This window comes from Brachyhypopomus gauderio, unplaced genomic scaffold (genome assembly GCF_052324685.1).
Source record: "Brachyhypopomus gauderio isolate BG-103 unplaced genomic scaffold, BGAUD_0.2 sc63, whole genome shotgun sequence".
Classification (NCBI taxonomy): domain Eukaryota; kingdom Metazoa; phylum Chordata; class Actinopteri; order Gymnotiformes; family Hypopomidae; genus Brachyhypopomus; species Brachyhypopomus gauderio.
This window is the reverse complement of record NW_027506884.1, coordinates 2063567-2133093: the sequence shown is the minus strand read 5'-3', so window position 1 is coordinate 2133093 and position 69527 is coordinate 2063567. Positions and strand designations below refer to the sequence as shown.

General features: G+C 42.0%; 8 protein-coding genes and 1 long non-coding RNA gene across 10 annotated transcripts in view; 5 read left to right on the top strand and 4 right to left on the bottom strand.

Annotated features, from left to right (window-relative positions):
• The window catches only part of LOC143489605 (uncharacterized), a 16214-nt gene extending 8141 nt beyond the window's left edge, over positions 1-8073 (top strand). The window contains exons 8-16 of the mRNA XM_076988744.1: positions 314-388; positions 489-653; positions 3653-3771; positions 3869-3934; positions 4022-4123; positions 4771-4942; positions 5034-5145; positions 5962-6081; positions 7053-8073. Of these exons, the coding sequence (XP_076844859.1) occupies positions 314-388; positions 489-653; positions 3653-3771; positions 3869-3934; positions 4022-4123; positions 4771-4942; positions 5034-5145; positions 5962-6081; positions 7053-7216 (1095 nt within the window). The 3' untranslated portion in view covers positions 7217-8073. The remainder of the gene's footprint in view (positions 1-313; positions 389-488; positions 654-3652; positions 3772-3868; positions 3935-4021; positions 4124-4770; positions 4943-5033; positions 5146-5961; positions 6082-7052) is intronic.
• Positions 8074-13112: 5039 nt separating this feature from the next.
• ubald2 (UBA-like domain containing 2) lies at positions 13113-23254 on the bottom strand. The gene is made up of 3 exons (XM_076988668.1): positions 23010-23254; positions 18084-18140; positions 13113-13483 (listed from the first exon to the last, which is right to left on the bottom strand). Exons 1-3 carry the CDS (start codon positions 23127-23129, stop codon positions 13136-13138), a joined length of 525 nt encoding a protein of 174 aa, XP_076844783.1. The 5' UTR covers positions 23130-23254; the 3' UTR covers positions 13113-13135.
• A 2663-nt stretch (positions 23255-25917) lies between these two features.
• Positions 25918-31095, top strand: foxj1a (forkhead box J1a). Of its 2 annotated transcripts, none has more exons than XM_076988742.1 (3): positions 25918-26147; positions 26991-27609; positions 28560-31095. In XM_076988742.1, the coding sequence occupies exons 2-3, from the start codon at positions 27031-27033 to the stop codon at positions 29403-29405; spliced, it is 1425 nt and encodes a 474-aa protein (XP_076844857.1). In that variant the 5' UTR covers positions 25918-26147; positions 26991-27030; the 3' UTR covers positions 29406-31095. The 2 variants fall into 2 exon arrangements, with proteins under 2 accessions (XP_076844857.1, XP_076844858.1); XM_076988743.1 differs by lacking the exon at positions 25918-26147 and adding an exon at positions 26471-26698.
• Positions 31096-38607: 7512 nt separating this feature from the next.
• On the top strand, positions 38608-43476 carry tsen54 (TSEN54 tRNA splicing endonuclease subunit). Its single transcript, XM_076988620.1, has 11 exons — positions 38608-38735; positions 39252-39410; positions 39883-39946; positions 40140-40223; positions 40354-40452; positions 40832-40884; positions 41041-41136; positions 41509-42128; positions 42459-42519; positions 42675-42788; positions 43022-43476. The coding sequence occupies exons 1-11, from the start codon at positions 38677-38679 to the stop codon at positions 43167-43169; spliced, it is 1557 nt and encodes a 518-aa protein (XP_076844735.1). The 5' UTR covers positions 38608-38676; the 3' UTR covers positions 43170-43476.
• Positions 43477-43629: 153 nt separating this feature from the next.
• LOC143489525 (5-hydroxytryptamine receptor 3A-like) lies at positions 43630-47830 on the top strand. Its single transcript, XM_076988622.1, has 8 exons — positions 43630-44208; positions 44451-44495; positions 44602-44711; positions 45436-45605; positions 46208-46368; positions 46458-46668; positions 46848-46985; positions 47204-47830. The coding sequence occupies exons 1-8, from the start codon at positions 44125-44127 to the stop codon at positions 47464-47466; spliced, it is 1182 nt and encodes a 393-aa protein (XP_076844737.1). The 5' UTR covers positions 43630-44124; the 3' UTR covers positions 47467-47830.
• A 9-nt stretch (positions 47831-47839) lies between these two features.
• On the bottom strand, positions 47840-51489 carry LOC143489526 (pyrroline-5-carboxylate reductase 1, mitochondrial-like). Its single transcript, XM_076988623.1, has 8 exons — positions 51370-51489; positions 51013-51088; positions 50840-50910; positions 50570-50749; positions 50125-50346; positions 49802-49894; positions 49545-49708; positions 47840-49215 (listed from the first exon to the last, which is right to left on the bottom strand). The coding sequence occupies exons 2-8, from the start codon at positions 51077-51079 to the stop codon at positions 49035-49037; spliced, it is 978 nt and encodes a 325-aa protein (XP_076844738.1). The 5' UTR covers positions 51080-51088; positions 51370-51489; the 3' UTR covers positions 47840-49034.
• LOC143489528 (uncharacterized) lies at positions 51454-63330 on the top strand. The gene is made up of 3 exons (XR_013124702.1): positions 51454-51688; positions 60627-60778; positions 61912-63330. It is a non-coding gene; the product is annotated as an uncharacterized LOC143489528 (long non-coding RNA).
• myadml2 (myeloid associated differentiation marker like 2) lies at positions 52842-54900 on the bottom strand. The gene has a single exon (XM_076988624.1). The coding sequence runs from the start codon at positions 54012-54014 to the stop codon at positions 53103-53105; it is 912 nt and encodes a 303-aa protein (XP_076844739.1). The 5' UTR covers positions 54015-54900; the 3' UTR covers positions 52842-53102.
• Positions 55685-64964, bottom strand: notum1a (notum, palmitoleoyl-protein carboxylesterase a). The gene is made up of 11 exons (XM_076988621.1): positions 64335-64964; positions 61866-61918; positions 61634-61729; positions 61360-61420; positions 61182-61240; positions 60884-60986; positions 60599-60790; positions 58912-59009; positions 58623-58770; positions 58490-58537; positions 55685-58371 (listed from the first exon to the last, which is right to left on the bottom strand). Exons 1-11 carry the CDS (start codon positions 64685-64687, stop codon positions 58065-58067), a joined length of 1518 nt encoding a protein of 505 aa, XP_076844736.1. The 5' UTR covers positions 64688-64964; the 3' UTR covers positions 55685-58064.
• Positions 64965-69527: the final 4563 nt, after the last annotated feature.

Here is a 69527-nt window from a genome sequence, read left to right as displayed (position 1 = left end):
TCAGTGGAGCTGTGTTAGGGGCTGGGTCAGTGAAGCTGTGTTAGGGGCTGTGTTAGAGGAGCTGTGTTAGGGGCTGGGTCAGTGGCAAACACATATCAGGGATTGCAGTGAGACACAAGTGTATTAGTAAATCAGAAGAAAGCCTTCCTCAAGAAAGTGAATTAGGGTTGTCTTGATTAGATATACAGTATATAGTAATATAGACTGGAGACTGGAGATTTCAAAAATGTTCAGTGCAAGACCAAAATTGAAGAGGCACTTCAGTTGGACATAATTTAGACAAACATGTCTTATTTTTCTCCTTATTTCTCAGCACCTGTACCAGATTATGGAGGAGATGGAGGAGAAGAAGGCAGACAGGGAGGTGGTGCAGATGGAGATCGGCATTGTAAGGGTCCTAAAATCTCACATAGAGCCAAAGCCAAGCTATCTAAGCCCATGAGCTTTTGTGTGAGTGGTGAACCTCCCCTTTCTCCTTTCTCCATCAGAAAGCAGACAAACAGGCCCTAGAGACCAAGGTGAGCCGCATGCAGTTCGACGCCATGACAGACCAACTGAACGGGATGTTTCAGGAGCTTCTCAGCAAGGTCACGGGACACGAGCAGGACTGGCACAAGGTCATCGAGAAGATCTCCAAAGAGATGGAGTCCAAGGTGAACACAATAACATATGCAAAACAAGCGGCGATTGGCGGGTTCACACACAAATAGGCATATTTTGGCCTCAATAGGCAAAAGGAAGCCCAAAAGGTCCTTTAGACCTAAAAGTGAAAAGAAGCTGTTTGGGTTTGGCCAGTGTGTGCTCTACAGATAGTGTGTGATGACATCTGCGTGTGTCAGAAAGGGAGACACAGAAATAGCACATCTGGCTAGGGCTGCATCTATGTGAACAATATAGGAAGGCCTGCATGTGTCTATACATGATTGGGCCTGTATATTACAGACAGAGAGAGATTGAGGGTGCCAGAGACTATGCTTTGTTAATTCACTCCTTGCACACCTTGCACGCCTAACATGACTGCCCGTGTATTCAAAGTATGAATGTAGTCTGCAAAGCCTGGCATTACATGACTGACATGACTGGCATGACTGACATAACTGATATGACTGGCATGACTGAAAAGACATCACTGGCATGATGAACAAAAGTAATATGACTGATATGACTGACATAACTGGAATGAGTGACATGACTGGCATGACTGTAATGACATGACTGATATGACTGACATGACTTATGTCTGACATGACTGGACTGACATGACTGATATGACTGGACTGAAATGACTGACATGACTGGACTGACATGACTGTTATGACTGGACAGATATGCATACAAACTATACATACATTTAGGTAGAAGTGTGTGTGTGTGTGTGTGTGTGTGTGTGTGTGGTAGTGTATGTACTCAAACTATGACAACATATACTAATACATACATACATAAGTATACATAGAAACTATACATACATATAGGTATAAAGGTGTGTGTGTCTGTGTGTTTGTGTGAGAGAGAGAGAGACAAAAAAGAAGCCAAATATCAGTTTGTATGAGCATGTGTTAGTCACTGAGATATGGGTGGGTATGGCTAGGGAAGTGTCATTGTGAATGCTATAGGAAGGCCTGCTTGCGCCTGTATGTGTGTGTGCCTGGTTAATAGACACAGAGATCTAGGTAGCCAGAGCAATGTTTACTTAGGGCACAGAGATGGGAGGGGGAATGTGGGTGAGAGTGTGAGTTTCAGCTTGCGTGCGTGTGAGAAGGAGAAGGTGACAGAGGGACTTTACATGCATTCTTATGCATTGTATATAATACTGCACTGTAGAGCCATACGATAACCGATTTAGATTAAACTTGACAAATTTGTTCAGGATGGGATTCTGAATGGGCTTGTGCATTTTGGTCAGAATTGGGTAAAATATGAAAGAGCTTTAAGAATATGAATATTATATGTATCGATGCTGTCCATTAAAAAAATATTTAGCAGGTATAAGTGTCCTCAAATCCAAAATCTTTGGATTGTTTTTTGATTTCACACTCTGTAGAGTATTATAAGACTTTGCTTGACATGATAGTATGAAAATCCTAGGAGGAGTATGAAAAGTGAGGATTTCAAACTATTATTAACTGTAAATAAATTGTGCATTTTTTAATAGGACATGTAATGGGAAAGTTGTTCGCACTACTGCAAGGAATCAAAAGAGTCCAATTGCATGTTCCCAAGTGGAATTATGTAGGGGATACACTTGCTTTTTTTGCAATAGCGCCCCCCAGTGGCCAATCGACACCCGGCTGGATTATGTCATAGGGGGCGTGCACTTGTCCACACCCAAGAGGTTTCGTGCAGATCGACCAATGGTAAGCCTGTCAAACGCATGCCGATCACGGATTGGCCGATTACGTCAGCCATTTTGGAAGTATGGCATGTCTGCTTTGGGACCTGGTTCCCAGAGGCCCATAGATGATGTCTGTCAAGTTTCATGTGGATCGGCCAATCTGAGTGCATGGGGCAAATTTTTGCATGTTATAGCGCCCCCTAGCAGGTGAGGTATGGCAACCTCTGCGAGCTGCCCCAGACCCTCACAGGGAAGCTGTTTGTGAAGTGCCATCTCATTACATGCAAGTTTTCTTAAGTTAGAGCTCCATATGCGCAAAATTTACTATTGAATTTACGCCCCCTCATTTGATTGGCTTATACTGACTAGGTAGTGAAGAAATTAGCATTTTTGTTGGATACGTTTTAAAGTTCAGACTCTTCTGAACGTTTTGATACCACATATGTGCATGTATGTGAAAAATCCAGGGACTAGTTCGCGCTCAAAAATGTGTGTGATTTTGCACATTATGCAAATTAACTCGAAATCTAAGTGGGCGGAGCTTAATGGTTGTATATTAATTGTCCTATTGAATTTAGTCAAGGAATGTATAGGAACTGGAATTTTGGTTCTAGGACCTACGGTGTAGGAGATATGGACAAAAAGTCAATATGGTCTGCTATAGCGCCACCATCAGGCCAATTTGGGTCCCTGTATGGGAATCTGGTCCTTGGGGGTAACTGAACCTTTTTGCCAAGTTTGGGGTTTCTAGGCATTACGGTCTAGGCTGCACAATACGTTTTAGGTCAAAAAATGGGACAAAGAATAAGAAAGAAAAAATCCTAACAATTACAATAGGGTTCCCACACTATGTGTGTGTGAACCCTAACAAGTGATTGTGTGAAGCAAGGCAGTTCTGAATTCAGAAGTGTGATTTAAGTGTTGCCCACATAGACTGCAAAGTAGCAAGATCTAGCATAAAGATTAATATTGTAAGTGCATTATACAGTGGTTCTCCTATGGTTGGTGTTAAACTATAGCCAAGAATATCCACAATGGTTCGGACACGTTTTCTTGGTTTTGTATTGACACAGAGCTGCCATGCTTACAGTTTTCCACCTTCTAATACACTGGGTATGATTGACCAGGACTTAGACAAGATGAATCGAGGCAGGAAGAGCATTAAACTCCACATTACTGTAGTATTACTGGACTGGGGGTGAAGAATATCCTCGTAGCCTCTGCAGGCTGAGGATGTGGGCTTTGTTGTTGATGATGTGGAGATGGCCAGCTGATCTCCTACATCACGCTCTCTCATGTCCTGCTTCTGTGGATCAGCTGAACCGCATGGAGCTGGACCCTCTAAAGAAGCAGCTGGAGGATCGCTGGAAGAGCATCCACAGGCAGCTCCAGGCCCAGCCGGCCCCCGAACACCACGACGCCGCTGGCTTCAGGAAGTGAGACGTCCCCACAATGTCCAGACGCATAAAGGAAAACCTTATAGCTCGATAGTGTTATGCTTATATTTAGACCTCCACCCTTATTCTCTCACAGGCAACTTGTGGCGAGGTTCCACTGCATCTCCTGCGATAGGCCTGTCGATATGTTGACTCCTGGACCGTGCGTCTGCCTTTTTCCGTTTTTATCTTTTGGTTTTTTTTTTTTGCATGTATTGCACGAGCTCAAGGACAGTGTGTGTTATTTCAGGCACTTGGTAACAGTGCCCTCAGCACCTGGACTTCCCTCTCACAAGACAAACAGGCCATACACAGTCTATGAGCTGGAGCAAGTGCGTCAGAACACCAGGAGGTAAAGAGCGACAAGAAACACGTTTCTCCTGTAGGGGGCAGCAAATACCCAGATCACATAAACATCTTTCCTGTACTTGATGCACTGTTGACTTCTGAAGGAACTGTTTTTATGTTTTTATGATGTCACACTGTTTTTAGCCATAAGTGTATCGAATGAGGGCAGGATAAACATAAACAGCATATTGGGTACTGTACGTGGTGCTTTTGCAGTAGCGCCAATTGTAATTATGCTAACAACACCTTAAATCAGTAGTCAGTCGGCTCAAATAATCTCCTGACAAAATAAGTTATAATTTAAAAACAATAAAGGTTGGTTGATTTTAGATCCATTAAAGGTCCCAGGTCAGTTTGTTAAATCAAGCCTGGGGGGGTTCAGTGCCTTTAACTTTTGTCTACGTTTGATTTCTAATCATATACTTTGATGAGAAGCGGCAGACATGTAAGTATTAATGTTTCGTTTGAAAATGTATTAAAATGACTTGACATGAAAATGGAAACTAGAGAGAAGTTCCACCAAGGACAGTTTCCTGAACATGGAGCACTAGTTTGAGCCTAAACTGCATTAACAATTGTTAATCACCATTAGAAATGATTTTTTTTAATCTAGATTGATGCTTAATCTTAATATCGATTCACTGCATTCAGTGAGCGGATCCCGGAGATGGCTGACTATGGCTACCTGGCCCTCACACGCAATTGTGGAGGCAACCACACCCTCACATTTGCCAACCGACGCTACAGCCGCCTACAACACATCAGTCATCTCATCCAGACTGAGGAAAGCCAGGCCGTGTCTAGTTTGGGCCTGCAGGTTCAGGTCAGGCGCAAACTAGAATTCTGTTCACCCTGAATCATGAATTCAGCCTAGTAGTGACTAATGTCAGGCTGTTCTTGTCCTCTCTATGAAGCCAGAGGAGGTGGACATCCTCGGTCTGGACGGACACATCTATAAGGGCCGTCTGAACAGCAGGGCTGTGAAGACCATGGAGTCTAGACTGCCAACCATCTCACCCAAAGAAGGCAAGGCCACCTTATCACTCTCCAAACACCTCGCAACCTCCACATAACCAATAAATAGTCCTGACAGAAAGTCTACCAGCAGCAGACAGAAGTTATTGTATTAACCCCGGGAAAAGACGCTCTCTAGAGCTGTAACATGACTGGCATGAAGTAGGCAAAGATCAGAGCAGATGATCGGGGTGGTGGAATGACATGGTGGAATGTTAGGACTGTTGTGAGCTGCAGCTGCCGTTGGCTCAGAGGGGCTCGGCCCAGTTTGCTAATATGGGGGTCTGGTGGTGGGTCTTTCCCACATGCTCCTCATATGGTTCTTACACAACATCTGAAGATGGTGGTGCCAGCATCATTCCTTGGATTTAGTGCACTTTCTATGGGCAGACAGGACTGGACATTTGTTTGTTCAGTGTATGAATGCAGTCCATTCTGTAGGCTGTAGTTTTTGAGGTGAGAAGATGAAGTAAAATAATCTTTTGACAGCGGGTTAATGCTTTATGTCAAAAAAGAACCGAATATTTCAGTGTTTTCTAAGTGCAGTGACCAATCTGGGAAAACAGACCTTGAAAAATGTGTTGCTGGTGTTCCTAGCCTTCATTTGCTTATTCGCCAGTGCCACTGCAGTCAAAGTAAAGTGCATCCGACAATAAGCCCAGGCGCATGTGCGGCCTCACGGCTGGTTAGTGAACTTTGGCAGTGTCAGTCGGTTTGTGTTGCGCAATCAAGAGGCAATTTATGGGGTCTTGAATTCTTGTATCTAGGGTCAAATCCGTGGATTTCTGCCCCTGCCTGACATTCACTGCTGTTGTTGTGGTGTCACAGCAGGCAGCTACAGGAGCAAAGACAGGGCAGGCCGCTGCCAGCCACAGAGAGGCCCCAGTGCGGAAGCCCCAGCCGGCCGTGGGTCTCCTCACAGTGCCAAGACACACTGCAGTCGCTCGGGTGGGTCCCAGACACCTTGATGGTGTAGGTCAGTTAGTAGTAATGCTGGAGGACATTATTTATTTTGGTGGTATGTTTTTCAAATGTTTTAGGGTAAGATGCCAGTAGATAACCATGTGTGGTGCAGACAAAGATGTAGATGGCACACTGCTAAGACTTGCTAAATGCTGAAAGGATCCGGGGTGAGTTTCCCGAAACGTTCTTAGCGCTAAGTACTTCTTAACCTCATACGTTTCATACGAGGTTACGAAGTACTTAGCGCTACGAACGTTTCGGGAAACCCACCCCCGGACTATGAATTTAATAAATTGATCCTGAATCCTGATCCTGAATCAGTGTTTAAAAGAGTGTTTCTCTACAAAATTGCAATAGCAAAAGTGTATATAATAAAGAAACATTAATGCAATACTTACTGGTGCTCACTAATTTTAGTCAATATTAGTAATATTTTGGACAAGGTGTTGTATTAAGGCTATAACATTTTTGTCAGTGTTTATGTTGAAGTTGAGAGCACAGCCTCTGCTCTGGTGAGAAGATCCACCTCTTGAAGGTCACTGCATGATGTCACTGATCTGTAGTTCATGCATTTTAATGAGTGATTAGATCAGACCAAGGTTAAACAAAGATGAATAAAATGAACCTGCAATAAGTCATCAAAATTTAGACTGGATGTCAGTACGTCTTTAGGCTTATACATATAACTAATAGGTTAACTCCACTGTGCATATAGTCACACAATACTTACAAAGTTGCACTCTGCAATTTCCCCCTGGGATCGATAAAGAATCTCTGATTCTGATGATACTGATTCTACTGCTGCCTCATTGTTGCCTGTATGTTTACTGTTTACTGTTTGAAAATGGCTGCGAGTACCATGAAACAGTGAATGAACATGTTCATCCAGTTGTGATTGTCACTCAAGCACAACTAGCCTCTCTCCCAACCTTTACCCTTTGACCCCCCTCCCCCAGCCTCAAGCAGCTTTGTGAAACAGCGGTCCATGTCCTCCATGAGCTGTGTGTCCCAGGCTGGGGCAGCCCCGTCCCCCACCGATCCCGACACTGAGCCTCTGCATGGCCATGAGCTCCGCAGAGACTTCAGCCAATCACAGGACAGACCAGGAACATCACTGTAGACCTGCTGTAATCCTATTTGAATACATGTGTACCTTATTTTGAAATTGTTTTCAGCAAAAACAATATCTGGCTCCAATGTGTTAAAGAGACATGTATAACACTACAACTCTATTACTCAGAAAAAAGTCACATTGGTCAGTAAATTGTATAAATTGTTGTATATTATTGGTGTTGTCCGTAGTACACTCTCAGCAGCTCATAAATGTCAGCACATTTACTGAGGCTGTCAGGTTTCCTGAGGACCAGTTTCTGGCTTATCCATGCCTGATTTTAAAACGTGTCTTATTTATCACAAAGGCTGTGAACACAGTACGGCTGTTGGTGAAACAAATTGGCCATTCATGCTCATCAAATGTGTTTTCTAAGCATACACCCTGCATGCCTTGACAATAAATATCCCAACTTATTTATTTGAATTTCACAATGGCTGACTGACATTCATGGTGTCTTTAAACAAAAGTTCATTTTGGCATGGTCTGCTAGTCAATATTTGACAACTTTTTTGACATGCTTCTAATCTGACATTGCTCAGATTTCCTTATTTAGAAATACATTTAATTTATTTGATCAAATTCACTAGACATTAAAAAACAGACATGACATAATCACTTAAAAATACACTAAGCAGCCAAGTACTGTTATAACTTATATACGAATGCATGGCAAACTAAAATACTGAGAGACAGGCCATGTTTTTCAAAGTTACATTTTGTACATTTTTGAAAAAAAGAGCTGCATATAACCACATAATTTTTTATGCTTGAAGTTTACTATCACGGTTGCTCTGTTCTTAATGAGATAGACTCTTTATCAGCTGTGGCCTAGACTGCATTGCTGTTTTTGGGTTGCAATAAAATGATTTCATTTAAAGAAATGTAAACAGTTCTTTCATTTACAGTTTAATCAAACATATTTTAGAGGGTACTGTTTCTATTCCTACCAGTTTTATAGGGTATATTTTCAAACTATAGATTTTACAGTAGCATTTCAATCCTAATGGCTTTAGAAGTTACACCTGAAGTAACCCTAGACTGGCCTAATCAGACATGGAACATATACACTGTTCTACACTGCTTAGTCCCAGAGTGAACCCACAAATTCCATTACTGGTTCTGATCACTCTGACATATGGTGCAATTTAAACAGTAGCACCGGCATCACTGGTGATTTACTCACGTCACTCAATTATGTGAAATGGGGTTACCATGATAAACAAGAATGTGGAGCGATCACTGAACTGTGAAGGTGTGTGGTGTGACGAAGAGAGACTGACTGTACACACAGTTATGAGATATGACAGGCTGTGGCAGGATGTTAATGGTTTAAATATCCTGTGAAGGACGCGATGTTCTGTGGAAGGCGCCTGGCCACGGGGGAGGGGCTGTGTATTGTTGGTGTTGGTAAAAGTCCCTGACACAGCACGCCATGTACTAGTGTTACAATTCACATCTTCTGCACCGTGCAATAGGAGTCTTAACGAATTCCTATTATTGCCATTTAGCTCTAAAACAATAGTGCTGAGGTATTCCATTGTGTATTGAATTTTAGCACAGACCATGTTTTGTAGTATTATTATTTATTGGGGGGGGGGGGGCTATACTGTGGCAGCATTTATTTAAATCCCTTATGTTCTCAGGTTACAAAGGTATACACACACACCCACCTTCACAGTTTACTGATCGGTCCACATTCTTCTTATCATAGTAACACCCAGTGTTGTATAAAGTATTAGAGACCCATACTTGAGTAAAAGTACAAGTACTCTATCAAAAAATTTACTTGAGTAGAAGTTGAAGTGTTCTTTAAAAACTTTACTTAAGTAGAAGTACAGAAGTAATCAGCATTTTTTGTACTTAAGTATTGCAAGTAGTTTAGTCTAAAATTTATTACTCAAGTACTGAAAGTAAAAAGTACAAGTATTGTGTTTTGATTTAATTAAATAAAGCCATCAAAGTTTGATTATCAATTGTTTTTATATATGTCTTACAAATCAAAGATGTCAAAGACCACAAACACTGAATGTTCTGTATGTACAAACAAGTAGCAACTTAAAAAACTGGGCTTAACACTTCGTACACAAAAAACAGATAACCTGTGTCCCACTACGTCGTAGGTTTGACACAGAAGTACAAGTTCGACTTAAGTTAGCTGAGAAAATGAGTTGTATTTTGGACGTAAAACCCGTTCTTCGGATACTGAGGATGAGCCTACTGCCCTGCGTTTACCCCCAATAAATGCCCTTACCCTATAAAAACACTATAAAAATGGGCACATGATTAGTCAGCATGAAAAAGAGACATGGCTTGCTGTTGCTAAAAACACAACATCGCCGACTGCCAGCTAACGTTAAGTGAATACTGCAGCACGTCATGAACATAATTGGGTTAGTTAGCGAAGATATATTCTGTGCATTATATTTATATTTTAAATATATTTTTTATATTTATATATTTACGTCATGAACATAATTGGGTTAGTTAGCGAAGATATATTCTGTGCATTATATTTATATTAAACATTTTTTTTTATATTTATATATCACTTACATTGATGTGTTTCTTCAAGTTCAAAGGTGAATTTTTGAAGGCCAATATTTCACCCTCTTTAGGGAGGCAGAGATAGCACTTCATCCTAATTTACTTTCACTCCAGCAAATGCAAACACTGTGTCTAGGTAGGGCCAGGGTGGTCTCCTTCCTCACCGCCACCGCCATGATCACTCGATGTTGAAGGTGTGGAAGGTGCCAATATATGTACATTAAAATGCCAACAAGCTTATTATGCAGCACTTATGCTGCTCTTCTGCTGTTACCAAACACGGTACCATCTCTTTTAATTAGATAAGAAGCAAATTATTTGGAATAATTTCGAGTATATGTGTATTTGTATAAATATGTAAATTAAGCTGAAGGTGCTAGAAAATATTGAAAATTGACCTTCAAAGTGCCCGCACAAAAATCGAGAGGTGCACGACCTCGCGACTCGACCGCGCGCGTGGATTCATTTATCTGGATCTTCATCTTTAATCTGGTTTCACAGCAACATTGTCTTCCTCACCAACCTCAACATCTAGGAATATTTTAAAATATATATTCTTCATTCGCCCACGCGATATAAATACTAATTATATACATAGACTTGCAAATACAAGCAGGAAGCAGAGAGAGCTGCAGACTCATCACAACTGAGGTCACTCTCTCAGAGCACAAAACAAGCCACACTTTAATTGTTCAATCATTTATTTGACCTTGATAAAAACCACAATAACCTCAGAAACGGTTGCAGATCATACCATGTTTGTCAGACTATATAAATACAAAATACAAGAGAAAAAAAACAAAACAATTGAAGTGCAGGGGTGAAAACTGAGTACAAAGGAAGGTTGTGCCTTAACTGAGCTCTTAGCCTCTAACCCTAACTGAGCTCTTAGCCTCCATTTGATAAAATGTGGCCCGCCATTCACCTCTCAATGACTTGTTTTGTATGCAGGGATGTCTGTTCATTAGCCTGTCTGCAGTTTTATATAAAAACACTAGCCAAGTTTCTGTTAAGGCTTAAGACTGAGGAGTTCTTAGATCAGTGATAAGGGGTTGCTAACCTCAGTAAGACACCCCCCCTCCCAATTTATAAAAAAGTCAAATGGTTCAATATTTTCCATATGAAGCACCTCAAAGATGAGTTTCATATTGTACATGACCAGGACGTAGCCTCCTGGATCTGCTGACAAAATAAATTACCACCACACCTTTACACACACAGCCTGCCGGAATGCAACAGGGCAAAAAGTGACACTAGTCTCTTCTAAAAAGGCAGTGGAGTCACAGCACCAGACGTTGAGGGCAGGATGTTTGCGTGGCCTGCTGGTGAGCCTGGCTAGAGGTCTGTCCACGCTGCTCCACTGTCTGGGTGTACCGCCGGCATACTTCTGAGCCACTGAACCTCCCAGCAGGAAATGACCTCAGCAGCACTTCAGATGGCCCGACCTCTCACTCTCCGCTTCATCCAGGCAGTCCACAGAACACAGCTAGCTTCACTGGGCCCTACAGAACACAGCCAGCTTCACTGGGCCCCACAGAACACAGCCAGCTTCACTGGGCCCTAGGGACCGCTGGAAAACCACTGGAACTGTGGTGAGAGACCAGGGCTTCAATTAGTGAGGGGGGATCCATATTTAAAATGAAAATAGAGGCCGATGGTAGGCTAGAGCACGTTTTAAACCTAAATTTTAAGTATTAAAACATGGGTTGTAAAGAACTGATGGCCAAATAATTGCTTTGAGAGGTCTCGAGATTATTTCTAACCAGTATCCCTGGTAAATACAACTTTAGTTTGCACTTAATAGTTGTCAATAGTTATATGCATACAGAGATGCCTGAAGCAATTAGAAATCAACAAGACAAAAACAAAAACTAACAAAACAAAAAACCACAATACAAAAACAAAGGTGGGTCTGTCAGAAGCCAAACTGGCTCAAAGGAAATGACTTCACAGAAACTGCTAACAATTCTAGTAATGACAGAGAGCCAATCAACATTATGCAAATCATGCTCAGTAGAACCCAATTTCACTTACCATTACTTACATTAGCATATTCGTGTAAAGTATTCCCTTAGGACATTGCATACACACAGTAGTTTCTTTTAAGAGGTGCTAGCATGACTACCATCCCTCCAACTCTTGATTTTAACCCCAACCCCTCCTTGCGAAATCCCTGGTGAGTAGTAGACGTGGGGAGGGGTGGTCAGGGCCCACGGAGCAGAGGTAGTGTAGTCCAGTATGCTCTGCTGGTTGTGTGGTTTATGAGAGAAAAGAGGCAGACGTGGAGCTCACAAGCTACTTTACAACCATGTCATTTTATGAAGCACAACCTAGAGAATGGTATGGATAGTTCACTGTAAACAGAACCCCCATTTTTCATGTTTGGAGAAGAAAAAACAAACAAACAAAGAAAACCCACCCCCGCGCGCACACACACACACACACTGCAGTTTTATGACATTACCAGGTATCATTATTTTTGAGGGAAAAAAGGTATCAGCACAGGGGATATATCACTATCCAAGTGTTGATTTTGCATTCAAATCCCATTCCAACATTCGAGAACAATCATATGAACCCTGAGACACCAGGACTCTGATGCCCAATAACAGTCCACCGTTTTTTTTTCCAAAATTATTGCAGATTGTATAAAACACTCACTTATTCACTTACTAACCCAGACTTTCCATCCTTGCTTTGACTGAACATTCAACTGGTAAGCTTTGCTTTATTGACAAAGGAAAAACAATGTAGTCCTTATTTCCACCAGAACTGGTATTGTATATTTGCTCACAGCCTTGTTGAACAGGAGCCGAGTCATATCTGGATCACTCGTGAATGTTTGCCAGCTGTTTCAACGCGAGTGCTTTGCTGACAGTGCAGTGCTACAGAGGAGAAGAAAGACAGCAGCCCCAAACACATCCTACCTTTCCTCCTCTCTTCAGATGGCTCCGTGGCATGAAATAACAAAGAACTGCATTTGCCAGGTTCGTTTGCTGCTGTGGCATGGCCCAACCCCTCTTTTACCCTTCCTTGATTTATTTTATAGTGGTTCTTCCTAGGCTTTGACAGTTATTACATCAACGATTAAGAAGTTGAAGAAAAACAACTGTAGATTTTTGATAGAAGTTTGTTCATCTGTTGATTTTTGGGGGGGGGGGGGGGGGGGGGGGGGGGTGGGGGAGGGGCAGGACTTTGTCAGCCTCCCCATGGCCATTCACAGCCTTTTGATATCCTCATTAAATATATCCATTTATGTGTCTCAATTCAACTCTTCTTAAATCTGCCCCATTCCAAAATTCTTCTACTCCCTCCCCTTTCCCCACCCCAGCCATTTACCCCCCCCCCCCCCCCCCCCCCCCCCAATCCTGGTTAAGAGTCTCATCTCTGACCATGAAGGGCTGAAATGACTGGTGTCTGCTGAGCTCCAGCGGGCTGAGAGACGGGTGGCCACGTGGGTGCCTGGTGCAGGTGGTGGTGGTGATGGTGGTGGTGGTGGTGGAGGTGTGCGTGGTGGCCCGTGGGTGAGGACGGGGGCAGCCAGGCGGGCTGGTGGCTGGGAGGCGACGAGGCCCAGAAGGAGGCGAAGGTGGAGGCAGGTGGAGGTGAGCAGGCCACGGGGGCCTGGGCAGGAACGCCTCCGCACTCTGACGCACGCAGCTTGGAGAACATGGTGATGGCGTCGGGGAAGTTCGGTGGCGTGGCTGGCGTGTTGCGTGGAGTGCACATCTTAAAAACAAACAAAAAAACCCCACAAACATGATGAGTCAAAAACAAACGCAGCTGCAGACTTGTGTGTTGTGATTTGGTGCAGTAGGCCAACGCAGACGTCTCACAGAGGGCTCGACACTTGGGCAGTCATGGCCTGGTGGTAGGGAACTGGTCTTGTGACCAGACCTGACCTGAGGCCATGACTGAGGTGCCCTTGAGCAAGGCACCTAACCCCAACTGCTCCCCGGGCACCGGACTCAAGACTGCACACAGGACATGAACACATATGGCTTTGTGAAGACTTTCACCCCCCATATTTAAATTCAATAGCTCGTTTTCTCTGCCTTCAGCCTGAGGTCAAGATGTATGCAATCAGCATCATGCACTCATGACTATTATGACTATTAGTCTCAGGCTGCGTGAAAAGTCGAGGTTTGTTAGCTTGTAAATCCAGACTCATTGTAACTGGACACAGTTGTGCTAATGAAGAAGGTGGTGCAACTCATCAATAGTCATATCAGGAATCATGCACACACACACACACACACACACACACACACACACACACACACACACACTCACACTCACACTCACACTCACACTCACACACACGCACACACGCACACACACACACATGTAAACACACGTGCCCCCCCCCCCCACACACACACACACACACACACACACATGTAAACACACGTGCCCCCCCCCCCCCCCCCCCCCCACACACACACACACACACACACACACACACCATAAACGGAGAGAACATTCTGCCAGCAGAGTGGAAGGAGTGCTTTATTTAGCACAGTCATGACTACTGACATTAGTTTGCCAACATCACTGCATGTTCACGTCGGGTGTAACTGGTGCAGGCTTTCGCAGGTCAAGTGTGCAGGATTTTGAGTGTGAACACTGCAATTGCATTTGGGTGCCGACCAAAACAACCAGGACCGTTTGCCAGAGGTGGTTTCAGGCAACCTCCAAGCGTACCTCAGCACAGTTTGATTTCAGTGACAACCTGATTTGACCAAATGTGCTGCACTGTGGGTTAAACATGGGAACTGTTTGCAGGGACAGCACTGGAGTGTTGAACATCTCACTGCTGTCTGTCCCAGTGAGCTACAAACAACACAATCATTACTTTAACTACAGTTTCTACAAGTGGGATCTCGGTGGGATTTCTTTGGTAAAAGCAAGCTGAAACAGACATCTTAGAATTGGTGAAAAACACATTTCAATTTCATAAAAATTATTCTTGGTTTATTACACAATATATATTTCTAAGCCACCAGAATATGTAGCAGAATCAGCTTGTGGGCTGAAAGCATGTAGATTAAATACATCCAAGACGTTTGGTTAATAACAAGAGCAAATTATCTATGAGAAATGTGCAGTTTCTTTTGACTGTTATTTAAAATTAAAAGAGGTGACATTGATGTTGCTACAAACTGGTTAAAGTAGCTTTTGCCATGTAGTCTAGTGTAGCCTGAGCAATTCCTCCGAATGGCAGCATTAGCAGTTTGTAGTCTAGACTAACTACATTTATAAATGTTGTGACCAACAATGTGAAGAAAAACAGACCAAATCCTAAAACCAAGCAAAACACAGATGTTTTGAAATAGGCTTTTCTCTAGCAGGACTCCAGTGTAATGGTATCCTTTGACTCTAGCCTAATATACTAGCGGAAGGATCTATAAACAAAACTGACACACAAAAAGTGACACACCCTCTTCCAAAAAAGGTTTGTTTACATTTTGCATTTCTGACCAATGAGTGAAATGGTACATTTAACAATGGTACCATTTAACTTGTACCATTTAACTTGTACCATTTCACTTGTACCATTTCACTTGTACCTCTGCATCTTTTTCCCCCCTGGTACAATAAAGTTGGTGCTATCTAAAACCAAATCAAACTAAAATATTAATTAAATTCTTATTTGGTGTAAGCAAACAAACTAATAGGTGAAAAGGGCCCTGATAGAAACAAACACAAAAAGATTACTAGTAATAAACAGTTGTATCCCTGGTTCCTCCATTTCAGATTGTTATTTAGGACATGGGCATTGCTGCGTGGTGTGAGCCCCCCCCCCCCCCCCCCAAGCTGAAATTAAACCACCGCCACCGATTTATGGTAATTTCTTCCTGCTGTTATTGTTTCTGTTAGCTGCCAACAGCAATGTTAACACTGCAGTCCTAACTGAAGCCGGTAGTGTGAGAACAATAAGCAGATTATATAACACACACAGATTCTGCTAAGACATTATGGGATGGACATATCTCAGAAAGAACAACTCCTGTGTTACATCACTGTGGGACAACCATGTCCTCTACTCAGGGCCAGAACTACATCAGAACATCACATGAAACCAAAATGTCCACCAATTACCTGGCTCCTTCTTTTGGCATAGCCAGAACGTTGCAAACATACAAACTAAATCACTTTTTTCCTTTACAATTGCCTCTCATAACCAGTTTTACTACTAATCTTAATAGTGGCACATGATGGCTATTTACTCTCCATGGTTCAATAACCACTATATGCAAAAAAAAACCTCAGTAGCAAGATATAAATCAGATGAATTACCTTGGGCACAGGATATTTTGGACTGAATAAGAGATTTTACATCTCATCCTGTGATTAATTACAATTACTTCACTGAACGAATAATGCTAGTCTTGGTTACTAGGTAACACTGCTAATTATCTGTTAAAACTAACGTAAGAAAGAAAAAACATTTATTTCTGACTTCAAAATGTCAAAGTGTATGGTGGTGGTGGTGGGGGGGGCGACTAGCCGTTGGGCAGGCCAGCCTCCTCCCAGTGTGTGAGAGTTAGAATCAGGCAGGCGAGGTGAAGGTGTGGAAATCTACTGGCTTGTCTGGCACAGGGTGGAGTGTTTTCGTTTGGAGCTGCCATCCCTGGGCCAGCCATAACAGCGCGTGCCTAACCCAGCGTAAACATGACCCCCCTGACAGGCTCTCGGAGGGCTCTTCTAAGAGCGAGGGCTCTCTCGGCGGCCCCGGCCCAGCCTCGGGAGGGCGCGGTGGGGACAATAACAGCCCCTGTGCTGGCTGACGAGCGGAGGGTTGGGGGAGGGCCAGAGGGGAGGAGAGAGCGCTACTGCGCAGATTAGCATGTTTTTTTTTTTTTTAAAGGGATACGGGCCCAGACATGTGACTCAAGAGCCCAGTGGCCCAACGGCAGACTGCTCAAATTACACACACACACACACACACACACACACACACACACACACACACACACACACACACACACACACACACACACACACACACACACACACACACAGTGCCATCTACACCATTCACAAGAGTACGTCCACGTTCTCCGACGTATGAAAGAATCACTGGGTCTACATTAAAATGTCAAACTGAAACTGATCAAGTGATCATTTCCCGGAAATTCATTATGCAGTACAAGACGATGTCTGGGTGATTTTAACTTCACTGCTTCACAGCCTAACAAAAGAACTTGGACCCTAAATGTACAAAAGGCTGTGCAGACTCTGGGTGCCACGTTTATAGATCATGGGTCTTTTGTGTTCTGTGAGTGTGGTTTTTAAGGCACTAAACCGTTTTGTTAATGCATGACTCATGCAAGCCAGACTCATCTCAGCCTCAGAGTCAAAGGGGGTATTTTGTAGAAGGCGGAGCCTACTTCTAGCCAACAGTCATCTCCCACACAGAGCACAAGCTAAAGCGTACCAAACCTTGGATGGTGCTGCTGCCTGCTTACCTCTCTGAAAACTCTAAACCATCACATCCTTTCTCTCCACCCCACCGCCTCCAGTTGCATGATGCAATGGTTGTTCTCAAAATATAAACAAACACCGCCCCTGACCAAAATGCACCCACATGCAGCAGACACTTCCTGCTGCTGCCTGGTTCAAACACAGTCCTCCCAACAGGGGGGGGGGAGGGGGGGTGGAGAGAAAACAAAAACAAACGCTCATGTGTAGGCACACAGATGTGTACGTGAGAGAGAGAGAGAGAGAGCACAAGGCAGAGTGAACGTATCTACTGAACGTGCTATCTGAAAGTAAGGAATCTGGTTTCATGTACATGTACAACAGTCACAGAGAGGCAAGTCCACAGAGAAAAGCTTTTAAGACAAGCTTACGCAAGTCTCAATGAGGAAAAGAGGATTTACACAAGAGGGGTGAAAAAACCCCAGAGCAGCATACGTCATTAAGCCACACACATTTACTACCACTACAATTAGCTCTCTGGGGTCATAGACACATTTGCTGATCAACCTGCAAGCAGCAATAGTGAAAAGTGCCCACAGTAGAGAGCAGGGAATATGGGTAGAGAGAGGGCTTTGTTCACGCCAGTTCTGTTCCACACCGATTCACAGCATCGACTGTGACGAGACGTGCGAACTACGTCGAGCACACCAGAGAAAATGTGAGCTGCACACACTGAACATGATACTGGTTGAAGTTTCTGCAAGAATCCCCCAATGGTCTTCCTTCCTCCACAGCTGCCTACAGTTATCAATTATTCCTCTAATGACAATGACAGGATGTTGTACTCAGGGTTGTTTTAAGCACATCCCCCCACCCCCTCACACACAGTTGTAAATGTACATACCATCTGGTGGTGGTGACTGGGGATGTTAGCCTCCTGGAAAAAGGAGCTTAGAGCGGTCTGTGGAAGAAGAGGGACAGAAAGAGAAATGGTGAGGAGACAGGAGGTTGTGCGTACAACAAGAAAAGGAAAGATCACAAACTCGTCAGCAAAAAAGAGCAGTGTGCATTCTGCCCCCCCTCCCTGTGTCTGATCTGTGGGTCAGTCAGGAATCTGATCACATGGTGCTGGGGTTAAAACTGTCACACAGCACCCTGCAGTATAAGATCAATCAGGCCGAAGGCCCACAGTTATTCTACACCAATCGGAGTACGTAAACATTTTGGCATAAAGACACATTACACATTTATAGCATAGTATGTAGTACACACATTACTGAAACATTACACATTTATAGGATAGTATGTAGTACACACATTACTGATAATGTCAAACAGAAGAGGAAATGTTTGTCTTGAAAAAATGGTTCAAGACAAATAAATAACCTTTAGCCTAGACCAAACTCCATGAAGAATACACCAGTATTAAAATACTATACAAAGGCCGGGTAAGCAAGCTGTTCTTTGATTTTGGGGAACCCATGAACTCAATGGATGACGACTGGTCTGTAGCTAGCTGCAGATACACACGCATTACTGGCCTTTCTGCACCACCCAACAAGTGAATGTGTGCCTTTCCCTTTCTGTGTAGAAACCTCTGTCCCTGCCAGCACTTCTCCCAGCGTATGGTCTCCGCCCCCGAGTTGGTCCCCTCCCCCCAACTGCACCCCCCCCCCCCCTCGTTGTTTGACAACAGCAGTGACTAGCGCAGGAATGTCTGCTGTTTGACGTGACACACATATCAACATGAAAGTGCAGAGTTGCTATTGTCTGCAGCGCTAAAAGGCCCACAGAGCTTCTTTGTCATCAAATCTTATTCCTCCACCACCCCGCCCCCCCCCCCCCCCCCCCTTCCCTGAAGTCAGTTGTGTGTATGTGAATTGTTCTCATTTAAGTCCTGGTCTACAGATCCTTTCCTAACACCGTATGCGCACGCAAACAAGGGGTTATGGGTCACAGCTGCATCTGAAGATCACCCAAAGGCACACAGGACTACTGATGTCAACCAAAGAGAAATGACAGATATTAAAGTAAAATTACTGAAAGTAGAGATAAAGAAAGATGTGGAAGAACAAAAACAACCACCACAACCACGACCACGATACAACACAACACAACACAACACAACCACGATACAACAGAGTCACAACACAACACAACACAACACAACCACGATACAACAGAGTCACAACACAACACAACACAACCACGACCATGATACAACAGAGTCACAACACAACACAACACAACACAACCACGACCACGATACAACAGAGTCACAACACAACACAACACAACACAACCACGACCACGATACAACAGAGTCACAACACAACACAACACAACACAACACAACCACGACCACGATACAACAGAGTCACAACACAACACAACACAACCACAACCACGACCACGATACAACACAACACAACACAACCACGATACAACAGAGTCACAACACAACACAACACAACCACGACCATGATACAACAGAGTCACAACACAACACAGCACAACCACGACCACGATACAACAGAGTCACAACACAACACAACACAACACAACACAACCACGACCACGATACAACAGAGTCACAACACAACACAACACAACACAACACAACCACGACCACGATACAACAGAGTCACAACACAACACAACACAACACAACCACGATACAACAGAGTCACAACACAACACAACACAACACAACCACAACCACGATACAACACAACACAACACAACACAACCACGATACAACAGAGTCACAACACAACACAACACAACCACGACACAACAGAGTCACAACACAACACAACACAACACAACCACGACCACGATACAACAGAGTCACAACACAACACAACACAACACAACCACGACCACGATACAACAGAGTCACAACACAACACAACACAACCACGACCACGATACAACAGAGTCACAACACAACACAACACAACACAACCACAACACAACCACAACCACGACCACGACCACGATACAACAGAGTCACAACGGAAACACTACTGAAGAAGTGACCCGTCATTTATACCAGCAGATATTTCATCAAGAAAATCTTGCCCAGTGTCAACAGGGCCCATACGTATGCACTACATTCCCAGTGGGAAAAACTAAGTATGCAACATGTATAGGAATCTTTGGCTTGCGGTGCTGTTGCCAACACCCCCCACCCCCCCCCACCCCCCTGCCATATTTACAAAGAATCTCAGGGTCCTGTTTTTCGAGCAGCTTTGACCTTTTGCCACACACCTAAAAGGATTTGTAAAATAATGTAGGAAGATGTATCCTCGACCCTAGTTAATGACTTTGTAACAAACTAGTTCAGAGACTTGGTGTAACTGATGCAAACAAGTAACTAGTATTTTAATAGATTTCAGTTTATTTTTAGAACAAAGTAAATTCTGCCAGTGATATAACCGTAACCATTCTGGATATTGCTGAAATATTTTACGGTAGAAAGTACATCCTTTAAAAAATAAAGCCCTTTATTTTTTGCAAACATGGATCAAGAGAAACTATTGGTAGAAAGTGTACAGTGTTAAGATTGTACCCATCCTAATTACTAAATTACAAGGTCAGTTTTCCAGATTGTCAAGGTGATGTTATTATATAAGAATTCACTGTTAAAGTCCTTAAAGAGAAAGACAGCCAAGGAGACATCACACAGCTTAGAGATTATGTTTTGTCTCCAAAACGGTCCAAGTATTTCACTTCCTGACAAACAGCTAGATCTTGAACATTGACACCAGGGATGCTCAACTTCCAAACTGATAAACTAAGAATATCTTTAAAAGGTTGGAGAAGTTTTATAATTCAAAGCTAAGCATTTTTCATGGACCTATATATTCAAAACGAGTCGTTCTTAATAGTTGACTTGAATCTCCAAGTATAAAACAAAAACGTTTCTAGCATGAAAATGCACCTTTCTACTATGCTTGGAGATTACAAACTAATTTGGACATAACACAAACACTGATGCCCCTGGGTCAAGTCATATATTAATTGTTGAAACTTAACAAAAGAAAGAAGTACAGAAAGAGAGAGACTGAAAAGAGAGAACACAACAGTCTTTACCCTAATAAACCACCTGGTCAAGTGACAGTTCCCACAACAGACCGGTCATTAGAAGGTGTGTTGGAGGAACCATCCAGAGACTACGTTCTGGTACAAGCAATGATCCAGCAGTAACCCCTGTTAGAGCTGCTACAAATTTGATCCAATGGCCTAGACTTCAAAATAGGATTAGTCATAAACCGATGGATCCAAGAAATGTAAGCAACAATGAAGCAACCATGTCCTCATAGTGTACCGGCAATAAGGTGTGGCCAATTTCCTTTACACAGAGATACACTTTCACAATTTCCAAGTAACCTTGGTGAACTCTTACAGGCTTGACAGACTGAGAAATGTAGAAATACACTGAATGAATATGAAATATTAAGTCCAGTTAAGACGAAGGCAGACGTAGGGCAGAAGCTCTATGCATCTATTCATTTTGTTAGAAATGTTTCATTTCGCTTAGATCTAAATATAACACCTGACACTTTAGTCTATAAAAAGACATATGAACCAAGACACCATATCCCTCTCTGCCTGATCTCTGCGAACAAGGTGCAAAGCACAAGGACTGCATCAAGCAATGTAATCATGAAAAACGATTTTATCCATCCAGACATATTCACGCGATTCTTACGACTCAGCAGACATCGTATTAGAGATAATTTTTAAGAGAAAATACATTTTAATAACCCTTCTCGGGTAATGCGGCAGAGCTCCTGGGCTCCACTATCACTATCGTCTTGTATATGCGACTGTACCCGACTGCACATACCCGTCTAACAGGCAAAACAAAGCTGGTGTGTGTTCGTGTCTGACTACTACACAGTTGTAACCAACTCGCAATACATTTGAAGCTTTGTACACACACGGTACAGTGACTGTAGTAGTAACCAGACCCTGAAGCGGAAAAGGTTTGAAAGCAAGTTTGACTCGCTTTATCTGACTGATCTGAACAGGGAAATGTAAACACAAAACGGTCCACTGTGTTGCAACACATCCGAAATAGAGAAACAGGTCAACCTTCCTGGAAAGAAACAGAATACTTTGAGTAAAAATAAATACATAAAAGGCTCGATCTTATACATCTGAAATATTTAAACCCCCATAATATAATATAATTACTGATTTTGTGGGTTTTAGGTTGGCTCGTATCGCACGCCAGCTGCTGACTAACCACCAGTTCAGGACGCATCGTGGTTGTTCATTAACAGCAGCTGAAACTATCGCATAAAACCCAGTTAGGACGGACATGAAGACACAATCACACGGATGGACCCGAACTGCAGGACCCGGTGGCCAGACCCATGGTCCTCTAATCTGGGGCACTCGAGCCGAACAGACGCGCCTGACCACGGCTTCCGGATACGATTGAAACGTGGTTCATTTTAAAACAACGAATTACGCGTGTGAAACAACGACTAGTCTGGCTGTATGGGGCGAGAAACACGGTGTATTTAATATAAACGGGTATGAGAACACACGGTGTATTTAATATAAACGGGTATGAGAACACACGGTGTATTTAATATAAACGGGTATGAGAACACACAGTGCATTTAATATAAACGGGTATGAGAACACACGGTGTATTTAATTTAAACGGGTATGAGAACACACGGTGTATTTAATATAAACGGGTATAATGAGAGAACACGGTGTATTTAATATAAACGGGTAAAATGAGAGAACACGGTGTATTTAATATAAACGGGTATAATGAGAGAACAGGCGGCCGCGGCTCCGCTACCTCGAACTGCCAGTGCGCCGCCTGAAGGAGCTGCTTGGCTTGGTCAGCGGCGCAGCCCGCAGTCAAAACAAACTGGTTAATCATCACTTGGTGCCGGAGTTCGTCCATATTCACCGACATGGCCGTTTCAACACCTCCAGGACTCGCGTGTATTAAACCCGCTGGATTACGGACGGTAAATAAATGATAAATGTTCGGGGTGAATCCTTTCCTGGTGCCTCGCTTCCACTTCTCGGCCGCTCGCCTTCACTAACAACAAATATTTTATGTCATCACTAACAACAAGACAAACTCGGCGTCTGATTGGTCGCCAGTGCAGGGCAGACGCTACATGCCGAGCGCCCATTGGTTACTCGGCAAATTGTCAATCGGTTTAAGTGACGTAAGTTTAAACCACACATTTTCAGCGATTGGATACTGGAAGATCGTAACAAAAGCGCTTATTGGTCAGTATTAACGAAACGTATTTTGGTATGGTATGGCTATTGGATACTACTGCATGCGGAAATCAGAGCGTTAGGAGAATTATAATGGCATGGTCCAAAAGACCTTTACTTGCTGAATAAGTTACCGATTTGCGTTCATGTTTACAATTTGTTTCTTGAATCAAGAGGTTCAGGTATTATGAGTGAAGGCGAGAGATTTGACTTCAGTTGACTCATTTTCTCTGTCTGCAGAAGTACATTTTTATGTGTTAATCCTGAAAGAATTTGGGGTCCTTATATATAAAAATGTGTCGCAACTCCTATGGATTTAACTACATTTAATTGATTCTAAGCATTCTGTTTTTGTAAAACTTTAGTCAAAAACATGGACAAAACATCATTGTAATACACATATGAAAGTTTCATTTCTGCCTCTTACACAATAGACTTTGTAGTTCCCTCTATCTCAGATAGTCATAAAAGTGGGCCTCACACTGGAATTCGCTGTTTTCTTCATTCTGACTGTACAGGAACAGTGAATTATTGATAATGGACTTTGGGCTAGATTCAGAGATGATGATGTCATGTCTGCATGCTTTGATAACACACTCACAATTAAGATGACACGCATGATAGCTCTCTGGCTCAGGACTTGTTAAAAAGTAACCTTGTTTTTCCAATGCTGTCCTCATACGCTGAGATTGATCGTTAACAGAGAAAATTGTGAACTGAATAAGCTGTGTATTTGTAAACTGATGGCAACCTACTGGGAAGAGAAGCAAGCCCAGTTTAATGACTGAGCTGCAAACCAGTGAGCTGCTAGCACGCCATTTTGCCCCTGGGTAGAATGTCGGCTCTCCTGCCCCAGATGATGCTCCTCTGTGCGTGGATGCTGTGCTGTTTGAGCACTTTAAACAGCCAATCTCTTTTGAATATAAAATGTATGAACAAAGTGTAACATATATATAAACTATATACCCTACAACTAAATAAAGACTATGAATAATTTTAACCCTTAAATGGATAAGCAAAGTTTAAAATGAGAAGCTTGACAAATTATCTTAAGCTATCCACTTCTGCCATCTACTGTTGACTCTTATTAAATATTTCTATCTATCTATCTATCTATCTATCTATCTATCTATCTATCTATCTATCTATCTATCTATCTATCTATCTATCTATCTTTTTATCTATAATCATAAAAACTATAATAATTCTTTTTAAGTCAGAAACATAAAATCCATATGATTATATATATATAGATATATATATAGATTATATATATATATATATATATATATATATATATATATATATATATATATATATATATATATATATATATATATACATAGACATTCCCTATAAAGCTGAATACATGGGGTCACTGGGCTAATTTCAGTAGGTTCCAAGGAGAGAATTAAAATGTTCAGCTGATAAAAGTGACTCCGGCTTCAACTCCATCATTTAAATTAAAATGATACCCCATGACAAAACCAAGCCTGACAAGGTGTGACAAATGGGAAGGTTTTGATGGTATTTTATGGGTGAGAAGGTGAGAAGTGAAAGCACTTTAGGTACTACTGTTTTTTTAAACCTTATCTCCCCTGGGCACTGCAGCAGTACAAACCTGTTTATTTGAGAGTTTCAGTCATAGCTGCAGATGGCATTCAGTTGAAATTGAAAATGTTTATATATGCCTAAAAATAAACAATAAAAAAAAGTCTAAAGTAATAGTGGTCTGTCTAACATTATGAGCACATGCCAGACTCGTGAGTAGGGTGTTTGTGAAGATGTGTACATGTCAGTTTGACAGAAGGACTAAAAGGTGGAGAGAAAAACAGAAAAATGGTTTGGCCTGTTGAACTCTCCATTAGTGTGGCTGAGTGGCTTCCTGAAGCACTTTGCAAAAAGCAAGTGTAAAGCAATAAAAAAGACAAGACTTTGTTTTCTGTTTTCTATAGGTCTGAGAAAAAGAACTCTGAATCTCATCACTGTCAACAGTTGCTCTGAAGTTCATGCTTTTTTAAAACAATTGTTTATCATTTGTACCTCTCTGAAAAAAACGACTATTTATCTCTGCTTATTATACTGCGACCACTGGAAGTTATGCCAAGTTATTCCACTGAATTTTTCCATTTTCACAGTGTTCATATACAATATTGTGTTTTTTTTGTATCAACGCGTCTTATAGCTCACTATAGTCTACTAACTTAGGATATTGGTATCATTAATTAAGTCAATTTCACCTGTCTGGGAAGCTGAATAGAATCTTCTGGGGCTGTCAAACAATTTTAAAAGGAAGAATTTTCATCCTTTTTAAGCTTTCTTTTCTTTTTGCGAGCTGACTTTACTTGCGTGACGAGCAAACCTGTGTGGAGTGATTAAAAATGAAGCTCTATAGCAACCCCCAGACCAATAGAAGAACGGGAAGCTGTTTACAAGGGGGTGTACCGTTTCTATGGTTGCGGGACAAACCTCCTGCACCAGGTATTAAACTGCACCCCCGAGAGTGCGCCAGCAGCCACCGTTATAAGAAACCACCCTGGAGACCCTGAATTGAGAAGCGCGCATTAGAGCGCCAACCACGTAATCTTACGGAATTTCTTCCTTGAATTAAATAGTTGCTTTCTGCACATTCAGATAAGGATAAAAAAGATCCATCACCTTGTTGAATGTTTTTCTTAATTATTTCAAGTAAATAAAACAGGTGAGTTGCATTTAACTGTTTTTAATTAGTCTAAAATATGGCCGATATTTCTTTGTTACCATCAATTATAATATTGTGCTTTTAATTATAAAAGCGCTCTTGGATTATTTATGCGCTGCCGATTTTATCATTGGGTCACTTCAAATAAACTAGCTTAACATTAATCTTGACTATTTGCTGTTAACATGATAATATTATGAGTTTGAGATCATAGAAATCTGAATTTAAGTTATTAAAAAAAGATTCAGTGTAACTAGTTTTTATATTCTCCCGTTTTATAAATTTTGTAGAGAAGGTCATTGTTGCATCACAATAGTTCAGTGTGAGCTGACGCTGAAATACATCAAACCATCAAACCGTTCAGTTCCTCATAATTGTCTTAAAAAAGTTAACCCAATTGTTATTGTGCTATATAGTCAACGTTAACATACCCGCAGTTTGTTATTATTCCGGAAGGTTAGATATTATAACGCAGCGACGTGCTAGTCTACACAAGGACCCGAGACTTGTTCAGGAAAATTCTGTGACCTCCAGTCAGCTGTGGAATTCGGGTAGAGCTTATCGGCCGCGACTTTCACGATCACAATCAACGCCATCTAATCGTTCTTCAGCCTTATAAAAATCAACATATTACTTTAATTGCTTTAATTGTTTCATTTTTGTTTATTACTTACTTATTCATTATATATATATATATATATATATATATATATATATATATATATATATATATATATATATATATATATATATATATAGTTTATTCTTGCATTGACATCCTATCTCATGCATGAATAAAACAGCTGTGGACTGGAGAGCCATCAGTGTTTTGTCCTTGTGCAGGTCTTGGCCGTGGAGGTGAGAGGAGAGGTGAGCGAGGACTATGCTGTCCATGAGTTGTGCAGACTCCTGGCCCGAGGGCTCCGTGGGGCTGGAGGAGGAGGTTGTAACAGCTGCAGCTCAGGCTGAGGGCGTAGATAGGAGCTCTACTGCTTTTAACACCAGCTGCAGCAGTTCTGATAACCTGGATGACAGCCTGACCAGTCTGCAGTGGTTGCAGGAGTTTTCCATCCTCAGTGCCAGTGGAGGGCAACAGGTGTCTCCTTCTAGCCAACACCAGAACCACTTCTTTGGGCAACAGCTGGGCGGTGAAGCCCCTGCCTCTCCTTTAGCAGGTGATCCTGCATCTATAGGCATGCCTCTGACCCCAGGTAAGCCCACTGCGGCGGCTGTTTGCCGGGTACCATCCCTAGCTGCCCTGCCCAGCTTGGTGGCACATGGGCACTGCCCAGACGAGGTTGACTACAAGACCAACCCTCACATCAAGCCACCATACTCGTATGCCACCCTCATATGCATGGCTATGCAGGCAAGCAAGAAAACCAAAATCACTCTCTCCTGCATCTATAAATGGATCACTGACAACTTCTGCTACTTCCGCTACGCCGACCCTACCTGGCAGGTCAGTTATGCTGCTCAGATTTTATTACCCTTTTGTTTTAAAAACTCTTCCCATTTACATTGGTATTTGATTCTTGGAATTGTTAACTGGGTGAAAGCTGCTATCCACCGATGTATCCTAAGCTAAATGTTAACATTAGAGTTAACAACAGTGAGAGGGAGAAAGTCCTCTGGAACAGCTGGCATGGCAGAGGCCATGTTGGATTCCCACCAACTGCTGCTGAGTACAATGACTTTCCTCAACAGGAACCCTCCAGAAATCTGCCACCCCCCCCCCCCCTTTTCATTCAGACACTTTATATTTTGGACATTTTTGGATGCCTGCCACACTGTGGAACAGCATTAGCAGCTAAGCAGTATGGCTAATTAAGTGTACTCGAGGTGCAAGAATGGCTGCAAGTCCACTGGGGTCTGTCTGCAGCAACATCGTAATACAGAATATTTAGTATGGCTCAGTCATGAGTTACCTCAGTGTATAAAGATAATAGGTACAAAGAAAGAAATGGAATTGTTTTCTAAACTAAAATCTAAACTAAAGTTACTGACAAAATGAAATAAATACTTTTTAAGTAAATACATTTTCAGACATTTTTCATTTGTTGGTGAATGATTAATTAACCCTGTAGCCTTACTGAGGAAAATCTAGACATTTCCTCAGTTTTTAGTTATTCTTACTCGAAAACATTAACAAATAATGTTTAACCAAGGTCGGAGGGTCAGTGGCTAGTTTAAATGTAAGTGCTTTGTGGTGGTTGCCCAGTCTATCATGTGCTTGGTGAAAGTGCATGCAGAAGACTTGTATAATATATGGATTTTAAACGTGTGCACTACTTGCTTTGTTGAAGATGACCATAGTGAATGGTAAGCACACATGCCTGCATTTGTTTCCTCAATGTGATTAATGAATAATGCTGCTGTGGTTTTGTCTTCTCTCCAAATGCATAATTGCAGAATTCGATCCGGCACAATCTCTCATTGAACAAGTGCTTCATAAAGGTTCCTAGGCAGAAGGATGAGCCAGGGAAGGGGGGTTTTTGGAAGATCGACCCCCAGTATGCTGAACGCCTCCTTAGTGGGGCTTACAAAAAGCGTAGGATGCCTCCAGTCCAGATAAACCCAGCTCTTCAAAACCGCCTCAGGATTAGCTCACAGCCTGATTTGTCTGTGCCAACAACGATCACCGGAAGTCTCTCTGTTAGTCCTGAATCCCAACAGCTCCTGAAGGAATTTGAGGAAGCTACTGGGATTAACCAGAACTGGGATCCTCGTCTGGCTGAGGCCACCATGTTTGGTTGCTGGGGCCCAAGGAAGGGGCACAAGAGAAAACAGGCTCAGGGGAACCGAACTGGAGGTGCCAAAGCTCAGCGCCGGTCCAGCTCCCCGCTGATGCCCATAGAGGACCCCAAAGACCTGGGCTCTCTGAAGGGCAACTTTGACTGGGATGCTCTGCTGGACTCAGCTCTCAACGGGGAGCTGAGTCTGAATGAGGGCTGCCCCCTCAGCCCAATACCACGAGACGAAGACCTCACCGTACACGGTTTTCACATCATCCCTCTGGAGGCCCCTGTTGGTATTGCGGAGAGCAGTGTGCTAATAGAAATGCAAAGGAGCAGCGGTGTAGACCTTGATGAGGAGACATTCTTAGCGACAGAATATTTACAGAGTCCCTGGGCAGAGGAGGAAGAGCGGAATCACACTGACTTCCTCTGTAGTTCCACTGTTAACATTGATCAGCTCTTTGATCTGGGAGACTCACTGGGAGGTGACCTTAATAGTAAGATCGAATCTCTTCTTTGAAGAACTCAGTAGCCCCTGAGGTACATCATGACCAAGCAGTCCTGGGAAATATTACGAGGAACAATAAAGCTTAAGTTTTATCCCAAAGACTTTGGTTCCATCACTAAAATAGCATTTTAAAGTGTATATTTCTTATTGTGATTTTTATGATTATGCTTTTATATCTGGCAAAACCTGGTCATCTACCTTTATTGACCTGACAGCCACTGATCAAAGACACAAGTACATGTCCAAGAGTGGACACTGACCAGCCCTGGAAATACAGACGGAGCCAGTGTTTGTGGAAGCAGAGAAATGAGAGTCACATGTTTGTGTTTGTTTACAGGCTAAATGTGCATGTTAACTAACTGCAAATTAAGCAATATTTTTTTTTTTTTTTTACATTTAAGACTGACAAAGAGAACAAGATAAAAATGTACTTTATTGCAGTTGAGGAACATGCCTGAAAACAACAAAATAAAATATGCAACATGAGAATCGTGCTGGGAATGCTGGACTGGTATTACTACACAAAAGGCTTTCACAGCACAAACCTGCTGCAGACAGCAGCCACTCTTTACTTCTCTCTGTATTTGTGTGGAACTTGGTCTGGTTTCTCAAAATTATGATAATGTTAACATCATCATTTATTTAATCACATGAGTTCTAGTGACATTAGCTCTAGTTCCTCTGACTACTTGTGTGGTGTAGTGCCCTTGTGAAACGTCCCTTTTACATTTATATGAAGAATGACTTTTAAGCTTTATAGTAGGAATAATATTAATCTGACTGATCTGGACTGCTATGAGATTTTCACCCAGATCACAAAAGATAATATAGATGTTTTTGGTCCTTTTTAGAGATGCTGACATCTCTAAAAAATAGCAAGAAAATGATTCACATTAATGAACCTGTACTTATACACTAGCAGAATTCCACCCTAATGTGTAATTGTGTGGATGCAGGTTATTTCTGTGTAATGCTCGAAAATGTAAGTGCCAAACTTCACTAGTTCAGGTTTAACTGCATTTTTGCTTAATGTTTAATAGCTTGGTTGATAAAAAATTATTCCCATTTATGTTTACTTTGCTGAACATTTTATCATGAGTTTTATCAGAGCATATTAAATGCTTTCACCAATAAAGCTAGCTACATTTGTTATTTAGATACTTAGGATATAGTGACATAACAAACTTATTGTGATTTTATCAGTTTGGGACAAGACAACAATGGATAAGGAAGGAGCTTTGATGGTTAATAAATCATAATTTGATCAATCAACAAGGCAGCTGATCATGTAACTCAAGGTGGTCGTGACACCATTTTATTTTACTGTGTTTCTTACTCTCACCTGTCTGTGAAATTTTGCTTGCTATAGAATATCTACTTAGCTCACGCCACAAAAGCTTGTCAGTGATATCCAAGTATGTTTGATGTGCCAAGCGGAAAAAAAGGCAAAGAATAATTTTTGCTTTCTGGAAAAGATCATATATTCATATAGGTATTCTGCCCCTTTTCTGCTTTGTCATTTGTCCCTGTTCTCTCATTCCTCATCACCAGCTTCTTCTGAGGATTCATGTGTACTGTAGCCACATTGTTGTTTCATCTTTCAGTGTGTCTTGATTAAAGAACAAACCAGCTGGTTATGTAAGGGGATATATAATGTTTTGTGTTGCATGAGTTTTTTGTTTTAAATACAGTTTATGTTCTCCACAAATGTGTGCGTCTGTATGTGTATGTGTTTATGCTTGATTCCACTAAATTGATGCGATGATTTATGTAGGTTGGCCAGCATGTTTGTGTGTGTGTGTGTGTGTGTGTGTGTGTGTGTGTGTGTGTGTGTGTGTGTGTGTGTGTGTGTGTGTGTGTGTGTGTGTGTGTGTGTGTGATTTACACAAGCTTGTTCCAGCCCGTCTTATTTCCGGGGTGACTCTTTCTACTGGCCTGTAGTCGGGGGCTATGTGGGCTTTGTCTGTGCTCAGTCAAATTCTCCCAGGCCTGTATTTCCACTCAGTCCTCTGGCTAGTAGAGCAGTGTGGGGTCTGATAGGGACGAGTGTCCCACGCCCTCATATATCACTGCACTACTGCACAGCTCAGCGGGACCAGGCTGAACTGTGGGGGGTTGAAAGCGATTAGCCTAATAGGTCCTACTTACGCATTCATTGCAATTTCTGCCTAATAAAATGGTATTTTGTCACTATTGAGCAACATATTGTTAGCAGATGCGAGAGATCCTTGTTTATTTTTGACCTAAAAGTGACCCGTTACTTACAACCAAACCAAATACTTGCACCATACATCAAAGGGACATTTGAAACATATGTGGTGATAGTTTAATTAAATGATCTGAATTGCCTGATTTTATAGTTTTATTCTAGTGAGATGCCACTGGATGGTTTTGCTGTTTACTATAAATTCTGCATATACGAACTGTTTTTACATCTTATCAACCAAACAAGCTTTTTCAGCACTTTTTTTTCATTGCATGCTGGTAAATTATCTCAGCATGAAAATTTGACCAGGTCATCAACTAAAGTAAATCTGATCTGAGCATCACAGCCTGCTACATCACTGTGGGTGCAATGCCTAGCCTCTGTTTCAAGGAAGGCTAGTATATCTCCCAGATAGGTTCTTTCTCCACCCTGGGATGGCTCATCCATGCTGGAATTGTCTTTCCAGGTAGAGTGCATGGCTGGTAATTATAACGTTGTGGCTTGGTCAAATGAGAGGCCTGGGTAACCTGACGCTGGCATTATTCTCCATCTCTCCTGATAGCTGCACGTAAGGAGAGCTCCCTGATGAAATGTTAACCCGCACCATGTTTTTTTCTTCTCCCAGTCCAGCAACGCTCCAAACCAAAACTGCAAAGTGGCTACTAAAAAAAAAACAAACAAACAAAAAAATGGACTGGAGAAAAAGTGCAGTGGGTAGAATTTGGCACTGGCGGCTGTGGTCATGAACGCCACACAATGCTGGGCTTTAGGAATAGAAACAGCTTTTGCTGTTATCAAAGCCCTAAGACTCAATTTAGGGTCAGCTGAGCTGACAGACCTTACTAGACCGAGGTGAATATCAGCCACTTGGCAACCTGTGCCATCACGAGGGATTTTCCACTGTTGCCACCACAACTCCATTGGCATTCCTGGGCTGTTCCTAGGGGGATGTATGAGGAGAGCACACAGCCACCACTGGCCCAGACATCCAAGCCTAACGTATCCCCTCAGTCTGGAAAAAAGGGTGAAAAAGGGAAAAGTGGAAAGTGAGGTGGGATAACCCCCCCACCTACCCACCACCCACCCTCCCAAAAAAAAGGCCAGTCTCCCAGGAAACTGCAGGAGCTATTGTCATAAAGCCTTGGCTCAAAATGGGAGAGGGCCCATAACAGTCCTTGCAGAATACAGAAAGAGAAAGAGCTTGGTGGTAACCAAGATTTATTACGATGATGGTGTAGAGCTTTGTAACCACACTTATCTAGCCAAAGGGAACCCCTAAAACCATGAAGGGCTAGTGGGGATTCAGAGGCCACACAACCTCTGGCTTTACTGTTCACTGGAGTCCCTTTAGATGTTCAATAGCAAGGGTCTAAGAAAGTACTTCTCAGCAAGGGGAACAGATTAAAATAAACACCTCTGTGTCAAACTGCATTAGCCATAGAGAACAATTTTTGTATAGGTTAATTAAAGCAATTATCGGTATGTATCTTTTTTTTTGCAAGTTTTACCAGAGGTTGTTTAACAGGTTTGGAATAATTTATGGTCATTTATAGTCAGTCACATTTTATCTATTGGAAACTACAGAATAATTTACATGTTGGTGGTGTAAATGGCAAAGAAGGAATTAAGGTAGGCTGTAGATTTTCTTTCTAGTACATCCACACTGGTGAGATGGCATCTGCAGTCTTGTAAATGAGAGTCTCCTAACTACTGACTATAACTAAACCTAGCAGGACCTGTTGAGAGTTAACCAGGTCCTACTGCAAATGGTACAAATCTCTTTGCCATTTAAGACTTTATTGTCACTGGATTTGTACAATGAAATGTTGTACAATATAGTATGGACAGTGGAGTAGTGCAATTGGTTAACTGTTTTTGGTAATGGTAATTGGTTAAACATTTGGTTAACAACATTTGGTTGCAGTATAAAATGTATTGGGTTGCTGTTAAATTGTACACAATTGGTTGTTAGGAGTTGAGAAGACAATGCAGCACTTGACCTGAGCTCTCCCTCACATACCTCAGCAGGAAGAACTGACACCTGATCCACACAGGCCCCCTGGAGACATTCAGGTTCTTCAAATTATATTTGCCACTGTAATATCCACAACACACACTGCTGGAAAGCAGTGACAGACGTTCTCTAACGTCATTATCATGCAGTGGTTGCTTTTAACCTCAATTCATCCTTAACTTCAAAAATAAAATTCTAATTAGCCAAACTATTTTACCATATGGATATGTGGATGCATTTGAAAGGTGGGGGGGGGGGGGGGGGTCGTCAGGCAAGAGCCATTAGTGATTGTATGCAGAGTCGCTGGTGGTGGGTTTATGTTTGGTGTGCGTGTGTGTGTTCTCTGAGGCAGTGCCTCTTTGTGAGTGAGACACTAGCAGCAGGGTAATCCGACATCCATCACCAGCTTAGTGAGCAATACACACGGTGAGCAAGCAGGGGTGGGAACAATGCCCAGCAGAACGGTGGGAGGCCCCTTATTCATCACACAGAGCTGTGACGCTCTTTTGTAGGTGTATCAGGGGAGGGGCCATGAGACGGCGAAAGATGGCCGTGACAAAGCCGTTTCCCGTCGTAGCCGGGTTAACAGGCATCGCCTGTGTCTGGAAGCGATAAGCTCTGCTCCCGGGTGATTTGTATTACGTTCTTTGTGACCGTAAATGTGGTCTGAAATCTGACAGCGATGCTATAAAGCCATCGGGCCGTCCTGGACCGGCCGGACGATGTGCCTCCAGTTCCAGCAGGAAGTGGGCTGGGCGCATCAGGTTCCACAGCCACATATCGGCAACGGTGTTGTTTCTGAGAAGCACCTGTAGACGGTACCAGAGCTCCCCTTCTCCTGTCCACTGTCGGGCCATACTATCTCCGTCTGACAACTCTAAAGCATCAGTGTGGAGGAAGTACACATCTATACAACAATATCTACTTTACGTCAAGGTAAACTACCCTTCAATGTCACCTGTGATGACAGGGGAAGCAGATCTGAGGAGCCGTGTGATGATGATCAAGGTTGACAGTGTTGTGGAGATGAGAAACAATGTAGTGGTGCAGCTGAGCTCTGTCTCATACCGCAGCAAGAAGAGGAGCAGTTGGCCGACACCTGATCTCACTGTGCCCTAGACAGAGCTCTGCAGACCATGCACGCAGGGAGGGGGAATTACAGAGATGGGGAGAAAGACAGAGAGAGAGCGAGAGAGAAAGAGAGAGAGAGAGAGTGAGGGGAAAAAAACAAACATAAACAAAGCCCATGGCAGCCAGGTTCAAGCTCTGTCGCGCCCGGACCTGCTGGCCGGAGCGCGACCTTGGATAGACAAGCCCAGACCTGCCTCTCAATGCTGGGCGGGAGGCATACCAAGCCGCTTGCAAGACGTCGCTAGGCCTCAAAGAAAAGAAGAAACAAATGTTCGACAAACAAGGGCATAGTAAGCTCTCTGCACACTGCCCATATTTTCAATTTTTCCATTTGTGTAATTGTTTATTTGTGCCTGTTCCTCAGAAGCTTCATTGAATTTCCATGCGTGGCTTGCCAGGGTCCATTTAAAACACTTTGCTCACTGGATACTCTCTTTCCCTTTTCTCTTTACACACCCCAAAACACACACACACCCACCCACCCAGACACTCTCAGACTGCCATTCTCTAAAAAGTTTAATTTGATTTCTTTATTTCTTTGTTTGTTTCCCAGTGGAGTGATGCTTTGAAATGATGCTGTTTTACATATCTTAGGCTCTGCCCTCAATAGGTGAGCTGCCGTGGTTACAAAAACCCAACAAAAGGCCCAAACGTTGGATCCAAAGTGGGACCCCCTCATAGACTAGCCCAGCCAGGGCATTCTCCTTCTAAACACAACACTACACATTCTCAGGCCACCAACCCCCAGCAATGGGACGCGCAGGTTGTGCCGGGTGCTCACTTTAAAGGGCTTGATTGGAACGGACGGAGGATGAAGTGAAACAGAGACTTCCAGCGGCTATTTCCCACAACCCTCCTGCTCTGGAGCCAAAGCTGAATCTGGGTAGCACGGGGTTGGGTTCAGGAGCGTGACTGCCTTGTGGCCAGCAGAGCGTGACAGAATCACCTTACACTGCATGACTTATGTTTAATATTTAAAGATGTGTAATCACTCTTTATGAACAATCTTTTTTTATGGAACCGAGGTGTATTCGATAAGGTAAAATGTCAGGTAAACGTTTAATGGATACAAAGACACTGCAAGTTGAAAATGCAAACTTTCATGATTATAAACCAATACATATGTTTTACTCTATTTCTGCAAATTATCTCATGTCTTCATGGTCAAATGTACATATTAGACTAATATTTTAATAATCTAGAATTCCTTTTGAATTTAATTAAGACCAGATAGCAATTCATTATAGAAAAATTAATTCTAGAAAGCATCATATATACCACATATATCCCACATGTGTTTTAAGCTGCATAAAACATAGTTGATCTCATCACATACTTGGTATAATTGTTACCATAATTTGTCCCAATATTCTGCTGCCTGAATCAGTTATGTGACTCAGCTTTGTAAAGAAACATGGTTCTTACATTGTCTTAGATCCTCAGAGCATTTATGTGTGAGCATGCAGACTGCAAAGGGGGTCACCTGACCCACTGTGGTAGATCTGATCTGTGTTGTCCCTTAGTTATTATCATGGTTAATGGGTGAGCTGGAGGTCCATGAAATTTATGACGCTCATTAGCCTAGCGTCACTCTTGCGCCTTCTTTTACAGCAATGCGCGGGAGGGCACAGTGTGTTTGTGTGGGGTGATCTTTAACCCCTGCCAGGGATCAGACAAACACTTATTAACTGAGAGGAATGCAAACAAGCCAATGCTCAAAGGCTGGACAAAGTGGACAGAGAGAAAGAAAAGAGGTGTATGTCCCCCTCTCCCATCAGAACCTCCACCACACACCACACAATGGCAAAACAACTGATCCAGGGGGCGAAAAAACGCTAGAACATTCCAGAACAACAGGATCCTTATAAGGGTGGAACAGTGTGACCTTATGCAGAACAGAGAGCATCATGCTGAGAGGTGCGTAGCCCTCGGCTGGTCATGACTGTAGAACTGGAGGACTGACTAAACTAGCTGTGCTAGCATTCTGTCATTATATACTCCAACGTAAGAGACGATAAATGATTCTCAACTTCCTGGTGACTCGTACAGCTATGGGTTTTCTTCTTCTTCTTCTTTTAAAATTGTGTCTCAGTGTCTCTATGCGAAGCTGAACAGGTGTCAGGGGGCAAGACACCTATCTAGCATACAGTAGGCTATCAAGGGAGGCTTCAGAGGTTTCTCTTGTTGGTAGTAGGGTGACAGGTCTTTCAGGATTCAACCTGGTCTGAGACACAGTATCCATGAATGTGCCCAGACATAAAACAGGATTAACAGATTAGTGCTGGAGGAAGCAAGACTGTTTGAAGACTGTGCTACAGATGTAAGTAGGTTGTCCTCGGCGTGGCTTTGTTTGCTAATAGCTTTGCTGGTGTCAGCTTTTCTGCCTCTTCAGACCTGTTTGCATAAGAGTCCTGAGTGAATCTGAATTGAGCACTCAGGATCTTAACTCATTTTTCTAGATTGGTGTAAAATATTGAATTATATGGGTTAACTATAAACAGGGAACTCATTCACCATGGATTTCATGAAATGTAATCTCCCTAGAGACAGAAAACATAAATAAATTGATAATCCAAACTTAAAATGCAATATTGGTTGTCCAAATTTTAGAGCTATAGAGGTCTAAACTTGACGTCTTAAAGCACTGTTACCAGCACCCAACAGTGTCAATAGTCAGACTAACGTTTTCGGATGACCCTGCTGGCACACTGCCATGATTTGCAAGTCAATGGTCGACACAAAGCATAAACATGCAGCCCTGCTGATCTGAGAGGCCAAACGCCCAATTCAGTGTGTTCGCTCCAAGGGATTAAGGAGTCACATACTATAAAAGACTTCCACGCAACCTCAAACCCAGAAGTTAAGCATAGTTGAATAAGTCATGAAGAATCACACACAAAGCACCATGTCAGTCACATCTGACCGTAGTCTGTAAGGCATCGCCTGCTAAAAAACATCAGTGCATTAAGGTGTTGATGAGCACTAATAAAGTCCTATTTTTCTTCTTCTGGACATTGGGGGAGTTTATGTTGGTGTAAAGATTATGGTGTTTTGAGTGTTCCAAAAATTCAAGTGTGACCTCACCCTAAATCATCCTGTAGATAAATTAGTAGTCCATGATGTATAATAATAACTTTGTTTAAATAATATATAATGTATTAGGGTTTACCATGTATACATGTATGTATATGTATTAGGAAACACACATCCAAAGTAAAGCATGTGCGCATGCAGTCAGAGACCATGTTGCATGGGTGGCCTCGTTTGGCCAAAGGAGACACCACTGTCAGCTCAAGCCGTTTGTTTCTATGGTGATGAGTAGCACTTGGGAAGCTATCTGGCTTACTGGAAACGTGGTTTATTGTTGACTTTCAGTAAGGAGGTGGGGCTCACGGGGGCTGTGGGAGGGACGGCCGCTCTACTCCTCGTGTTGTAATGGTGTTTGGGTTTTGGGAGATATTCCTTCATCTGATATGGATCCCTCACCTCCGGGGTCAGGTGGCGTTGTTTGGTCATTCAGGTCAAACAAAGCTTAAATGTGTGACGGCTACTCATGTTGCTGTTGAGATCTCACCTGACACTCCTAATAACACCTCCATGGGCCCATCCACAGAGCATTTGAAAACAGTTGTACATGTCATCAAATGCTTTGACTTAAAGTGAAAACGTCATCCACACTAAAGTAGTTACGCATTCAAACACATCGTGTAATGGGGTTCATCTGTTTACAGCATAACGTATAAGCTTCCTCTTGATGTCATCCAATAACCTACTGTAAGAACCCAGGAAGCACAAACAGTGAGGAACAAACATGAAAAGAGAAATGAGTGGAACTCCAAATAAATATAGCACTATACTGCCCCCCTGTGGTGCACACCGGGAGTGTCTCTTGTGCACTAGGACCACGAGTTGACAAAATAACACAGCTCGCTATGAACATGGCCGAACACGATACTCTACCGGAGGAGCTCCTTCGAGACGAACTACTAAGGTACATTATATAAATGACATGTTCATTCTCATGCTCATATAAAGGTGCACTCTTTCATGATATATTAAATATTAACGTTTTCATGATTCATGAAGTTGTTACGTAGACAACCATCAGCAAAACAGCTAGCGTTAAGCTAGGTTAAAAAATTAACGTACGAGAGGTTATCCAAGTTATCGGACAGTGAATTCAGCTACATCTAAATCAAACAACCGCGTGGTTACACGGGTCTTTTAATAAACCTCCCGTTATGTTGGTAATTTGGAAAATTACAACATGCTTCAAAACTGGGTTACTCGCACCCTAAATCGTGCAATGTAGAATAAACTCACAACGACTTTCGTTCCTGATGGGAACTAACGTTGCGGAGACCCTGGGAAACCGGTCTGAAAACCAGTGAATTTTGCGTTAGACAATTCACGTTAGGATTTCATGGCAAGTCGTCAAAGTCTGGTAGTAGCGAGTGTTTACATTTTTGGAAGCCAATTCACACATCCTTGTTCTCTTCCCGTGTAGTCCGTCGGAACTATTTCAAGCACGGTCCCGAAGTCATAAGATTCCCGTGAAGGGACAAAAAGAGTTTTTGCCTGACGGCTCTGACCAGCAGAGGGCGCGCTTGCACAAGAGTCTGGACGAACACTGGCGGCTGGTGGCGGAAGAGCGTGTGGAGCGACTGTGAGTGGCATCACCGTCTAGATTTGTTTTACAGATCATCATTATTTCAGTACTATTTAAAAACGAACACACACAGAACACCTATTTTTCCGCCTCGTTCTCATTTAATAATGTTGGAGCCCTTGACCAAATTTTCAGTGGTTACCTACAAAAATCCTTCACTACGAAAGTATGTAAATAAAAAATGGTTAAAATGTGAAAAAAAAAACAAAAAGCAAAAACAAACAACAAAAACAGGAGGATTTTCAGTGATTTAATTTAATTAATTGATATGATAAACAGGTATTGATTAGTTTGATTGCAGTCTTTTAGTAGTGAACGTAAAGGGTTCAAATATAATGGCTCTGTAACACTTGCTTAAAGATTTAAAATTTTTGTGGTTCAGAAGACATGTAGTTAAGAAAGTTTTCCAAAACTATACTAAGATAAGTGATTATTTTTCTCCAGTTAGTTTTTTTTTCCTCTCATGTAGTGGGAACCTTGTAAGTGCGGAATGGATACCTGAGGAAAAACTTGTGAAGTTGCTGTCACCAGCCGTGAGTGTGGAACCAACTCTAATACCTTTTCACTAGTCAGTTAGCTAATCTATAAGATACACAACATCTCACCATTAACTCCTGATGTCGGTGCGGAAACATTTGACCTTTTTCTGGAGGCAGGTTTGTTGTATTGAGCTGAGATACATGATGATGATGGTGTCTATAAATGATGGTGTCTTCCTTCTTGTAGGGGAAGTTTTGGCAAACAATGGGCTTTTCAGATCAAGGAAAGCAATATTTGCTTCCTGAGGAGGCTCTGTACCTCATGGAGTGTGTGAGTGGAGATTAATTATCATTATGGAATGCCACAGATGCAGAATTTTGAATTTTGGTAACCATATGGTCGTTTTTATGTTCTTAATTAAAATAATAATTTTGTTCATATTCCTTGTTTATCATATCAGGGCAGTGTGCAAGTGCACTACAAGGACCTTCCCCTGTCTATTCAGGAGAGTTATGAAAGGTTCCTTTCACCTGAAACGATTACTCTCCAGCAGTACCAGGTTGGTAATGAAATCTCCTTTTTATAATATCCTGCAAAATATGCATGTTTTTGAAGTCAGTATGCATAGACCTAAACTACATATACACCGATTCATTATCTGTGAAAGAACACGAAGCAATTCAGATGCTTATAGGAGTTAAATAGGGACACTGAAAAGACGCTGGCCATTGTGAAATCATGTACATGTTCAAGATAACACACAGAGTCTGCTGCTGCTGATGTTTTCTTATTACTGCTATTCTGTCAGTTATTCTTTGTAAATTGAGTTCTCTTTTAAAGCGTGCTGTTCGTTTACAGTCATTTGTGTGTTCATGTTTATTTATGTGTGCAGACACCAAATATGTTCTATTCAAGCATGGCTCTGTCCCGTTCCACAGGTGTTTGGTCATTTGAAGAGGCTGGGGTATGTTGTAAACCGATTCGACCCGAGGTAATCATGCAGTCTTTATCTGTTCATGCATGTGTGAGTGCGTGCAGTTAGAGTTTGTTTCCTGAAAAATACTTTTTCCCTTGTAGTAGAGTGGCGTCCCTGTATGAGTGTGTGCAGTTAGAGTTTGTTTCCTGAAAAATACTTTTTCCCTTGTAGTAGAGTGGCGTCCCTGTATGAGCGACAGCTGAATTTGCCTCATGAAAGACAAAGCAAGCAGCAGAAGAGGAAGCGCAGTCAGAGCCCTGTCTCCAGGTACCCACACCCCATCACTGTGTCTCACCCCATCACTGTGTCTCACCTCATCACTGTGTCTCACCCCATATCTGTGTCTCACCCCATATCTGTGTCTCACCCCATATCTGTGTCTCACCCCATATCTGTGTCTCACCCCGGTCTCTGTCTCACCCCATCACTGTGTCTCACCCCGGTCTCTGTGTCTCACCCCATATCTGTGTCTCACCCCGGTCTCTGTGTCTCACCCCGATCACTGTGTTTCTAGACCGCTAATAAAAATACACTTAATTGGAGGATCTTGTATATCTAGTGGATGGTTTTTTTAGTACTTTCTCCACCTTCCAGTTTTCATATCCCTCCTTCACACGTTGTGCTTGAACTCTCATGTAGACCATGTGAAACACAAAGTGCTTCACCCGTGGAGCAGACAACAGTTGCTGGACAGTGCGAAGGCGACGTTAAAATCGCAGAGCCACACTTGGGCCAGACAGCCCAAGAGCAGGAGACATCTGAACACACTGCCCGAGATAAGCCCATGGAGTGTGACGGCGAGTCTGACCCAGACTCAGCACGGAGCTGGTGGACGGACTCGTCTAGCCGAGCTCACGCGTCTGCGACCCAGACGGCCGGAGCCCCGCGCTGGGACTTCGGCTGCATCGTTTTCCCAGACTTGGGCTCGTGTCGGGCCAGCACTGCCGGCCTGGCTGCCCCTGACCCCAGCCTGCTCCCCGGGGCTCTGGAAGTGGGCGTGTGCAAGGTGGCCCCCTGGCTCAGGAAGCTGAACCTGAACAAGGAGCGGATGTCACGTCGTGACTGGGAGAGGCAAAGGGAGCGAGACCACTACCGGCGGGACGTTAACGACGACCGCGAGGTGCGACGCTGCAGGAACTGGGCAGAGTATTTGGACTTGATGGAGAAGAGGAGGAGTCTGCAGCGCAAAGAAAGACCCGCCCACCTTTGGGAGAAGAAGGTCACACCCCTTACTCATCCTGGGCAGTGTGCTTCACACCGTACGTTCTAAGCTGTGTATGATAACAATATTTTGAAAATGAAATGGAAGTTCCATTGATGCATAATGGTAGTAACAGTAGAGGCATATTAGTACGTGGCCTAAGTTCTGTGTTTAACTAGGCCTATGTGCTTAGTTAATTGAATGTGTGACTACACATGCCAAAACATGCAGATCTATTTCATGCTAATGGACAATCAGCAGGTTGGGTTTACTGTTAAATAAACACTTGATTGCATTTTAACAGATCAAATGTAGTTGACATAAAAGGCAAAAAACATTTTGTGTATTTGTGGCCATAGTGAAGTTGTGCTTTTTCCCTTTGTGCCAGGTGAGGTGCTTCAGCAGATCAGCATTATTGCCTCCTCTGATTTGCTGGAAGGAGCCTCCAGGTACATTTAGCTCTTGTAATTATCATCCCATCCACTCAAAACGTTTTTGTGCATGAGATCAGAGTCCATAGGGCCAGTATGGTCTACACCTGTAGCCTCATGTTTGGTCTCAAATCATTGGATCTGGTGTCTCACTTCAGCCTCTGCCCTCTTAGGTTACCGTGCTCAGACCAGTGGAGGATCTGTTTCAATGTTTACCAGCCAGACACAGTGGCCGAGTTTAAGAAGAGTCACCCCGGGAAGCCTTACACCCGCCTGTGTGTTTGCAGGTAAACACGAACTCTATAGAGCATTTATCTCGCAAACCCCACTGCTGCGTTCCATATATTATAAATGGTGTTGAGAGTAGGTGTTTGGTTTAAGAGCTGCATGATTTATTAAGCGTGCACCCTTTGTTCTAGGGTTTAGGGTAGCTCATATTAATTACATGCCAACCATTGTTTAGATTTGTCTGAAATATAGTTTGAACCGACTCTGCTGTGTTGACTCTGGCCTTTCATAGTTTTGATGGTCCACTGCCTGACCTGTGTGCGATAAAGCAGCTGTCCTATCAGAGTGGAGATGTGCCTGTGACGTTTGCGGTGGTGGACCACGGGGACATCTCCTTCTATTGCTTCAAGAACTTCAAACTGCCCACTGACGTGTACTGAGGGACATGTGTACTGAGGGACATGTGTGCACTCTGAACACACACACATACTCGCAGCCCAGGAGTGAAAGACTGGACTGCTCATACTTACTAAAGAAATAAATTCTCAGGGTGCTGTTTTCAGTTTCATAAAAGTGAACGACAAGAAAGGATCTTCTTTGTAGTGACACAACTCCAAACCCATTATCTAAGTGCCATTCAAACATAATACCAACACAAACACCAGTGTTCATGTCTTATCAGTCATTGACTTTTGGACAACTGATGATTCTATCAGGAAATTAAACCATAAGCCTGCTTTGAACTTGTACAGGCCTGGCATAGTGTATTTGTTTGTGTAATATCACCAGTCCATGTATATATTTGGTTTTGGTTTATGTTGACGACAAAACTACAAAGTGAACAAGGCTTGCCTGAGAAAATATGAGACGAAGCAGCTCTTCAAACAGACAGGACTAGGTTTCTGGTGAGAGCAGAGGCCCTGTTGTAGTAGGAAGAGGTGGAGCATATTGCACGAGGTATAAATACCACCATAACCAACGTTGAGATGTATGAAGGACCAAATGTTCCAGATCTTCAACATTAGATGGTTAGGTAAGAAGATATGGTAATATGTACCTTGTTTGGCTGTTCACCATCTTATTTGGTAAGTGTTTTGTTTAAACTGGTTAACTATTTTTAACACAAGAGGAAAATGTATTATTTTTCTTTGTGTGCGTTTGTCTTTGGAGATGCTGTGTGTGAAGACTAGTGAGAAATGGTCAATACATTGGAATATTGGGGTTTATTTTTTATTATAATTGGAAGTATAGAAACATCTCAATGGCATCCTGAAGAATGTGGACCACCTCCGTATTGCTTTACCCCCGTTGAATACAGGAGCAGTGCAGGCGTTGCCCAACTGTAGCTACCAGGCCATTCAGGAGTATCTTAGCCTGGACAGGAACCACATCAAGATGAGCGCACTGCGACCTGTAGATCATTGGCAAACCTCTACACTTGTTTTTGCAGCTCTCCACATTCTCTCTGTTGTGGAAGTGGTATGGGTCTGATGTCATTTTACTTATAGGTTCAGTGAGTTTTACAGTTCGCTGTGTTTTGTGGGAAACTCTTTAAAATGTCTAGTATGTAGATGGGAAAATAAACGATTCATTCCATTCTACTAAGTATTAATTGATTTCCTCAACCAATTGTAAATATAGTTTTTCCAGTCACTTCCAGAGGTTTTTGTGTAATTAATAGGGCTACTGAATTGCTCAAAGCCCTTTTCTGTTACCTCCAGAATGAAAAAGCCCAAAGCTTCTCTCTCCAGGTCTTTATGGAAATGGTATGTTTACATAATCCACTAATTGCTTTGAATATAACACAACAGCATTAATTTCAGAAGCTAATTTGTTGCCTTTAATTGTGTTTGTGTGTATAATCTCCTCCAGAGCTGGAACAATGAGTTTACAAAATGGAACCCTAAAGATTTCTGTGGAATAACTTTAATGTCTATTTCCAAACAAATGCTTTGGATTCCAGATATTAACATAATTGAAAGGTAAGTATCAAAAATACAAAACATACCTGTACTATTACACAGGTCTGCAACATAAAAAATGTTTCAAATGTAATAAGTGAATTTTATAGTATTTTCAACGCTGATTTCAGGAAAAATAGTGAAAAAATTCCATCACGTACAGTTATTTCACAAACTGCTTGTCTAGTTTTAGCTTTTTCGATATTTTTTATAAATAGTTTAGTACTCTAGTAAGTTTGAATTTTGGTTTTTAAGATCTCCACGAACTGTTATTTAGCCTAAAGTACAAGTTGTTTTATAGACAATGGCTACCAGAGGATGTATAAACTCACCAGATTGCTTCTGCTATAATAAAAGAAGCTTGGACAGAAAGCAAAAACGTTATTATAAGGACTTATAAGCTGAAAGAGAAATGTAAGTGTTCTTGAAATATAGTTTAGAAGATGATTTATACATTAAATAAAATTCTATAACGTTTGAAAAATTGGTCAAATTTTGTTATTTTACCCAAAAATAATCCCTTTTTTGTGAGAAAACCTGACGTGATAGAAAAAAATTGCATTTTCGAAATCAGCGCTGAGAAATACATAAACAGTTATCAAATTTCAAACAACTTTTAAAAAATATTTTTTTGCAGACCTGTGTTATCGGTGTCTCCAGAAGAATAAGGTTTTTATGCCAACGATCCTCAATATCTTCAAAAAGTTCTGTGTTTTTCACCGCAGTTTCATTGCTGTCTTTCTAGCACCAGGATAGAGTTTTTAAGTCTGGAGTCCCCATTTTTGAAGATACAGTCTAGTGGCATAGTAACAGTGGGACAGTTCTACACGACAACAGCTGCTTGTAAAATGGATCTGTACCAATTTCCCTTTGACACCCAGATCTGCACTTTAACCCTCCAGTCTACTTTAGACTGTAAGTAGGAAACTCATCAAAACTCTCATCCCCCGGTTAGAGGGTGGACCTTTAACTGAAATGTGTAATTAACAATAGAACTTTAAATGTGTCATATTGTGAACTAAAATATTAAATTAGTACATCAACTACATCTAAAAGGCACATATAAAACACCACATGATGTGTGTGGGTAATATGAGATTTTAAGCTTATTACGTTTAAATCAGCTGTCCCCTCTTTCTTGTTTTTGCAAATTTATCGAAACTGAAAAACAGTTAGTTGAAGTACCTTTGGCATCAAATGTCTGACTCAAGTCTTATTGGGTGTGATGCCACAAAGTTGGAACTTAGTTTCATCTGACTTCTTTCTCACTGTCCAAGAGTCCTTATGGTATTTTTGTAAACTCAGATTGCACAGATTGATGGTGTGCTACAGTGATGTTTGACCTCTTTTAACAAAGACCATCCAAAGCACTTTGCACAGCTGATGAAGGATGTCTGTGACATGTCCTGTTTCTCTGGAAACTCTGTCATTTTTTAAATATCTCTACATATTAAATACACCAATTCCCACAGAATCATTACCACAAACATTAAACAATCTCTCCCCATTGATGACAGTTGATGAGCTACAGATTGAACCATACACCAATGACACTGTGCTGACTTTGGGCTCAAATCAGCTCCTCCAAACCCAAGGAGAATGGGATGTCCTTAACATTAGTATGTCCAAGACTCAGCTGCAGGCCTCTGGAAAGGAGTGGGACCAGCTCACATACATGGTACTGTTTGTGATCGATTCTTTCTTTGAGAACTTGTAGAAACTCAACTGTAACTGCAGAATAAATTGTACATTATTTTCTACATATAGGTTACCATAAAGAGGAGACCCTTACTGTATGTGATTATTTTCCTGCTGCCTGTCTTATTCCTCCTGGTATTGGATGTGGCTTCTTACTACATTCCTAAGTATGAAAGAGAAAAGTTGAGCTTTAAGCTGACACTACTCTTGGCAACCACAGTTTTTCTGGTAATCATCCGTGACACATTGCCCTCCACCTCTGCAAAGATTCCACTGATAGGTTTGTCTACATTTGATATGCTGTTAATTCTGCATAAGTATTACAACTACATTTCTTGGTCTGTGTGATTAAAATGGTAAAGGTAAAATAAAAAGGAAAAATAAAATAAAATGTCTATCATCTTTGAAATATTACATTAGCTATTTTGTCAATCAGAGCTCTCTGTGCATTTATCTTAGGGGTCTACTGCAGTGTAATTTTCACCTTCATGATTGTTGGCCTCCTGAAGACCATACTTGTGATTTTTCTCAAGAGCCGTGATACTCGGACAATCCCAAACAAACCTGATGAAACTATGACTCATGCTGCTCATCCTTGTAAGCTTCGGTGCCTCAAGACCAAGACCATCTGTGTGAATTCAATCAGTATTGACATGAGATTAGCTACACTGAGAATTAAACTGCCTAAACATGTGAAAATGAGGATGTGAGCTGAACGTCATGCATCGCACTGAACGATCTGAAACGTAACTGACCACAGCCATGTTGGATGTTGATTGGTTAGTGATGTACGTTTTTTTCTTTTCTGCTCACAGCTGTGGAGCACAGTGAAGCCTCTCCACACTCCGCTGCAGACAGCAGTGAGGTGTTGAACACTTTCCAGCATCTCAAGCACATTAGCGAGGAGCTTCGGAAAACACGTCTGCATCTCTCATCTGCTGACATACAGGAGCAGCAACAGCCTCAACCCTGGACGAAGCTGGCAGACCTGATAGAGAAGGCTTTCTTCTGTATCTACGTGAATGCTGTTCTTCTGTTTCTGCAGCAGATTTCACAGGCTTGGTTTTCACAGGAATAAGACTATATTAATGTCAACATCATGAATTACTTAAATTAAAATAGGCTACAATCCTTCCACTAGTTCTTACATAAAGTTTATAGAGGAGTTTTACAACTCAGATAGGCTTAAACTCAGATTGGCTATAGCAGAAATGACCTTAAACCCAAACTTCAGAACTGCAACATGGCAGGAGTTACTGCTTTTTGTAGATTACCATCCTGTCCATTAAACGAGTCCCAATAAAGCTTAAGGACAGTTTTGAACATGAACAGTAGTCCATTTAGTTACTGCACTGTTAACTGTTATTACTTTTACTGTGAATGACTAAATAAAGCAATCCACTTTCACAAAGTTACAATATTCACTGTACAATGGCTTGGAAAGTCAAGAGTATTTAAATATTCTTTTATTTACTTTGTTTTTACAAAATGTAAATTTTGACTCCTTTGGGCAAGAGTAATAGATGCAAATATTTTCTATTGTAGCAGGTAGTTTCTTGAAAATGTGTTTTCACTTGGAACACATGGAATAAGTGATATCATCCCTCAGCTGTCAGGTAAGTTGCAGAGTGGCAATTCACGACACATCTGAGGTCTTGCCATAGAGTTTCATGTAGATTCTAGTCAAAACTAACTCCATCTGGGTGAATCGTGCACTTCTATTGTATTTCTACACCACTTCATCCATCAGACCCAGGCTACCGAGCTGGTTTGGTGAGGCTACTACGCGTTTTCTCAATGGCATGTGCAGTCAGTCACTGTGGGACAAAGCACGTGCCTGGAGGACAGCTGCTCACCTCAGTATCAACCTAACACCTACGGCCTGGCCAGAATCGCTCTGATCAACAGGAAGAGAACTACTCTGTCCCTTCAAACCTAGTGGGCAGAGCCAATTGTGATCTCTTGTACTAGCTATGGATGGCTATGGATCACCACTGGTGAACAAGGTACATTTGTAGATCAGTGTCAAAAACATTGTACTTCATTTTAAAGTCTTAATCTGTTAACAAGTAACAATGCGACGAGAATGATTCGCAAATGTCCGATCTTATGTGATATCATTTCTCTCCAATGCAGATATCCATAATTTATTGTATGAAAATATTATTAAAAAGTGCAGAAAATAGGCTGAAACATGCTACATGCTTGTGGGTCGTTTGAGACAATACTGCAATATAATCTTACTGACCAGTTAATGACCACTAAATGTTTTTTGGTGCAACCTCTAAGGAAAATGCATCACAACAGTGTTTCTATGCCTATGGTTGTTAAAGTGGCATGTGTGGCTTCTTCAAAATGACTCAAGCTGTGGGTGAAAATGCTGAATATTCATTATATAGTCTAATGATGTAGATATCAGTACTGTAGCACTACAGAGGTCAAGCTCCCCCTTCCACTGCACTGCCATGACCACAGCTGTGAGTATGTCATGCAGTGTCCTGAGAGTGCGCTATAGGACAGGACATTTATAGTGTGCGACTGAAATTAAAGTAATGAAAATGGGGGAAAGAAATAAATAGAATGATCCAGGCATTTGAAGAGTCCTCATATTTGTACTTGGTAAACACAGACCTGTGTGCAAGCGTTCTAATCCTGGCCTGAGTTTCCCTTCTGTTTGGAGTTATGGCTGTTGAAGAGGCTGATGCCGGTCGGGACTCCAACCCCCGTCACCCCCGTAACCCCAGGCTGCTGCAGCACCTTCTTCAGGGTTGTTTTCTTGATGGCAGCGGGGGAAATCTTCTCCTGATCAGCCAAGTGCTGGAGCTCCCTGTCAACGCACGGAAAGACAATGAAGTGAAGTGATTCAACGTTTAGAGACACACACACAAAAAAAAAAAATCCAAAATGACTTTCCGTAGAACTTAATTTCAGCTCTCAGTGATACTCATGTGATGCTCTGCTATGGTCGTTGGTATGACAAAAATAAATAACAGCTGAAAATAATTCCACAATAAACAGATATTAATACTTTCTAGAAAGAAATATTGTAGAAAAAGAATACTGAGACTCCAGATTAGGAAACACTGCTTCTAATAGCAAGAAGCACCAATGAAACAATAAAAACCAGAGACTGTCCAATTTTGTCCATCTGCTAACCTGGTTCTGATACATGACGCTTCTACTGCGTTTATAAGCAGGCTACGGAAACCTCCGCTCTCCATGACGTGCAGTGCATGGATAGTAGCGCCCCCTGGTGACGCCACATTATCCTTCAGCTGACCAGGGTGATGCTCAGAGTCCAGCAGCATTTTCGCTGCACCCTAAAAACATGACTGCAATTGTTAATCACAGACATATTGCTACCGATCAGATTAAATAAATATAATAATATGGAATCTGGATGAGGCTCTAACCAGAAGCGCCTGCGCTCCAAGTCGAACAGCCAGCCTTCTGGGAAGACCCATCTTCACACCTCCGTCAGCAAGTGCATCTACCGCAGTGAAAGCCTGTTGAAAGATAAATCAGCATGTCATAGCGTTGTACTTTTCCTGAAGGATACTGCACTGGGTCATGTGGAGTTAAGGGCGTATTCAGCCCAGCTCCATACATACACAACAGGACACATGGCCTCATGCCTGAAGACACAGGAGCCATCCTTCTAGATTCAGAGGAAAGGAGTGTCCACACAGGCTCATTGATCCTCAGTTGGAACACCAACCCCACCCGCCCCACTCACATAGGCCGGGCCGCTGCCACTGAGGCCCGTAACCGCGTCTATCAGGTCCTCCTCCACCTCCATACAGTAGCCCACGCTCCTCATGAGCTGCTCCAGCAGCTTGGTGTCCTCCAGCTCCGTGTGTGTGCCTGCAGCGTACACCGTGGCTCCCTCTCGCACCATTACTGGTGTGTTTGACATACATCGGATCACCTTGGGTGCCGTGTGGTACTGAAGCAGTTTCTGTGGGTCATGGAGGAATTCTCAGCACACCAACACTGATCTGACTAGAGTCCACGGATATGGTTAGCATTAAGATGTTGTTTTTTTTTTTGCTTGAAGAGTTAGCCGAGATTGCTCAACACAAAGTAAACTTTTTGTGCATGAATTTGAGGCTTTGCAATACCATCAGTATTATTTGTAACTACAAACAAATTTATTTATGTGTTTATAATGTCTTACATACCTTCTCTATAGAGCTGATGGTAACACCTGCAGCACAGGAGACAATGAGGTGACGCTCTTCAATATCTGGTCCAATTTCATCCAACACAAATGGAATAATATGTGGCTTGACGGCCAGAAACAAGACATCACTTCTGCTCACGGTTTCTTTGTTGCTGGTAGTCACATTCACTCCCATTTTCTAAGTGGACAGGAACTTTCACCATTGAATATCGCAACCTACCCATAGCGTTCACGACAAGAAACACCACTTAGATATTCCACAGCTTACCCTAAGAGCAGTGGCAGTTGGTAGGTTGGTTTCAGGGGAACTAGCGATTATCTTGTGTGTAGCAATTACACCTAACGACGGAGAGGCAGATCAGATTTTATTCCCATAATCGGTATAAGAGGTTCAGGAAAGACATACGAAAGGGCTCCTTCTGCTCTCGGAGGAACTTGTACCTGAAGCTGCGAAGCCCTTTACCAACGCATGAGCCAACTGGCCAGCTCCGATGAATCCGACACTCATTTTAAGTGCCTACAGATGAACACGCATGGAACAGAAAACAGCATCAATACTAGAGAGTAACGACAGTGAGTTATGGAACATATAACGAACATCTGGTTCAGAAACGTGTTCAGTGTTATGGTAGTGGGGTTTGTGTTTGGGCCATTTCCTGATCACTGTGGGGCAACTTTCACAGACTCCTGCTCGTTAATGAGAGGAAACTGATCAATAAATCAAACACACGTATATGTATATACACGTATAACACCATTGTGTGCGACAGTACTCGATTTAACGTGCGCTGGCGTTACCTCGTGAAGGTTGTTCACTCGCGCGTGCAAGATGACAGAAGGCTGAAATACCAACGAAAGCTAAATATTACGAAGCACTGAGAAGAACCAATCACTGTTCTTAGAAGCACTGCGAAGAACCAATCACTGTTCTTAGAAGCACTGCGAAGAACCAATCACTGTTCTTAGAAGGCGGGGAAATACTCACGTCACTTGGTATCGTTTCTCCGTTTCATCATTCGGCTGAACTACTGCTGCTCATATGTGTGAATCAAATTTATGTACCCGGAGGTAAAGTTTCTGATGGACTCTGCACCGCATTCTAACTCTTTTCTTTCAGGTAGGACACAAGTTAAGAAATTCTCATATAGTTAAAAAGGACAAGTCGAACCATATTCGTAAAGTGGCTCTAAAAGTCGAACCATAGCCTATTCGTAAAGTGGCTCTAAGGAACTAGTTGAAAACTCTATTAACAAAACATAAAAATCCCATGTTTGCAAGTAAGAACATTTATTATGGAGCTATTTTAGTGTCACCAGAACCTGAACCTGAAACCATTATTACTTGTAAAAAAACAGTCTGTGAAATTCATTCAGGTATGCAAAAATTCAAGTTAACATTTAGGTTCGGGTAAAAATTCAGGTTCGGGTTGAAATTCAGGTCGGGAATGCATCCGGATACTTAGGATGAGGAAACAAACTCCCAGAGCTAATCGAACTGCATCTGGCCAATCACAAAACACATCAGAGGTAATTGGGAGGCGCGTCTTTCTGTTAAATATCTGAACTCTCACCATGTTAGTGTTGAACTGCTAATTCGTGAGGTCCTTATACAGGATTAAGTAAACACTGATACAGAACACAATGATATACTTACACAAAGGGAATATTCTTTAATCACCACTGTGCTTGTAAGCATTTGAACATATAAATGTTGCTAATAAAGGAACCTTAGTAATAACATACTAAAAATCTTGAATAATAAAATTAAAACTATATTAAACTATCATGAATAACATGCAACATGTCATGTTATCACTACTAAAACCATTAAATATTCATGACTTTAACTTAACAAAAGAATTAGTAGAAACCCAGTTCAGTAAAAATCCATAAATTATATCATGGAAACATACCACTTTGCCTTCCTCCATGTTTAAATATACAAACGACATACTACTAAATAATACTATTATTATAGGAAGTTTTATACATTTAAAACTATAATCAGGAATTTCAACAAAATGGAAAACCTTAAAAATAGTAACATAAACACCACAACCCTTCCTGGTGTTTTAGGTTGAGGATTTTAATCAAAAAAGAGAGAAATTTGTAAGCTCTAAAGAATTGACACGTTTGCATTGTTTGAAAAAAATAATTAAAAATGTAATTCTCTACTACTTTGGCCCACAACAGGACAAAATAAACCTATTTAAAAAGCTAATGAGAATAATAATTTTTTGAGAAGAATGGCAATATACTGAAAATCTGATATAAGCATAAATTACTTTTTAATTTCCTGACTATAGCTGTAACCAGTGATGTTATGAGTTAACACTGAAAACCAAACTGACAATCACAGGATTGCCAGCACATGGAAGATGTCATGGGGGTCACAGTTCAACAGATGAAAGCATTCTGCAAGGGGTTGTACAACATACATGCCAACTCATTTCATGGATCATACAAAGTATTTTGATGCTTTTAATTATTTCCAGTGAAGCAGGTGCCTGTCCAGGTGAGTGGATCATTATATTACGCTGCTGACTGCGAGACGAAGCGAATCCTTTGAGAATACACCAGATCAGTGAAGTACAGGACCAGGTTTGTAAAGGTGAACACAGCCACCACCAGCTTGCTATCCCATGGGCACTTCCCCCGGGGGCAGTCGTCCGGGCGGCTGGGCGTTCCGTACTTCTTATCGAAACTGAATACGGGCCAGATCACGGCGGCGCTCATGTATAGCAGCACCGCCAGGAAGGTGTAGACGATCACAAAGCGGTCGAAGGGCAAACGCAGCGATGACGTCCTTCCAGACACGGTCAACGCCACCACCACCACTGTGATGGCAAAGCACAGGCTGTAGACCACCACGCAGTACTGGGTGGGGATGTGTCGGTTGTATTCGCTGTCGTTCGCCAGGGCTCCAAAGATAATGCATGCAATGAAGGCTTGTACAACTTTGAGCAGGCCCGACATGGTGGCCATGTACCCCACCACGTGGCCCGGCTTGGCCCGTGTGAGGAAGACCTCGGCTCCGTACGCGAAGCAGCACACGCTGGAGCAGACGGTGACGGCGATGCGGTAGTTTCGCACCTCGCAGCCCTGCGACGGGCACTCGTTGCTGAGGAAGTACACCGGGTAAACCACGGACGCCGTGACGTACATGAGCGTGGCGAGCATGGCGAACGCCACCGTGAAATTGTCCCAGGAGATGGGCATGCATCCGTGCAGTCGTGCCACGTCCAGCGTGAAGATCACCAATGTGACCGCGAAGCAGAAGCACCACACGAACATGCAGAAGGTCCCGTAGGTGGCGCTAAAGCCCGCGCTGTGGGCCACCAGAGCCATGGTGGTGCAGCCCAGCACCAGCTGGCACATGCGGGCGGCACCCAGTCCAGACAGCACGGCATCCCGGTTCAGGTAGTGGCCTCCGTGGGCATCCATGAGCAGCCTTGCCTGGGTGTCACTGCACCACACCAGGCTTCACAGACCACACTCTTTGGTTCTTTTTATAGATGCCTTTAATTACAAATCTCCTTCAGTGCTTCTCCACCATGCTTTGTAATTATTGCTGTGTGTGTGTGTGTGTGTGTGGGGGGGGGGGGGGGGGGATCAGATTAAATCGAAAAACATCTTATGCATGCAGTGTAACAAAATATTTTACACTATTGTCTTATTTTTATAGGATACTCAGGGTTTTAGATAAGTGTACAAACACAAAGTTGAGTCTGACTTGTGACTGGTGATATTATTCAATCAACTGAAATATTAAACTGTAGCCGGCAATCAAATAAAGTTTTAATCAAGAAATTCTGTTCAGTACCTTTCCACATTAGAATGTCGCAGTATTCACAGTACTTTCGCTCAGTATTTGCCAGCTGAACATTACCCTTGGCTTCAAGTGGAAAGTTCCACCCAGAATGATATACTACCTCCAAGATCTTGTCGGTTCCCCAGCTGAAGTTCCCCTTCAAATACCCGAAGATTCCAGTTCTCCAAATGTGAAATGGTAGAGTTCCAGGACGAAAGTGGATAATTGCCTTTGTTGAAAATATTGGGCAAAATTTGTAAGACCCCAAAATTCTGCTCCTGCAGTGGTCTGAAGAAGAAGAAAAAATGTCCAATCGTGGACTCGGGTCAGAAACTCCGTCACTTGTGCTCGGACATCGCCACTGTGTTTCGTGCTCTTTCACATGCCAAGTCCACTCCGGTCTTTGTAAGAGCTAAAAAAGTGTTGAGGAAAGTTTAAATGTCTGTTCTGCCAGGCTTAGGACCATAGGCCCCTCCAGCTCTATAAATAGGAGCCTATATTCCACAGCGGAATGGGGTGGGAGTCTTCATGTTCATGTCAGGCACCCGGGTAGGGGAGTCATGTTTCACAGGGTGGAGACGTGGTGTGTGTGTGAGCGAGCCCGGTCTCCTAGGGAAATATTTTTGTGCAGGATAATGACAGAGCTCTAAGAAGAGAATACTCATTTATGTTTCAGATGAGTGACAAAAGGATGCTAAAGACTTTTGGATAATTATTATGTCAGTGTTCGTGTGGGGTGGAGGACAACTTCAGGTTACTGAAATTAAATCAGTTTTAGAAAAATTATGCCTTTATATTGGTCAGAAATCATCTCCGTCCTGCAAGTGGGACATGAAACGTGTGAAGGGTTATTTCTATTCCTGGCATTGCTATAATCTCTTAATGTCTGGGAACACCACAGTCTCACAGCAAAACTAAGTGGGGTGTGGTTTGTGTGAGCACACCGTATTAAACAGGGTCATTGACTTTGGACATGAAGTGCTCAGGAGGTAAAGTGTAAGCACAGCTGCTTGGTGGTCAAAGTTATTTTTATTCATTGTTGATCTAAGCTTTTAAATGCACAACTCTCGCTTTGCAAATTTTGGTGTTCATACCTGCAAGTCCATGAAAAAGTTATAATTTTAGTTTAAGGGTTTTTTATTATTGTAAAGCATCTTTAGGTTATTTAAAATAGCTCTACATAAAACATGTCAATATTGCTATGAAATTAAAAATGGTTAATGTACATGTTTATATCACTAGTGTATACAGGTGTGTTTAGAATGAATCATCAGAGGAATGAGGACAATTGCAAAGATTTCTTTGGAATAACTGTAATGTGTTACTTCTGATACAAATACATGCAGATGACACAATGGAAAAATATATAAATATTTACAATTTACACTGAATCACTTCTCTGTGAAAATATCACATATAAATATGATTTACATGAAATAAATATGTAAATTACTAATGTAGTTTTGAGTTCTCTTGTTAAAAATATGTTACAGAACAAAATAATTAGTAATACCTTTTCTTCTCTGCATTTTGTGAAATGGGTGTTTTCCTAAGTAACATTAAATAAAACAAATTTTATATAAAAAAACGTGAATTTCCTATTAAATACTTTAATACTCCAGAGTGCCTCACTGAAGAAAGTTAATAAAAACATCTGTACATAGGTAAATGCTTATGGAAGAACAATACAAAATGTTTATCTTGTGTCTGAGGGGGGGGGGGGCAATTAGCACTGACTGAATTCAGGACATTGAGAGTTAAAATGATAGGAAATGTTCAACCATTTTGCATAAATTAAGTTGTCCTTGCTGAAATTGTAGAGCAGAAAGAAAGAATACTTCAAAAGCTGAGAATACCAAATGCTGTCTAAATTTTGATCTCGTTCACATATAACGTGTGTTCACGTACACACACACACACACACACACACACACACACAGTATAATAACTGCAGTCTAGTGTACAGTGTTGCAGTAGTAAACACTGCAGTGAAGTACACAAGGTTTCCAGAGAATCAGGACATTTTGGACAGAGGTCATTCAAAGAAGTACTTTCCTTGCATAGCTGATGAAGGACCTCTGTCCAAACCTCCTGTTCTCTGTAATCCTTGAGTACTTCATTGCACTTATTTCTACATATATCTTTCAAAATGAGAGTCTGGATCCATTTTAATTGTGCTTTGTAGCAGAACTGAAATCCTAACCATCATCTCTCAGTTCCTGTGTGTGTGTTGTCAGAAAAGTTGGCCAAATAGCATAAATAATTCAGTAAAACTAGGACACTACAGGTGTCTAAACTGTGAATTTTGCATGACACCTTTTCAAGAACACTTGTAGCCAGTGTGGAAGTACACTCAACTTTTGAAATCTTCCTCGCTAATCTTGCTTATAATTATGTGCAAATGGAATGCCAGAGAGTGATATTAAATATTGTGTAGGGCTCTGGAATCAGTTTCCCGTTTTTGTGTACTTTTTCAATTAATGTATTTACATGAATGGAAGTTAGCTTATTCAGGTTATGCACTTATTGAAAGACTTTAAAATATGGATTAAAGGTTAGTTTCAGGCCTTCATGCAGAGTAGGTGATCCAGTGCTCACACATCAGTGAGTGCCTGTTTTTATTTAGAAGACTTCTTATAGCAATCATTCTCTATTGATTTCATGACATAGCTACTTAGCTAAACTACATCTTAGCCTTGACTTCTGTGTTATACTTGCTTCAATCTCAATTGTCTGTGGGTAATATGTACACTGTAAAAAAAAAAAAAGTTGGAATCCTTAAAACTGGATTACACTCGTCATACTTTGACATCTAACGATTAACTTAAAAAATACTTCACCCAAAAATGTTAATGTGGCTAGAAATTAATGACAGCTAATGACTTGTTGGACAGGCTATACGTGTTTAGAGCAAAGGTCTCCTAATATTTGAAAACTTAAGGTCTTAAGGTCATCATTAGTCACTGCCAATGCAAGCATTTGAGTCTCTACTGATGGCAAAAAGAAGATAAATAAATTCATAAAATAATCAGGTATTCAGAGAAACTGAAACTTTGTGAGGGACCAGTTGTGGAATAAAAACAAAACAAAACAGTAGTAGCTGTGTTAGAAAATGCGAAAAACCTCATAATACAACTAAAAGTAATTTCGAAGTTCTAACTTAATTTGTACAATGCTAATGCTAACTGGCCTGTACTACACTTTAGTAGCCTTCTAGGGTGAGGTATTTCTTTCAAAGGCATGAAGCAACCTTGATCGGGCTGGTGGTAAACCCTCAGTGTCTGGGACCTGTGTGGGGATTGGATTAATTTCCCAGATTGAGCGGCCAATGGCTTTCACAGGGGAGAGCCTGACTGACGCTACGTCAGTGTGAATCTCTATTCAAGGGCTGTCCAGCGTGTGCTGTCCCTTTCCTTCCAAATTTATAGGACGGGGGAGAGGTTGACAGCAAAGTAGCAGTCTTTTACACAGTTATTAGTCCAGCTTTATCCAATTAGAACAGCTTTAACTTTAGCTTTAAGCAATGGAAACTAATGTTATCCTGGGGGAGGGAGGGGGTTTATAGTGAGGTTAAAGGGCACATTAGGGCTGTAAGGTTCAGAGGTCATTGTTCATAAGAATGATAACAGTCAGACAGGAAGTACCACCCAGGGACGGAACAGATCCTCCCATGACCGTGAGGTTTAGCTGCCATTACTGAGCATACCAAGAAGCTTGCTGGGGTCCATACCCTGCTGCTGGGCCATCTTCTGCACATCGAAGCCCATGTGCATGAGAAACTGGATGACATTCATCTCCTGCCCTGTGGCCTGGTCTCGAATAGTAGGGCACGTTGGGTTGCAATGGGGCCACGGGCAGCTGTCAATTAAATGCATGGGGCAGCCCTTGGGCGGGGCCTTGTTGTTTCGGCTGTTGTCATGCAGACTGCGGTCCCAGCAGTGCAGAGCTCTGGGCAGAGAAATCCCCTTCACCTGTATGTCAATCCAGTAACTGGAAAAGACACAAGAGGGTGCTGTTGCTCAAAGATTTTCTACTTCAAGAGCAGTGAGACCAAGTTTCACTATGCTTTATGTATATCATATTTATGTTAGCAAAATAAAACTCGTACTTTCTGGCGATGACCTCATGGGAGAGGCACGCTGGAGCAAACATAGCCCTGTAAATTAAAAAAAGTCAATTTGAGATGCATTTCCTCCAACAGCCTTTAGGCGTGCGAGTTATAAAGGTTAGTTTGTGCGTACGGGACGTCTTTGAGGGTGTTCCTGAGTTCAACACCCAGGTTCTGGATGTATCGCCACTGGTCCTCCTGCACTGGCTGGCCTGTGAGGTGGATGTTGTCCACGGTCAGCTGGGCCTCATCAAACAGCCACTGCACCACAAACACTGGTCCTACAATACAGCATGTGTGAAACATGGTCCACAAGGCAGCTATACAAGAGACATACATGCACCACCCAGAAATCAAGGCACAATTAAGAATTCCATCATTAGATCGTGGTTTCACACGATCGTTTGGTTCTGTGAACTTACGTTTAATCGTGGGGTAAACTCGGTAACCAAAGAAACAGTTCCACTCATTGCCTTCATGTGCTTGTCTACAACGCTTGGGCACCACTCCTCCCCAGTACCTGAAGAAGAGTTCTCCCATCAGTTCAACTTCACAGAGGATACTTCCAACATATGAGCACTGGAAAACTGGCATAATCAACCCACAGGCTCCATCCAAATCTTTCTCTAAAGCTGCTGCCTCCAAAAGTCCTGCTCAATTGGTGCATGACCAACCATTTAATCTACTGCGCACACATGAAATGCAATCCCCAAAGAGAGGTTTCTTGATTGTTTAACAAGGCTATAGCTAGACTATGCTGAACAGTTTTAGCTGCTGATTACAGATCTATGAACAGTCAGAGACATTTGAGTTTTTTTCCATGCTGGATATCATCATTGTTCACAGGATTTAATGTTGAATGTTAGAACATTAATAATAACAACGTCATTAACTTTGACAGTACCAGGACAGTGGAGGAACATCTCTCCATCACTATAGCAAATACTCTCCACACTCACTCACAGTGCAATCCAAATACAGTACGATTCAAATACAGCCTGAAGTAAATATTTCATTTCTGTGTTATCTGAAACTTAGCTTATTAGCACAAGTATTGTTTTATTTCTGCACTCTGATATCCACGACAAATCCATAAAAATAAAAAAAAAAAGTTCACAAATATATCATGAAATAGTGACCCCTAACAAAAAAAAAGTTTTAAAAGCATGGCTCGAGTCATTAGGTGGACTTGTGGAAAGTGTGGTGCAGAATACCCCACATAGTTCGACTGCTCCACACATTAAAACGCAGCAGATGCAAATACATTTTACCCAACACTGAAATGTGAATCAACTGGAATCCACCTTGGCGACACCCATTACGTCCGAGCTTTGTGAAGACAGCAACTAGCTTGGTTCATGATACAACTGATCAGGTTTGATTTAGACACAAATGTCATTTAGTTACCCATAAGAATAGGTTTGTTATTAGATTCCAATAGGGAATATGTTTTAGAACACCAATCAGTTTGTTCCAAGATCAGTGCACGTTCTTGGAAACAGCTCAGCATACAGATGTTAATAAACCTGCAGGCCATGGCCCCTCAGTAAGATGCAGTTCTACTGAGGGCTATTGGCCAAAGGTTTCTCCCCCCCCCCCCCCCTTCAAAGTGAAAGTCCTTCCACTATGAATAGATATTTCAACAAATGGAATTTCATATGTGACAGATATTATGTGAATTATTATGCCCAAGAAAGATAGTTTGAGTAATATCAAGCTAGTTGCATTATTTTAGGTCTGAGTGAAATGTTTATCATCTTGTATGAGTTTAACTCATCATGGATAAATAGGTAAAACAGGCTCTGCCACAACTAAAGATCCTGAGGATGGATCATATACCAGGGAAGTGGCTACTGTGCCTCTGACAGAAAACCCAAACTAAACCAAAATGAATGACATGTTTTGTGTATATATCTTGAGTTTTGGTGTGTGGTTATGCAACAGAAATTTGACAGGCCACATTGATGGTGCTGTATTTGTTTAAATGTTCGATGAAATTTTCATGTGGGCTGCAGAGCATTTTGTGGTGGGATAAGTGGCCTGCGAGTTCCAAAAGGTTGGAAAGCCATGTTTTACTGGTATGGTTAACATGAGATATTTTTTCCTTACTTGATGCCTCTCTTAATGCCCTCTGTAGGTGCACAGCTAATGGTGTCCACACAGTCAGTCAAGCGGAACTGCTTGTTGTCCAGAAACCAGCCCGAGTCAGACAGCCCCCTCACGTGGATGTTTGGGTGACCCAGCTCTTCCAGAAGTTCAGCCACGGGGTCCACGTTCAGCAGTACCCCGGTACCACCCGCACTACAGAGAAACACAACCGTTGAGAAGAGATGTTTGAGTACAGATGTTTTTATTGTGTTCGTCATCAACACTGGAGCCTCAAAACTGACTAACCTGCTTCCAGCTAAGAGAAGAATCTTGCCATTGTTTAGACCCTTATTCAGAAGATCCTTAACCACCTCTCTGATGATGAGAGAACCCATGAAAGCGTAATCATCTGCAAAACACAAATATAAAATAAGCTTTGAACTGCAGTAATAATGCAAGCGCACTGAATGCATTCAGTACAAGTCAGTGCCGTTAAACTTTTAACTTCACAGAAATGAAACAATTATGGCGAATTCCTGGTTCACACTACCAGAGGAAATTAAAAAGTTTTTAGAAAGTTCAATTTCAGTCTGAGCTGACTTACTTTGTTCAGTTTTTGGGGTGGCTCCACTCCACACATCACTGGAGCAATACGGAATGAACCTGAGGTGAAAGATGTATAATGTTTCTTTCCAACCCCGTCAAATCAAGTCATTCATGTGTGTGATAATTTGAAAATCTGGCCACAAGAACCATACGTAAGAAACCAATGAAGTACTCACACCATGTTGGCATTCCACCAGTGAGGGTTTTCCTCTGGGAGTGGAGACATAATGCCTGTTCCTGTAGGACAGACAGACAAGAGCCATACAAAGTGTTTCAGTCAGACATCTGTTGTAAACAGCAGTTATCATGGAAATATGACATTTTTTGCTCCTGATATGTGTATTTGCTATTCACATTTTGGTTGAAATGCATTAGGAGCCTGATTGATTTCAAAACACTTTATCGGGGCATTAGTCTTTTAAGCAGAAATATTAAGGTTCTGGATCTAACCTGTCTTTGTCTGGGGCCATTTCGAGGAGCTCATGAGTCTCCTCATTGTCTCATATCGGCTGTCACAGTTCTCCTTGTTGAAGCAGTACCACCCACCTGCAAAGAGTGACACACACACACACACACACACACACACACACACACACACACACACACACACACACACACACAGATGTCTTGCGACGCCAGAATTGTGTATGAATCCATGCTGGTTTTGTGTTTTTGTACTTACCCTCTAGAAACATCAGCCATCTTCTGCTTCCCTTGGACTCCTTTAGGTAGTACCTACGTGGGACAGCAGAGACCCACAAACTCGTTACCCACAACTGCAACTGTCTGAGGAGGCGCCACAACTGGTTTAGATCAGGATCACAACAGTGCAGGAGTTATCAGTGTATCAGGGCAATGTAGCAAGCTCGATGTAGCAAGAATCAGGGCAGGGGTGGGGGGGCAAAAACAGCATATAAGGGCAACCTGTGCATAGCAGTTTATAAAGGCAACATGTAACCTGATGCAAGAGCTTCCATTAAGATGTTTATCTGCACGGCTGGGATGAAACTGTAACACAAACAAACTGTAATCACCGTATCAAATCACTTGTGTCCTCTCATCTTGAAAATTACGTCATATCTAAACGCACCACAGCGTAAAAGCACAACCATGTAATTGACAAGAATCTGTATTACAGAACTTGCCATAGAACTACCGGATAGTGAGAATGGTGTTGAGACAGCGCACACGTTGTATACGTTATATTTCTGCTTCTAGATCATTCTTCTACGCTGAAGTCACTGATTTTGAAGATCTGCGTCATATTCAGCGCTTTAACCAATCGTGACACTAACAGTTTCGATGTGGTAGGAGCTCTGAATGCATTAAATTAACAAATAAACGAAAATCCACACACTAAGCAACAAGAGAAAATTATAATTTTGAACGACGGTATTTTAATTTTCATGTCGAACTGATTTATAACGACGTGGAAATTCATCAAGAGCGCATCACTGAACCGCATGCGACAGCTCGTCGCCCCGACATACAGGAGCCTTCGCCTGCTCAGCAGCGACCGCAGAATTGAACGAAAACTCGGGCGCCTGCCAAAAATAATGCATCTTCAAAGCGGTAACGCGCGCGAGACGGCGCTCTGCCAGTTCTGCCGCGCGTGCTGTGAAACGTGAAGGTTTCGTACCAGCCACACCGAACAGCTACAGAGACCTACACATATTCTTTTGCTATTTTGAAACTGGTAAAAGCTATTGATATAATCCAATTCGGAGAAGCCCTGGTCATTTTGAATTATCCAAAAGGTCTTTTGAATTAGTATATTTTGAACTGAAATTTTGCAATGGTGAGAATGTAATATCAATGATTTCAAATTTAAAGTTTCTGAACTGCAGGTATTAGGATAACCATTTTATAAGAACATACTTATTTGATTAGTGCAATATAAAATGATATTGGTGTTAGCATGCTCAGTGCATTTGTACTCTATATCTGATTGATTAGTTTTGGGAGCAACAAGGGGGACACCAGCCATTTTGTACAGTTCCACGACACTTTACACACAGAACAGTCTACCAGTCTGACCCATGCCATTAAAGCAGAGTTGATGAACCATTAAACTGGCGCTGATGGACACTGTAATGGCGCTTGTTTGTTCTTTATAAGGTAAATGGATGTTCGAAGGATGCTAAAGGAATAAGATTGTTATATTAGGCAGTGGTTCAGCGATATGTGCTATTTATAAAGATTGTTTCATTTATTTCTGAAGTGATTAAGTCGTCCTTAATATATTGCGGATCACTGCGGCATAGTGAAACATTACTTCTTTAGACCAATTCACAATTTAGGCTATTTTGGAACGGTTCATCATCGCATTTAAAGATATATGTACTCTCACTATACAACGTTGCTTTTAATACCAGAAACGACACAACCGTTATGTAGGCATCACCTTGTAATTTATGTGTTTAGTTATTTTAAAATATAATAATTTACGTATTGACTTTTGTTTCAATTACAACAGTAGAATGGTTACTGAAGCATGACTCAACAACAGAAGCCAAAATCAGTAACAGGAGCGCTGTATATAATGAATGGGCTCAAGATTGAGCCTCGCCTCGGGGAGATGTGATTATAGGATTATAGGTGTGTTCCTTGAGTTAGTTGGTTAAGTAATTGTGAGAAAACGTGACTATGGGTCAGGGCAACAGAGGTGGAGATATATACTACAAAACATTATACTGATAGGTACGTGACTGAAACTGTACTGAGTAGTATAATAGCATATTACATGCCTACTCGATTGATCATTAGATGATCTGCTTTAGCGTATTGAGTGACATTGAATTTCAACTTTGCTGGGGCCACACACGCATATATGAACACGTCCCCGAGTCCACCAAACTACGTCTAAGAGTAAACTCCGGTATGGAACTCCTCGAGTTTCATCAATCTTTATTCATATATGCCTTACTGAGGACTGTGAATGTACTGCAGACATTTAACAAAAGTACTTTGAGGAGTTGAAAGCAATACAGGGCCAGCCTTATTGTTATTCTGCAACAGCAATACGTCCACGTTTTTCTGGCTAGGCGTTTGTTTGATGGTTGCGATGTGCACCGCCCACCTGCTCCACGCGTCTATCCACCTGCGCTCATTGAACGTCCTTCTGGCTGTAGTAAGAACTTTAATGACTTACCCGGCTGCAGTTCCGTCGTTACAGGTGACTGATGTATTTTCCACAAAATGCAACTTCATGTCATGATCAAGCTTTTGCGCAGAGCACGGGTAGAGAGACTGCGCCAAGTTCTTCACCTGAGTCATAAAACTGTCCATATTTTCTTCAACTGCCGTGAAATCCAGTGAAAAGCTCTCCGTGGTGTCTCCGCGGTCCCGGTAGGGAGAAGAGGGTAGAACTCGTCGCAGCTGGGGGTTACGACCTCCTCGAAATCTTCGTGCGCCCAAAACTCCGGACTGCAAGAATCCCAGCATCAGCGCGGAATGGATCAAGTTCATCACCGTTATCTTCTCCTGGTGACGTTTGGTATCCATCTCCTTCAAATGATTACACGCCTATTTAATGCGAAGATGCTGGTTAAAATGTCAGCGCTAAATGAACTGTACGGGGCCAGGACTGGCGTTGCTCGTTGTAGTCAGTGGAATCTGTGCAACAGGTGATTTCACTCAGCCGTGCTAAATATTATTACCATTTACACATGTTCTCATTAAACAAGCCTCTTTATTGCAGTTTTCCTGCTTGTAAAAAAATATAAAAGTTTTCAGTGGTCCGAGACTGACTGTATATATGTACAACCACGTTCTATACAGTCGCTCTCACGAATACCTGTGTGTAAGTTTTAAGGCCTGGGTTTTATTTAAACGTTGCCCCTTCCCATATAGAAGAGCCAATCACTGGAGAGGGCAGGCCATGGGGCGTGGCCAAACCAAGCGTCCACATCCTCCCACTCTTTTAATTTATTGAAAAAAGCGCTCGTGCTTCGGATCCTTTGATCCACGATGTTTTATTTGATGTGGTAGTTTTTATTGGCATTGAAATGCCTGTTTCCTAATCCACACGATTTTACAGAGTGAGACTGAGACACAAATTCGCTTTAGTGTCTTATGTATAAAAAACGGTGCGTGAGAAGATTCTTAAGACACAAGGGTGCGGCACTCCAAATAATGTCGACAGTTTATAGTGTAAATCAGATCAAATATAATACAATATTGCTACTAGGCCTACTACCCATAACAGAAACACATTATTAGCTGTTATGTCTTCGTGCGATTTACATTATTGTGTGTCTAAGATGTCAACCTGTAAATTGACAGAGTGAATGTTAACGACTTCAGTGCGGTGGTTTTACCATATTAATACGATTCTCTCATGTTGCTGGGTTTGACTGATTTCGCCCACTGACATACTGTCCCTAAATAAAACGATAGATAACCGTTTAGTCTCTCGAGCAGTACAATAAGTGTTCGTCAGTAAGTTCATGTAAATTCTATCCAGATAATCTAAGCATAGAAAAGCCTAATTAAATAACCTGTAAGTACTCAATTACTTAAAAAGGTAAGCTCCACTGTAGCCTATGCATTTGCGCATCTGGCGAAATCACATGGCCTAGTTAAAACACTACATCTTTGTTACATTCCGAATTAAAGTCCGAATTTAAGCACCGATGAACCTGATATGGGGAAGATGATTCAGAGCTACAGACAACCTGACCGGTGTTGATGAAAAACAAGATACCACTGCAGGACAGAGTTTCGTAATATTTAGTGGCAGACGCTACATAGTCTATACGTTGGGCCTAATACACTTTCCAAGTGTAGTCCAATAAACTCAAGGGCAAATAGTTTCGACATAAATATATATCAAGATACCATCCTTATTTTCAAATCACAGTGCTAATTCGTTTATCGTTATCATTAAGCTTGGATTACTGGTTTGTGTGCCGAGGTTTCTGATGTCTTAATGAACCGTTTCTCACATTAAATCGTTTGCATTAGAGCGTGACGGACGTCGGGGATCCTCACACCGGGATTCATGGAGCGGCAAGATCAAAGATAGCCCCAGTGCTCAATGATAATGGGACACTTAACTTTACAGAACCCTGTTGTTTCAAACCAGTAGTCTAACTTTCATTTATGTAGCACCCTGGTAACTGAGGAACCCACCCTTTGGCGGTGATTCACTGAGTGACTTACCACGAGTCCTCTTTTGTTTAAATGCTAATCACGAAAAGAATAGACCAGTCACCCTCTATTCAGATACAGAAAGCTGGGATAACTCAACACTCCTGCCAGAGTCTGATAGTTATACAACAATGGTTCAACAATACTGTGAATCGTAGTGTATTCTATGTAAGTAGCAAACAAAGCGACATTTTAGGCTATACATTTTGTATATAAATAAATAAGATAGATATGATATTTAAAGAAACGTGTTTAAGTTTAGAACCCATTTTCCATATTGCAAAAAGCTTTTGTTTGAAGTGAAATTGCTGTAGAATTTGCATTTTATGTTTTATAGCCATGGGCAATTTTAGAGTCTACGGGGCCTTATGCAGAAACTCATGGGGCCCTTTAAAGGAATTAAGGTCTCATACTGTCGCGGCAAACTTTGCACACTGCCACTGCTGAAGTTGAAAGTTTGTCAGCCCTCTGGGGCTCCCCACTGGCCCAGGGCCCCACGCAGTTGTCCGGTGCATCTGTCCTAACAGGTCTCTGTAAAGTGCATCTGAAATAGGTCTATCTCATTATGTCTTTATTAGAACATTAGAAATGTGTAGTCTACCTTAGCAGTAGACTCCTACACTATCGTATTATTGTTGCAACTTATCAATAAGTCTAATGATCTGTACATCTAACATCTATCCCATCTAACAGTGGGATGATGCATGAAGTGATGAAACGGAAAGCTGCACGTGAAGCCACTGCTGTTGTGGTAGCCCTGATATGAAGTCACACTAGCAGGGCTGTTGGTATTCATTGCAAAACTTCAAACGCTTGTGCAGATTAGAACCGGGGGGTGGGGGGGTTTAAGGAGGGAAGAGTCTGCCCCTGATCGAGCTTTAGCCACTTTGACCCCTGCGTCTTGCTTTTCTTACACCTCATTTCTGAAAATGGAAGCGTTAAATCTCTTATGCGTTCAACCTTTCTTACCTGTTCCAGTCTGCTATGGTGGCCCCCATAATGTGACACAGTAAAACAGCATCAAGGATACGATTACATTAAAAGTGGTAGTTTGTTTTAAGAGTGAGAGGAATAAAGAGAGTTATGATGAGATGAGGTGTTAATAAATATTAAAACCTTAGGTGGCACCTTTTCCCACCTGAGACCAGATGAATGTCAGAATTATGTCATGTGAAAGTGACCCAGCTGTTGTGAATGCAATGGCTTCAAAGATGTCCCCCCAACCCCACCAGCACCAGTCTGTTCGCCTGACTCCAGCCCCCTATGAAAGTCAAAGTCGGTCTTTCATCTCTGATCAGTTGCATGTGCCCTTCACAGATCCACAGGTTGTACTGTTTAACTTTGGCCTGGCAGAGCTGCCCACGTGACCATCATGCCTAGTTCTCAGACACATCACAGATAGACAGATAGAGAGAGAGAGAGACAGAGACAGACAGTGCGTATGTATGAAAGAGAGACTCCACTGTCCTCCTTCAGCTCTCACGTCTCCATCCTTCTTGCTCTCCACGTGCCGCATCATCTGCTCGTCCCTCATGTCCTGCGTGATGTTGGTGCTGAGGGTCCATCCTTGCTGATCAAACCCTGCCAGTTGGAACTGTTAGGTCAAGTTACAGCAGAGAGATCAAGAGGGATCAGGTTCTTGAAAGGGACAGACTCCAGCTTCCATCATCAGAAACAGGTGCAGGTCTTCACCCCTAGAACAAAGCAAAGATTGACACTTATAAAATCTCTTTTATTTCACCAAGACATTCTTTTGGATTTTTGTGAAGTTCATGCTTGAAGTCTTGTATGTGGTTATATATATGTAAATGCATCTTTAAAAAAAGAGAAGGAATCTAAGCGTGCATATTTATTAGTGTCGAGCACAGAAATCCGCTGAATAATATTTCGATGCTATAGTTTTGAGAACGAGACTCCAATTGGGACCTTTGAATAATCTTAGAACATGATCATGGGTATCAGCAGGTTGGCGGGGATGTTGAGTTAAGGGTTTGATTCTCCATGTATTTTGTGGTGTGAGCGAAGAACTCTAAGCGTGACTCAGCCAGGAGGTACCATGGAGGATGTAGACTGGAGCGGAGGGAGAGATGGTACACATGTGTCGTGCAGATCCTGCTTTCATAACAAGAAGCCCTCTATTGGATACAGATGATGCCCCTTTCGATATTAACTAACCAGTTCAAGACAGGGCAGTTCTTCTTTGGTGTGTCCTGGCACTGGAGGTTATTAGAATAATGTTGTCAGGCTGTACACTAACTGGTTTAAATGGGTGAGTGTTATTTGTTTGCGAGGCTAATGGATATTTAGGGTGTAAACAATCTGATGATTCACAAGAGTCTTAAGTTGATTAAAACTGGTGATCTGTACACTGGGTGATGAACAGTATATTTAGGTTGTGTGAAATCAAACTTTGGCATAGAATCTAAGATAAGGAAGCAGTGTGCATTCCTGTGACTTGCAGTGAAACTAATCACACCATCTGCTATTTTGCTTGCAATGTGCGTGTGTGTGAACAAGATGCCTGAGGGGTTTAGGAGCTTGAGTCTAGGGGCCTCCTTCCTCTAGAAGAAGGCAGTCATGCTTTGAGGCTGAACCACCAGAAGTGTCTCCTGTCCTGCTGCTGATGTGATGAAGGGGGATTGTAAGTCTATTAACATTATTACCCATCCTGACTCATGCAGATAAAAGCACAATTTCAAGATTTAATATCAAAAAGCAAAGAACTGTAACAAAATACAGAAAGGGCTTAAAACACAGACAACTGAACATAAAGAGCACATTAAAATTTGCATTAAATCTACTCTGAAACCTGTTCAAAACAGCTTTATCAACATTCTCTAAAAACACAAGTTTTTTCTCTACAATATTTTAGAAGTTGTTCTGGAAAATATTAACTTTATTGTAAACAAACTTTATTGTCATTCAGAATAACCGAGTGTGTGCAGAATGAAATTTTGTTGTAATAAGCTCCTGTCGGGCAGCCAACCTGTCATGGTTTAATATTTTAGTGTGTGGTGTTTAAGTGTGATGTGTGATGTAATCCCATCAGTCCCAGCCACAATGCCAAGTTCTGATCAGCCCACTGACCGTCTGCCTTTCATCATAATGACACTGTTCCATTGCCTGATTACTTTCCACCCAGACCTCCAGCTCATTGAATATGTTCTGCTGAAAACTTTGGTTAGTTGGTTGC

Excerpts from the sequence above, each read along its gene's own strand:
- LOC143489526 (XM_076988623.1), bottom strand. The coding sequence starts at position 51,079 with ATGAGTGTCGGATTCATCGGAGCTGGCCAGTTGGCTCATGCGTTGGTA. Across the intron at positions 50,911-51,012 it reads AAAGGGCTTCGCAGCTTCAG|GTGTAATTGCTACACACAAG; the intron begins GTACAAGTTCCT and ends CTCCGTCGTTAG. Across the intron at positions 50,347-50,569 it reads CCATCAGCTCTATAGAGAAG|AAACTGCTTCAGTACCACAC; the intron begins GTATGTAAGACA and ends CATGACCCACAG.
- LOC143489525 (XM_076988622.1), top strand. The coding sequence starts at position 44,125 with ATGAGCGCACTGCGACCTGTAGATCATTGGCAAACCTCTACACTTGTT. Across the intron at positions 46,369-46,457 it reads GGGACCAGCTCACATACATG|GTTACCATAAAGAGGAGACC; the intron begins GTACTGTTTGTG and ends TTCTACATATAG. Across the intron at positions 46,669-46,847 it reads TGCAAAGATTCCACTGATAG|GGGTCTACTGCAGTGTAATT; the intron begins GTTTGTCTACAT and ends CATTTATCTTAG.
- notum1a (XM_076988621.1), bottom strand. The coding sequence starts at position 64,687 with ATGGATACCAAACGTCACCAGGAGAAGATAACGGTGATGAACTTGATC. Across the intron at positions 60,791-60,883 it reads CTTCTCTTAGCTGGAAGCAG|TGCGGGTGGTACCGGGGTAC; the intron begins GTTAGTCAGTTT and ends GTTTCTCTGTAG. Across the intron at positions 58,538-58,622 it reads AACACCCTCAAAGACGTCCC|GGCTATGTTTGCTCCAGCGT; the intron begins GTACGCACAAAC and ends TTTAATTTACAG.
- myadml2 (XM_076988624.1), bottom strand. The coding sequence starts at position 54,014 with ATGGATGCCCACGGAGGCCACTACCTGAACCGGGATGCCGTGCTGTCT.
- foxj1a (XM_076988742.1), top strand. The coding sequence starts at position 27,031 with ATGCTGTCCATGAGTTGTGCAGACTCCTGGCCCGAGGGCTCCGTGGGG. Across the intron at positions 27,610-28,559 it reads ACGCCGACCCTACCTGGCAG|AATTCGATCCGGCACAATCT; the intron begins GTCAGTTATGCT and ends GCATAATTGCAG.
- tsen54 (XM_076988620.1), top strand. The coding sequence starts at position 38,677 with ATGAACATGGCCGAACACGATACTCTACCGGAGGAGCTCCTTCGAGAC. Across the intron at positions 40,453-40,831 it reads TTACTCTCCAGCAGTACCAG|GTGTTTGGTCATTTGAAGAG; the intron begins GTTGGTAATGAA and ends CCCGTTCCACAG. Across the intron at positions 42,520-42,674 it reads TTGCTGGAAGGAGCCTCCAG|GTTACCGTGCTCAGACCAGT; the intron begins GTACATTTAGCT and ends CTGCCCTCTTAG.
- ubald2 (XM_076988668.1), bottom strand. The coding sequence starts at position 23,129 with ATGTCGGTGAATATGGACGAACTCCGGCACCAAGTGATGATTAACCAG. Across the intron at positions 18,141-23,009 it reads CGGCGCACTGGCAGTTCGAG|ACCGCTCTAAGCTCCTTTTT; the intron begins GTAGCGGAGCCG and ends CTTCTTCCACAG. Across the intron at positions 13,484-18,083 it reads CCAGTCACCACCACCAGATG|ATGTGCACTCCACGCAACAC; the intron begins GTATGTACATTT and ends TTTGTTTTTAAG.